Source organism: Myotis daubentonii, chromosome 18 (genome assembly GCF_963259705.1).
Source record: "Myotis daubentonii chromosome 18, mMyoDau2.1, whole genome shotgun sequence".
NCBI classification, from domain to species: Eukaryota; Metazoa; Chordata; class Mammalia; order Chiroptera; family Vespertilionidae; genus Myotis; species Myotis daubentonii.
In genome coordinates this window covers 22,897,360-22,969,448 of record NC_081857.1, presented here as the reverse complement: position 1 = coordinate 22,969,448, position 72,089 = coordinate 22,897,360, and positions in this window count along the sequence as shown.

The following is a 72,089-nucleotide window of genomic DNA, read 5'->3' as shown; positions in this document are numbered from 1 at the left end:
AACTCCCAATTGTCGTGTGCTCTACCTGACACCTGAGGGACCTTCTTCAAAACATCCCGTAAGCCCCTTCTTCCATTCTGTCGCTATCTGCTCATCACCTACCAGGTGTCAGGCATTGTCCTACACAGTCAGGATGAAGGACCTTGCTGTCAAGGAGTTTACGTCCTAATGAGCACTTTAGGCTGGGTGAGCAGGGAAAGCCTCTCTGAACAGGTGATATTTTCAACTGAGAGCTAAATCACAAGGAGTCAGCCATTGGACGACATTGTGGTCGAGCATTTCAGGCCAAGGGGACAAGGTGGCAAGGCAAGTCCTACTGCAGGAATCCTGGAGCACAGTGAGTGGGGCAAGTGGCAAGAGGAAGGGAAGGAGAAAAGGGGAGGGAGGGTCTAGATTGGTGGGGAAGGCTTTATGAGCCAGTAGGTAGCAGTAGGATTTTTTTCTTTCTCTACTGCAGCACTTTAACAGGCCTGTTGATTACCAGCACCATCTTCAAGACTCAACACCAGGATCCTGTCCTCCCATCTGCGGCTGCGTCCTCTAAACACTCAAGTGTGGCCTCGCTTTCAGCACTCTCTTCACCCAGCATCAGGGACTGCCTTGGACTGAACAGCTGATTGCTTACCTTCTTCATCCACTGGCTAGTTGCAAAACTGAAGTCTTTTTTCTCTCTCTCTCTCTTTTCCATGTGATGAAACGCAGATGCATATTGGATATAGGTCAAAATACACCTGGGAACAGCAAATCCAATTTGTGCAGAGAGCCAATATAGCCCAACAGTTAAGGCACAGGCTCTGCAGGCCGAATGCCTGAGTCTCAATGCAGGTTCCTCCTCACTTACCAGCTCTGTGACCTGAGCAAACCACTCATCTCTCAGAGCCTCATTTCTGGTATATGCAAAATGGGAATAATGACAGTCCCTAAGGCATGGGATGGTAAATATGGACTAATCCTTCAAAATAGAACTTAGAGCAAAAGCTGGTGCTTACTAAGTGCTTACTAAGCAGAAAGCCTTATTTGGCCCAGACTTAGGCTTTTTGCAAGTTTTAACATGTGTTCGACATTGAACTAATATTTGTTGAGCATCTAATATGTGCAGGCACTCTGCTCGGCATGGTTTCATGGGAAGAGCTTTGAACTAAAAGTCAGGAGACAGGAGACTTGGGTTCCAGTCTCAGTTTTGCTCTGGGTGACCACGGATCATGTCTGGATCCTCATTTTTCTTCCCCTTTAAGGCGTACCCTGGGACCACGTGACTTCCAAGGGCCCTTCTGGTCCTGGCCTTCATTAAATGACTGCCCTCAGAACACAGCCTGCAGTCCTCCCCAGATGAGGCTGAGACCTCTGGCCATTCACATCTACCAGGTCCGTGTATGAGCACACGCCCTGGAGAGAAGCAGGCCTCATCCCTGCCTTGTGCTCGCCATAAAATATTGATTAGAGAATTTAAAATTTTGAAATGATTTAGGAGTCCCAAGTTGGGGCGTAATGTGCTGTGCCCAGCTGCGTTATGAGCCATCTATCTTCTGTCAGCAAGCAGCAAGAAACTGACAGAATCGATACAAACGTGTCTGAAGACAGGCTTAACTCATTTCCTCCCCACCCCACCCCCAACCCCGGGGCTGCCCTGGAGATCAGCACTGAAGCTGGGGCCTGGACACCCCCTTGCCAGATACAGCACAGACAAGAGTCTAAGGTGCTGCCTATTTTCACTCCCCCCATTGGCTGATGCAGGTCTCTCTGCTAATGCATCAGGAAAATTAACGAATCTAGAACTTCCACACTCTTCTTTCCCTTTCTTAGGGCTTAAATAGGATCTTCTGGCCTGTGGCCTGAAAGGAAAACAATAAGAATTACCTCATATTTAGCATCTGAGAGGTACCAAGAATCTTATAAGAATCATTATTAACTTCTCAGAGCCTCAGCCTTCTTATCTGTGAAAGGACAAGAATAATAGCACTTTCTCATAGGGTTGACATAGATTAAAGCAGGTGCATTGTGCATGTACTTAATGCCTCTAACTTGTACACTTAAAAATGGTTTAAAAGGGCAAATTTCATGTTAATACAATAAAAAATAACAAGCTTAAAGTAGACAAATTACATTGCATAGTACATAAAGGGCTCTCCTTATATGGCAAAAGCTGAGAAGACTGGGATACTGGGATGCAAAGAGTAACAAGTAATACCTCCAAGGTAACAAACTTCAAAACAGCAGAGGTGGCATTTGAACCTGGTCTGCCTGGAGTTGAAATGGAAACACAGCCTCCAAGCTGCCCTCTGTCCCAGAGGACAGGTGTACAGCAGGAACGTCTTATTTGTCCAGATTGGCCAGGTTCGACTATTTCCCAACCAGCATTCCAGGTTAAAGGCTGGCATTATTCAGTGAGGTTAATAAATACGTCATTCCCTGGGAATGGCTCGGCTTCTTCCTGCCGCACGCATAGTTCTAAGCACCTGAAGCATTTATTAAACACGCCAAGAGGCTTGAATAGGAATTTAATTTTTCTAGCTAAACAATGGTGTGTGCAGCACGCAAATAGAATTCCTTGTTTAATCTTACCCTCGCATACCTACTCAGCATAAGGCGACTAGCTAACCCCAGAGCAATGTGACGTTACAGGATTTAGGATAATAAGAAACGCATCTATTATGACCTACTTACTACGTCAAGAGAAAGCCCATCTTTAGGTCTTTTTAACCTGGGATTTTTTTGTGATAAAATATATATATATTAAAGTCACTCTTATCCAAAGTACAGGATACAGAACTACTCACTCCAAGCTTCATATCCTAGAATCTTAATGTGCCCTTTGTTTGATCATAATCTATCTTTTATTCAACCTCTTCCTGCAGTCTGTCATTCCTTTTCTCCATTTATCACATTCATTCATTCAAAAAGCATTTGTTGGGCACCTACTACATGCCCAGCAATGTGGTCTATACAGAGAGAGAATTAAGACAGTCCTTGCCCTCAGAGGGCACATTTTGCATTTCTAGGCAGTTCCTTCAGTCTTCACTAAGCGTGGCCTCTGCCTAAACTCTCAGCTCAGACATGCAACAGGCAGGCTTCCACAGGGAAGGCACAGAAGTGAAGGAGAACCATGCACACTAGCCAGACCTCTTAGTCACGGCCTCTCTCCTCTATGGGCTGCCAGGGTCAAGGAGTGCGCTCTTCTCAATGAGTATGTGTTTATTTTGTTTGTTTGGTGAAGGGCTGTGTTCTTTCATTTTCCTGTATTTTTCCAAGTTCACTGCAGAAAGATCAAGACCCAACTCTAATGCTGAGACATGGGAAGATCCCAGCACTGTGCTCTAACCTATCTTTTAAGTTCATGAACTCCAGGAGATCCTCTTTCTGAATTAGGTATCACAAAGTAAAACGAACTGGATAGAGAAGCAATTCATTTCTATATCTTGCAATGAAAGAATGGTGTGATAGATTATATTATTATTCTCCACTGGTCACTCTCCCTTTCAATAAGAGAAATATACACCTCTGCCCATGGCCAAGTGATTTCTAGAAACTCCCTGTAAGGGAGTAAATTTCCTTCCCCCACGGACTACAGGCTGCATGAGACTTGCATTGGCCAACTGAATGTGAACCAAAAGTGACCTACGTATGCCCCATTCTACATAAGAACCATTATGTGATTCAGCCATCTCTCTTTTTTTGCTTTCCATAAGAAAAGTAATCCCTAATGGTAGCTGTTTATTCGATCTAGAATCTTAAAGGAAGAAGATATTTGGAGGAGAAGCAGTTCCATTCCAACCCATAGTCAATATGAAATATAATCAACAAATCAACTTTTCTGGTAAGCCACTGAAATGTAGGGATTGTTTGTTACTGAATATAATCTAATAACAACTGACAAATACAAATGGGAATCTATCCACACAAGACTCCAAGAAACAGGCATTTGGAGCTTTAAGATTTTGCCCATCAGAATAAGTTGTGGACAGATGATGGAAGGAAAAAGGGTATTCATTTTCTCCAGCCATGGCCCACTTAGAGTAATGACAGTTTCCCGGCTTGCCATCACTGCACAGAATTGCTCAGATTTCTCACACAAAAGAACTTTGATCATCATCTTTCTGCTAGGAAAGAAAGACACTGCTAGGTTTCCAAATTCCCTAAAGTGACATTATTCAGTTAATCTAATACTGGATAAAGCTAGGAAATAACATTGAGCTAGCTGATTTCATGCTGTAAATTTTTTTCATTTCCAAACTTGGCCATTTCTATCTGGAAAACACCAAGGCAGTCAACCATCTGCCACTTAAGTTTCTGCAGCAACACTTAAAGTAGACAATGCTTTTTGCCTGAGGAAAGTTATCTTCCTTCTTGTGTTAGCTTATCCAAGAGAGACAGAGAGAGAGAGTTCTTGTATTATCCCGAGGAAGACATTGCTAGAAGGGTTTTCACACATTATTTGAGCTTCCTCCTTAGCAATGAGGAAACTGAAAATGTAATGTGACTTATACATAGCAGCCTGCACATAATAGGTACTCAATAATAACCAGTAAATAGTGGATGAGTTGAAAACTGAATGAATGAAAGCTCACTTTGATTGCTGGTGGCAGGACTGGCTTAATTAGACCTTGTAAACTATGTCAAATGCACTTTTCACTAGTGCTTTACGATTCATCCATCATTTCTTTGGATATCCAAATTGTATTGAGCTGCGCCTGTGTGCTGGCTCGGGAGGTCACGGCTTCTGCCCTCCTAGTCTAATGTGAGCCCCTCACCACTCTGACTTTCTCACCAATTCCACCTGCATATCCTTTTACCCTCCCCTCACAAAGGAAAAGTTACTACTAGTATGCTAGCAGTTTTGAAGCGATTATTGTCAAACTTCTGGGCCCCTGGATCCCGTTACAATCCTAAAATACTATTAACAACCCCAAAGGGCTTTTGTCTAATACAGTCTCTTTTTCTTTTTTGTAACAACTGTTAATAACAATATTTGCCATTTTCAAAATTAAAAAGAAATGTTTTAAAAATATTCATTTAAAAATAACTGTAATAAACCTGTTAACATGTTAACATAAATAACTATTACATTTTATTTTTCCAATAAAAACAATTTTAGTGAAAAGAATGGCACTGCTTTACATCTTTCCAAATATCTTTAATACCTTCCTTAGAGAAAATAACTAGATTCTATATCTGCTTCTGCATTCAGTCTCTTGAGATATCATGTCATGTAGCCACTGGAAAAATCCACTCTGCCTGGTGAAAATATGGAAGTGAAAAAAGCAAATAATGTCTTTTTTTTAATATTTTTAAATATTTAAATATTGTTGCTGCAGAGAGGAAGGGAGAGGGAGAGAGAGAGATAGAAACATCCATGATGAGAGAGAATCATGGATCGGCTGCCTCCTGCCCGCCCCTCACTGGGGATGGAGCCCGCAACCCAGGCATGTGCCCTTGACCAGAATCGAACTCGGGACCTTTCAGTCCATAGGCCGGCGCTCTATCCACTAAGCCAAACCGGCTTCGGTGCAAATAATGTCTTAATATTATTTTGAACATAGTTTCAATCTCATGGACCCGCTGAGAGGTCTTCGGGATCTCCCAAGGATCCCTAGATCACACTTAGAGAATCACTGCTCTGAACATAACTTCATCTCGAAATGAAAGAAACAAATAAACAGAACAAACAAACAAACAAAAAAACACAAGGGAATTGATAAGTTATGAGGAAAAGGGAAATGCTAATGCCTGGTCATGTCAAACCTCTGAATAGGTGCCCATTCAGGATGTAGAGAGTCGAGCTGGGGCCTAGACTCCCTCCATAACTATGTAACTATTTTTTTTAAGGTTGAACGGCAACTCTCCTGGAACATTTAATACTCTTTACATCAGATCCCATGAAATTTAAGTCAGGGTCAATGCTATATCGGTGTTTCCCCTCCATTAATCCTGTTTCATCCTCTTGAAAACCAAATGACTTACAAGGATAAAAGAAGCTGGTTTAAAGGAAGAGATGCGATCAATTACCCATACACCAATTCCATGTCAAATAAATACTGTCACCCTTACACTAGCAAAAACAAGAATAATGCACCCCCCAAAATTTTCTAAGCCTATGAAACCTTTCTTTTGTGTATATATTAATCAAAGGGTAATCTCTGTGTATCATAAAGGATTTGTGGGAAATTATAAAAATATTTAAAATATAGAAAACAAAAATAACAACATTCAAATAAATAATCAACAATCTAAGAGTGATATGAAACCAGGGAGCGATAATAGACAGATAGTAGCAAGATGAAAAAATCTATATAATTATTTAACTTATTTAAATTTGATGTCTAGGTTCCTTTTAACCCTAGCAAAGGCAGAAGCACAATTATCTACAGATAATAATATGCTAATTTTATTTGACATAGCTTTACTTGGCACTGAAACTGTGGATCCTCATGGAAGTGACAGTAAGTGGCATAAAGAAAATACATTTTTATAATTCCTCTCAATGCAAGCTGAGGGCATAATGGCAAGATCTTTAGACCACATATTTAATATCTTATATACATTGAGGGTTTCATGATTCTTGGCAATTTCACAACCACCTGGACAAAGATTTTTCAATGACCTTTCACCTTCAATGACTGACATCCAAACTTCCTAGGCTGGCATTCAGGGCCATGCATTTCCTGAAGTCATCTCTCACTGCACTCATACCCAAATCGTCTATCTTAGACAAGCTGACATAGACGTTTCTACAAACCCTGATTCCTGTCTCCACAACTCTGTCTATGCTATTTTCCCACTGAATGTGTGTCCAACAGGTATTTGTAACTTTAGAGCTTAATCTATGATCAGAAATTATAGCCAGTCTTCTTTTTAAGCTCTTTATGACTCTTTTTATTTGTTTTATTATTTCAGGAAAAACAGAATAACATGGAAAAAGTCACATGGCTCATGACACCACAACTATGATTCATTTATAGTCTTCATACAACATACCTTCCCAACCTCTTCTCGTCCTTCTTCCTAGTTCATTGACTAAGTTCCACAGAAGTTGGTCATGCATTCATTCAATAAAGAATTAAGTCAGGTGCTATTCTGAGCCACAGGGATACAGCTGTGAGTGAGAAAGCCCTAGTCCAGCGGTTCTCAACCTGTGGGTCGCGACCCCTTTGGCGGTCGAACGACCCTTTCACAGGGGTCGCCTAAGACCATCCTGCATATCAGATATTTACATTATGATTCATAACAGAAGCAACATTACAGTTATGAAGTAGCAATGAAAATAATTTTATGGTTGGGTCACAACATGAGGAACTGAATTTAAAGGGCCAGAAGGTTGAGAATCACTGCCCTAGTCCCAAGCCATACAGACAAAAACACAAGTAAACAAAGAAATTGCAAGTTATAATTCATGCTATAAAAGTCAAAAAGAGACTGAAAATGAAATTGGCACTTTAAGGGAAGCATTCTTGAAGAGAGATATTTAAGCTAAGAACCAAAAAACAAGAGGGAGCTGTCACATGAAAAGGGAAAAAGAGCATTCAGTTGAGTAAATGTGAGTCAATTTCCTCATTTGTTAAATAGAAGAATAACGGTTCCCATCTTGTATGGGTAATATGAGAATTTAATGTGTTAATCCATGGAAAGCACTTAGAACTGGCCTGGCCCATAATAAATGTCATTAAGTTAGACATGTCATTAAGTTAGACAGGGAACAGCATGTGCAAAACCCTTGATGTGTTAAGAAGCACAGAGTTCAAAGGACTGAAAGAAGACCAGCATGACTAAAGCATGGTGAATAAAAAGGAAGATATGGTAACAAAAAATTGGAGAGGTAAGGACCATATCAAGCAAGGCCTGGTAGACATGATAGGAACATGAGTTTTATTCTGGAGGCAATGCAAAATTTTGGAGGGTTTTGAGAAGGGAAGTTGCTGCATGTAGATGGACTATAACATATAGTAAGGCTGGAAGAAAAACCAATTAGGAGACAATTGTACTAGTCCCAAAATATGATGTAGGCCATGACTAAAAATAGCAATGGATAACAAAGTATTTTGTAGAATTTGAATTGGCTGGACTTGTTGGCAAATATATGTTGAGGAGTTCGGAAACAGGTACCAAGAACACTTTTCTGGACTTACTTGGTTTGAAACACCTGAAAGTGGCAATTTCAAGTAGGCAATTGGATTCATAAGCCTAGAACTCATAGGAGAGGTTAAAATAGAAGATATAAATACTGGCGGTATCTGTGTAAAAGTTACATTTAAATACACAGAACTTGAAGAGATCAGCGAGGAAGAGACTTTGGGGAGGCAAAGAAGAGGAGCTCAGTCCAAGCTCTGAAGAACATCAACACTTCCATGTTTGGTGGAAGAGAAAGCACCAGCCATGGAGGTCAGGAAAGCATAGTCAGTGAGGTCAGAGTAGAGTCAGAGGAAAAAATCATGGAAACCAAGAAAGGAGACTGTTTCAAAAAGGAGGAAATAGTCAACATACCCCCAAGATGTTGAGACTTCAAACAAGATAAGGACAGAACGCGACCACTGGATTTGGTAACTTTGGAGCTCATCAGTAATCTTGACAAAATTGAGTTCATGCAACTGACACAGTCAGAAGCTGGACCTGAGTAGGCTGAAGAGAGATTGGAAAGTAAAGACATGGAAACCATGTAGACGGCTCTTTTGAAAAGCGCAGATAAGAAGACTATCAGAGAAATGGGACAGTAGCTACAGAGCTTTAGGGTCAAGGAAGGAGTTCTGTCAGTACTGATCAGTGGTATTTAAGAGAATGAACTTTGGTTTCTATGATTTATATCATAAAGTTTAAACTCAGTCTCCAAAGCCCAAATGTGTTATGTCACAAAATTGTAAGGGATGTGTCAGTAGTCTCACCTGGACATCCTCCGGAATTTTTCCCCTCTCGATCTATTGTTTTACTTTTCCAGCTTCAACAGAACGTTCTTAAAGTTCCCCCATCCTAATATCAAAATAATCTTCTATGATATATTCAAGAAATTAATTCAATTTTCCACTATTCTTAGCTAGAAGATGTGTTCCATATGTCCTTGTTCTTGTCTGAATGCCACACACTCCCCTCTCTCACCTGGATGCAAAGTAAATCATTAAGTTTCAAAAATGCACCAAAGCAGTGTTCATTTAGATAGATGCTCCAGTGAGCCAAATATACTCATTTAAGCGTCAATAAACCCAACCTCCAACCGAGTTCATTTGTGCAGAGGGAGGGAGGATGGGTTTAAGGAACATCAGTGAACCCGTTAGCTCTCAAGATGTTATTAAAGAGGAGGACGCAACAACCTCCCATCAATAGTTTCTAAATGTGATCACTTTCAATTTGTTCAATTCAGTGGATAACTGATATGCCGAATTGAGGCTTGGAATAAATCGTAACAAGTATTCCAATGCTGTAATGTTCTAGCAGGAACTGAGAACATGTCCCCTTCCCGCCCTGCTGAACTAATCCGGACCAGTTGTGGCTGGTTGTCTATAAGGATCTAAAACCAGCAGACTTATGAAAAGCATGGTCTGTTCCTATCACCAACTAACCCAAAGCACTAAATACCCTCCAAACTCCAAATGCTATTTGGTTGGTGAATTTTTTTCATTTCCATACTTTATCTAAGGGCTACAGAATGTCCCCTGTATATAATGCCATAGGTGAAGACCATGCAAAGCCAATTCCCTAGTCAAGATTCATTTTCAACTTTATATATTTAAGTAACCCTTGGTTGGTTTGAAGATAGAGGTTGTGCCTTGAATCAGGTCATTAGTGGCCATGAAGTAAAATGCCCATATAGGTTTCCACAAGAGTATGTGAGTTTCAAGCATCTTTCATTTCACCCAAAAGCACAGGCTCAGTAAACATTTTTATCAAAGCTCTGTATCAAGGCAGAGGTTCTTTCTGACCTAACAAATGAGTAAAACCATAATTAATTCAGTGCTGACTGTTTATCCATGGTATGAACATTAATCATTTTAAAATAACATGGTGAGGAGAGAGACTAAAAGAAATCTAATGTTAGTTTGTGTTTCCAATGTGGGTTAGGAACTGCATCAAATGCTTTCAGTAACAGACTTAAAACTCACAAGCCTCTCCAAATGGTTAGTCCTATTACCATGCCTTTATGATTAGGAGTTGGGGGCTGGCATGTTAAGAGATTTGCCCAAGGTCACACACCTAGTTAAAACTAAATCAAGATTTGGCTGATCCCAAAGTCCATATGCTCTCCCCACTCCATTGGGCAGTCTCCCTCACGTAATGACCGAAACCATATTATAAATGAGAAAGGGGAGGGAGTCAAAACAATTATTTGTAGGATCAAGACTCTAGAGCACTCACCTTTACAAGAAATAAATCAAGTTACCACACTGATCCATGCCACTGAGTTAACTTCCCATTTATTCATTCCACAAAATAATCTAATTATCTCAAGCCACTAGAGAACATGAAATTACTGCTCCAGTGCACTAAATTGCTCACTAGTAACTTTTAAAAGCTAGCCAAAAGGTTTAAGTTATTCCTGGAAAACCCTCATCAGAGCATTAATCGGAAAGAACTCATCCACTGCCTGCTGTAGATTGAGACTTCACTTTCTACTCACCTAAAAGTTCACACACTTAAAATAGCTAGATATGCACAACCCAGAAGAGGTAGGGCTAGGGCTAGGGCTAGGGTTAGGGTTAGGGTTAGGGTTAGGGTTAAGGTCAGTCCTACTTCCATAAACCTGAAAATGGGAAAGGAGAGGGAGAAAGGGAAAGAGATACATAAAGAGAAAGAGTGTTGGTGGGCTACATGTGTGTACTCCACGATTTATTTTTCTGTGTTGGTATGTTTAACCATCTCTAATAGACTCCATAAATGCTTTCCAAATCCAGTTTCAATGGTCTATTTGCTGCCTAGTATAGCATATAATCTCCTCCAAAAGTGGTATTGATCTTGTTAAGTCTCATCATCATGTAGACTTTAAGCATCCCTCAGCAGCATCATTCCTGTGGACAAACCACGTGCTCCTTCCACACAGCTGTCCATTAACAGTGTCTGGGAGCTCTTGCCTGCTAAAATGGCTCTAGAGACAGAGGAATAATCATAATAATAGCCACCAGTTATTGAGATGTACTGTGCTAAACACTTCTCATGCATTTTCTATCAGGAGCTTCACAACAGCCCTATGGGATAAGTTATCCCCGTTAGGCCATGTATTATACTTTATCCCTTCTTCAGACAGAGAAACTATGACTGAAATAAGCTCATTCAATCTACTCAAAGGTATTCTACTGGTGTCTCCCTCCATCCTTTCTTTCCCTACTGCTCATCACCCCCAGTTTTTGGAAGCATCCAAGAGAACTGTGTGATGATTATTTCCTTACTCATCACTAAGGGCAACATCCAATTCCATTGGGAATTCTGCAATGAGACAAAATATAAAGCAAAGAAGTATGTGTTTCCCAACCCAAAGCTGAACACAGAACAAAATTCAATCTCCTGAGATTGCACCCAATCTTTCCTCCCAAGCAAATCTCTCCTCTCTCCCTCTTCTCTTTTCTTCTTCTTCTCTCTCTCTCTCTCTCTCTCCCCCCCTCCCCCCTTACCTCCCTCCCTCTCTCCCTCCCTCCCTCCCTCCCTCCTGTCTCTCACACTCTCTCTCTCATACATGCGCATGCACATGCACACACACACACACACACACACACTTCTCATATTCATCAGTCATAACTGACCAAGCCCAGATCCCAGAATATCCTGCATCTCCCACCTATCTGTATTTATACTCTGCCCTCTACATCAGGGACTTTCAACCGGTGTGCCACCAGCATTTTGAAAACATGAAATATCTGACTATTTAATCGGGGACACCAACCTCTTTTCCCTTAGGGTGTCAAAAAAAATGACAACGGCCAACATAACAATAGCCATTCAGTATGAATGAATCAAAAATGTATTTTTTGTCTGATTGGCAAAAATTACATTTTGGTGTGCCATAAAATTTTAGTAATTAGTTTATGTGTGACCTGAGATGAAAAGGGTTGAAAATCATTACTCTGCATAGTTACATGGTCTTTCTTTTTCCTACCATTTTTACCTGTCCGGATCCTCTTCATCCTTTAAGGCCCTGCCAAATCCCATCTCTTCCTTGAGGATGTTATTGTTCCTCTCAAGCCGAAACTAATCTTCCTTCTCCAGTTCTCACTCTGCCCCTTTAACTCCTTTCATGGCTAGCCTCATATTAAAGTGACGTACACACGGCTCTCTTCTCAATTTGGTTATGAGTCCCCAAATGTGACAGGCCATGGCTTTTTATCTTTGCAGCCACTTCTCTGCCTCCCCCACTCATAGAAGTCAGCACACTGCTTTCTAGAAAGTGGATCCTCACTCCATGTTTTATGAGTGGAATTGATTGATTGGGTCCCAGTAGGCCGATCAGCAATGGACATTGAAGGGAGAAACCCAGAGAAGAGCCCAGCATAGAACAGCACCCATGAGTAAAGGAAAGATTTTCCTTAGGCAAAACAAGAAAGGAAACTGAAAGTGTATGATTACCACCCAGAATTTATGTCTCCAAAGGCTACCAAGCATTTGGATCCCTTTGGAGTAGTTTCCGATCTTCTCCATCATCCTCTGTCATGGGCTCCAGAATGCCCTACCCAGTCCCTCCCCTGGAATGTGCTGATTGGTGCCCTGATCAGCAAGAGGACAGTTTGGGAGCCCACAATGGGACATCCTACCGATACCCGATGAAATGGGACTTTTGATATAAGAGGAAGGAGTAGAATGGTCCATTGCATGGGCTGATGGGCAAGGCCTGGGAGGGGTTTCTTGTTGAGAGTCAGAGGTGAGATGGGCCTCCTAAGTATACGGAAGGACTGATGAGAATGTACAAACAAGCAGGGCAGGCCTGCAGAAAGATGAGGTTGACAGTTAAAGACAAACTTGGCCCTGGTCTTTGCCCAGGGCTGGCTTTCTTGGCAAGGTAACTCAGTCGTCATCCCAGACATAGAATGCTCTGCACAAAGCTTACTTCCTTGCCCTATGCTGCTGACAGGAAGATTCACAAGGCTGGTGAGGAGCAGTGACCTGCCTGCTATCTCTTTGTGATCACCAGCAACATAGTATGTATGTGGTCGAGAGGGAGGGGGAACCAGCAGAGGAGCAGACACCACCCTGCCCCCGTGACATTCACGCGACCCGATTGTGTCAGCGCTACTTGTCCCCCATCTGTCACGATGTCAGCTCCTACTGGGGCCCTGGGATCCACAGAGGTTGCTCCACATGTCGCACCATTTATCTTGGCAGCGGCAGCACTGATGTGTTTGACAGTTCTATTTGTTATCCTACAAAGCAGGGTCCTCACTCTTCAAAGCCAAGGAAAGAAGAGTCAGGCACAGAACAGGACTGGGACAGCAATGGAAGAAATCTGCCCAAGAAGGGCTGCAGCACATCTAATGGAGATGAGAAGAACAATCAGGCAATTTGGGAAAAGCAAGCCCCACGCTCTGCCTTCTGGAGGATGGCTGAAGCAGCAAAAAGTGTGTGTGTATGCATGCGTGCATGTGTGGGGGTGTGTGCATGTGTGTGTGCGTGTGTGTGTGTAAAGAGAGACTGTGTCATCACAGTGTGACTATCAGATGACAAGAACAGTCTGGTGTGCCTTTGTGGGACTGACCCTGGTGTTTGGTACTCACCAAATTAGAGCTCCCCCTCCCCACCTTCTGCTCCCCACACTCAGCTTCCTAATGAGGGGAACAGTGGAGATAGGGGTCCTGCGCCAGCTGACACCTCAAGCTCTCCCTTCTTAAGTTATGATATTGTGTAGTCTGTGCTCAGAAGAGAGACACTGTCTTTTGAAAGATGCTAACCCTGAGCATCCCTGGTTCTCTCTATACCCCACAGAGCTCTGTCTGGTAAAAAGCTCTCCAACCAGAAAATAAACACCCCACGAGAAATTGCCATGCAGCCACACAGAAGGGACAGCACTCTGTACTAAACGCTGACCCAGGGGTCCAGTGAGGTGTTAGGGAGACTAGACTCAGGAAAGAGTGCCCATGGGAGCAGCTTTCAGTTACCTTCTCTGTGTCAGGGTCTTTAATAGGTGTACTGGTTAATAATGCAGATTTATTTCAATAGATGGAGTTACACATATGTTGATATATATGTGACTTGATATGTATGCTATTTTGTTGTATTGACAACAAGCTTCAAAACTTCATATGTCAAAATTTCTGAAGGTGTTAACATCATAGATATTTTTACACTTAAAAATGCTGAATTTTGTACCCCCCAAAAAAGAGCATTTTGCAGGAAGTTTTAATTCATTACTTTATTTTGAAGAAAAGTGCTGCTGAAAGTTATCGTATACTTCAGGAAGCTTATGGTGAACATGCTCCATCTCAAGATACTTGTGAACGCTGGATTAAACGCTTTAAAAGTGATGGTTTCTATGTGAAAGACAAAGAACGTCCAGGTCAATTTGAACCACGCTTTGATTGTAAAACGACCAGAATGGGCCAGAAGATATGGCAAAGTAATTTTGCTTCATGATAACGCACCATCACACACTTCAAAACCAGTTAAAGACACATTAAAAGATCTTGCCTGGATGTAAGACGGGAAACCATAAAAATCCTACAAGACTCCATAGGCAGCAAAATAGCAGACATATGTCGTAGCAATATCTTTACAGACACAGCTCCTAGGGCAATGGAGACTAAGGAGAAAATAAACAAATGGGACTACATCAAAATAAAAAGCTTCTGCACAGCAAAAGAAACCATCAACAAAACAACAAGAAAACCCACTGCATGGAAGAACATATTTGCCAATGATATTTCTGATAAGGGTTTAATCTCCAACATTTACAGGGAACTCACACAATTTAACAAAAGGAAGATAAACAATCCAATCAAAAAATGGGCAAAGGATCTAAATAGACACTTTTTGAAAGAGGGCATACAGAAGGCCCAGAGACATATGAAAACATGCTCAAAGTCACTAATCATTCAAGAGATGCAAATCAAAACAACAATGAAATACCATCTCACACCTGTCAGAGTGGCTATCATCAACAAATCAATAAACAACAAGTGCTGGCGAGGATGTGGAGAAAAAGGAACCCTCTTGCACTGCTAGTGGGAATGTAGACTGGTGCAGCCAATGTGGAAGACAGTACAGAGTTTCCTCAAAAAGTTAAAAATGGAACTCCCATTTGACCCAGTGATCCCACTTCTAGGACTATATCCCAAGAAACCAGAAACACCAATCAGAAAGGATATACAATTTGCAATAGCTAAGATTTGGAAACAGCCTAAGTGCCCATCAGCAGATGAGTGGATTAGAAAACTGTGGTACATCTACACAACGGAATACTACGCTGCTATAAAAAAGAAGGACGTTTATCATTTGCAACAGCATGGATGGAACTGGAAAGCATTATACTAAGCAAAATAAGCCAGTTGGAGAAAGATAAATATCACATGATCTCACTCATGATTGGGATCTAATGATCAACATAATTTGATGAACAAGAATAGATCCAGATACAAATGGTAGGGGGAGGTTAGAGAGCAACCAAGGACTTATATGCATGCATTTTAGCATAACCAATGGGCACAGACACTGGGGTGGTGGGAATGGCTAGCTGCAGAGTCAACTGGGGGAAAAGGAGACATATGTAAAACTTTAGACAATTAAAAAATAAAAAGATCTTGCCTGGGAAGTATTAACCTCCCCACCACATTCACCAGACCTTGCTCCTTCAGATTACCACTTGTTCTGATCGATGGCACACACACTTTGTGAGCAGCACTTCAAAACGTACAAAGAAGTGGAAAATTGGGTCTCTAAATGGTTTTCCTCAAAACAAGAAAAGTTCTTATGGGACAGTATCTACAAATTACCTGAAAGGTGGGGGCAATGTGTAGCTAGTGATGGGCATTACTTTGAATAAAGCACTTTTGATGTTTCTCTTGAAATTATCGTGTTTTCTCTGATTATAAAATCCGCATTATTAACCAGTACACCTAGTACATTTGGTGTGTCATTTAAATTTCATAAAACCCTATGAAGTAGGTACATTTACATCCCCATTTTACAGGTGAGGAAACTAAGGCACAAGGTCTCTCCGGCTCAGGGTCTCACAGTATACGGTGAACCTAGGCTTTGAACTCAAGCAGCCTGACTCCACCAACCCTAAACCATTAACCATAGCAATGTTTTGCCTCCAAGAATAATGATGGAATAATTGTGGCCTCCTCTGTCTCCCCAGCTAAGGTGACCAACCATCCTGGTTGTGCTGGGACTGTCCTGGGTTTAGCACTGAAGGTCCCATGTCCCAGGAAACCCCTCTGTCCCAGGAAAACTGGGATAATCAGTCACCTACCCGCAGTACAATTCTCCATCCCTTCCCCAAAAGCACCTCCACACATATAAACACACCTTCATTTTTCATCTCTCTTTGAGGACACCTACGAGCATAACCAACTCAGAAGTCCTTCCTATTCCTGGTTAAGTGTTAAGGACGGAGGCAGCACTCCTGGAGACCAGACCCAGGCAAGACTTGGGATTTTCAGCCAAGGGACCCTTTCTCTTTGCAGACCCTCTCTGCTGCCTTAAGCCTGGCTGTGCTACCAAAGGTCACAGAGGAGCTCAGGGGGCTGAGAACCACTGGTGAGCCCTTAATTGTTCTCTCGTAATAAAATACCTTTATTATTTATAGAAAACTCCTAAGTTGTCCAATAGGCTGTGTCGAATGTTGATGGATTTAGAAAGGAAACCAGTTGTGACTAGCAGGGGGCTAGTGGCACACGGAGGCACTTCAAGCAAGTTACCAAAGATATTTTTACTCTGTCCTCCCCTCTGCCAATCTCTGGCCCTGCTAACCTAGGTTGTAAGCAAAGAGCTGCCAACCTGCACACCCACTTTGTCAGTTTCAGACATGAAATTTGGTCCTTGGTTTAATGATGGTACTTGGTTTTCACTAGCTACAGAGAAATATGATGTGGCAAGGAAAATTAATACCTATGCATAAAAGCAGACAACTCTCATATATGTATAATTATATAATAAAAATTAGTGGCCCCCAAAGAACTTTAGTGATTCCACTTCAACCAGACAATCTTAATAAAGGGCCCAGTGACAAATGCCACAGCAGCACTCTCCCCAGTGAAAGGACCTGGGATACAATGCAGAAAGCTCATTCCCTGGGGGAGGCTGATGTCCTCTAAGCCAGATGATGCCATGCTTGCTCAGAGGCTCTGACTCCAGGCCCTGAAGAGCTGGTCCATTTCTTGGCTGTTCTTCCCGAAGGAGGGACAAGATGCTGGGACAGGAAGAGCACTAGACTTGAAGAAGGGGACCCTGGTTCTTGGTTCAGATCTACCACAGTGGGTAAATCACAAGCTTTCTGAGATTCAATTTCTTTATATCAATGAAACAGAATTCAAATTATCTTTCCCACAGTCCTGAGAGGATTATTGTGAGATACAAATTAGAACTGTACTCCGTAAATTGTGCAATTTTATAAAGTCGAAGGAAGTAACTTTAACTTTCCTCCTCCACAACTGTAAAAGTATATAATAGCTTTTAGGTCTGGGAATGGATGCAGGGTTTACAGACCAACCCATCCCTCCACTGCTCAGGATGTGCATAAAGGTAAACTTGGAGTGGGTTCATCCTACTGTTAAAAACATTTGTATAAACAGTCTATTATAGAATGTGTCAGGCAATGCTCTATACCCATATGGGTATTGTGCTGGTAGACGTGCTCAATACTCCGTATGAACACAGAGACGGTTTCAAATGCATTTTTAACTGTTTTGGTTTGTAGATTTGGTTTTTGTAGGGGAGGCAAGGATGGAGGCAGGCAAGGAGAGGGAGGAGATAGGAATTGGAACAATCCAGAAAACTGTCCAAAAGTCTTTAGGGCACACTTTGTCAGGCTAGATGTCTCATGGGTCCTCCAACACAGCATGTTCTCAGCCAAATTCAGCATTGGCCCAACCCCAACCTGCCCCTTTTCCCATGTTCCCTGTGTCAGACAATGGCTCACCAGCCACCCACTATTCAAAATCTGGCCATCACCTTGGACTTCCCCATTGCCCCATCCAGTTAATCCACATCTAGTGACAGTATTTCCTTGAAATGTCCTCTTCTCCAGTCCTGGGACTGCTCTCTGAGTTGAGGCCCTCATTACTGTTGGCCTAGATTCCCATAATTACCTCTCAAAACAGCCTGTTTTTTCCCATGAATTCCTTCTCCATAGTTCTGATTCCTAAAAACAAAAGCAATCATGTCACTTCCCTCAGGCCCTCACCTTGCTCTACAAGTTCATTTCTAGCCTTTCTCACACACACATCCAGACTCTGTTCTAGCTGTCCTCTTGTTTCTGGGTCTTTGCATGTGCCGTTCCCTCTACCTGTAGACACCTTTCCCACTTCTCCCAGGTAATCCATTCTCCTCCTGGAGGCTTCCAGGAAACCCTCCCAGACCCATAAGCTAAATTCAGTATTCTTCTCTGGTGCTTTCTATTCACACCCTCTTTGACATAATCATAGTATTTAGCATATTGAATGGTAAGAATTGGTTTGTGGGCTTATTTTGGGACTGTGAAAACCTCTGAAGCAAGGCCCAGACCTTATTTTAGCTTTGTGTGCTCAGCACCCAAAATAGTGACTGGAGCATAGAAAGTGCTTGGTAACTATTTGTTGATTTGAGTGGCACTGAATGATGTGAATCTGCTTCATTTAGTTGGTCTGAAAAAATCAGAGAGGCTTTGTTCCCTGTTCACCCTGGTCCAGATGGCACTCCTGGTGGTCCCCAGCCCAGCACGTGGGTGACTGAGTAGAACCTTTCCACAAGTCAGGCCTCTACTAGAACCACTAAATTTACTCCAAAGATGGCCTAAATGTGGTTTGTCCAGTGTGCTCCCCAAATAACCCATTTCAGAGGTGGGTGTTAACGACCTTAGACCCATCAAGAACCTTGACAAGAGTCCAAAGACCATCACTTTAATCTCTTGACAGGCACTCTGTTTCTCAAATAAATCAATGAATGAATATAAATCAGGTTTTGACACATGCCCTATGTTTTCTGCAGCATAAAAAAATAATTGTTCCTCTTTCATCCAAGCTATTCCCCACTACTCCACTGGGCCTGTGGGGAGTTGCAGGCCTTGCTTTCAGTCACATATATGGGCTTTGTGATAGCCACTTTCTTAGCTTTTTTTCATGCATGTGATATTCCATATGGCCACACTTGCCAGAACTCAGGCCACATTCTTCATATATCTATCCTATCTAATAAAAGAGAAACATGGTAATTGGTGTACAACCGCTACCCTTCCCATTGGCTAATCAGTGAGATACGCAAATTAACTGCCAGCCAAGATGGCGGCTGGCAGCCAGGCAGCTTGAAACTAACATGAGGCTTGCTTGCTTCAGTGACGGAGGAAACCAACGCTCCCCGCCTGCTTTGCTGGCCTCTGAGCCTGCAGTTTAAGAAACATTGTAACGAATATAGAAGCTAAACAAAACCCCAGAAACCTGCTTTCAGCGAGGCCGGGATCTTAGAGCTGGAGTTATACAGTGTTTCGATTATAGAACCGAAACAAACCAGATATCTTCTTTCAGCAGCAGAAGCCTCAGAGCTGGAGCCAGAGCTAAAGCTGGCCCAGAATAAAAAAGAAAAAGAAAAAAAAGGAGCAGTTGGGAGCTTCAGTCGGCCTGGAAACAGCCCTCAGCCCCTCACCCAGACTGGCCAGGCACCCCAGTGGGGACCCCCACCCTGAAGGGTGTCTGACCAGCTGCAAACAGCCATCATCCCCTCACCCAGGCTGGCCAGGCACCCCAGTGGGGACCCCCACCCTGATCCAGGACACCCTTCAGGGCAAACCAGCCAGCCCCACCCATGCACCAGGCCTCTATCCTATATAGTAAAAGGGTAATATGTCTCCCAGCACCAGGATCAGCGGAGCCGAGAGGCCTCCCGGCACCGGGATCAGCGTGACAGGGGTCAGCACCCAAACCCCCTGATCGCCCTGCAGCTCTGTGTGTGACAGGGGGTGGGGCCACAACCTCCCTATCTGCCCTGCTCTGTTTGTGACAGGGGAAGGCGCCCCAACCCCCTGATCAGCCCTGCTCTGTGCCTGATAGGGGGGAGCTCCCCAACCCCCTGATCACCCTGCAGCTCTGTGTGTGACAGGGTGCGGCGCCTCAACCCTCTGATCAGCCCTGCTCTGTGTGTGACAGGGTGCGGTGCCCCAACCCCGCCCCCCCCCCACGGGCCCTGCTCTGTGTGTGACAGGGTAGAGCCATAACCTCCCCATCGGCCCTGCCCTGAGTGTGAGAGTGGTGGCACCCCAACCACCTGATCGACCCTGCTCTGTGGGTGATAGAGGGCGGCGCCCCAACCCCCTGATCCACCCTGCCCTGAGTGTGACAGGGGGCGGTGCCCCAACTCCCCTATCGGTCCTGCTCTGTGAGTGACAGGGGGGAGCTCCTCAACCCCCTGATCGGCCCTGCTCTGTGCATGACAGGGGGGAGCTCCCCAACCCCTTGACTGACCCTGCTCTGTGCGTGACAGGGTACGGAGCCCCAACCCCCCTGATGGGCCCTGCTCTGTGTGTGACAGGGGGTGGTGCTGCAACCTCCCCATCGACCCTGCCTTGAGTGTGACAGGGGGCGGTGCCCCAACCCCCCTATCCGCCCTACCCTGAGCATGACTGAGGGTGGCATCGCAACCTCCCAATCTGACCTGCTCTGTGCATGACAGGGGAAGGCGCCCCAACTCCCCAATCGGCCCTGCTCTGAGCCCGACCAGGGGCTGCACCTAGGGATTGGGCCTGCCCTCTGCCACCCGGGAGCAGGCCTAAGCCAGCAGGTCGTTATCTCCTGAGGGGTCCCAGACTGCGAGAGGACACAGGCCGGGCTGAGGGACCCCCCCTCCCCCCCGAGTGCACAAATTTTTGTGCACCGGGCCTCTAGTATATATATAAAAGCCTAAGCGACCGGCCGACCAGCTGGTAGCTATGACACAGAATGACCGCCAGGGGGCAGGTGCTCAACACAGGAGCTTCTGAGCAACAGCAACTTTGCAGCTTGTCCTCTTGCCACTCTGGGACCCCTCGGGGGATGTCAGACTGCTGGTTTCGGCCCAATCCCCACAGGCCAGGCCAAAGGACCCCACCTGCTGAAGGGACCCCGCAAACTCTGCAGATGCTCTTCCAGCCCGGCGCTGCCCCCGGTGCAGCAGATGGGGAGGGACCACGGGAGATTGGCTCCAGGGAGTGTCTGGCCGATCTCACCCAGTCCCACCCCATCAGCCACCTTCTAGTTAATTCACTTTCAATGTGCACGAATCTGTGCACCAGGCCTCTAGTTGTTATATAAAACACAATCATGACAGATTCTTGGGTTTTGAAAGTGCCACTTTACCTTTCTTACTGACCTGAATTGTCCACAGGCTTTAGGAGGTTGCATAACACAGTAGATTGCAAAAATGGCCACAAGGCTTCTTTATTCCTCCTTCTGTATAAGCACTTTTCAATCTGACTGTTCAGCTCCTCCCATCAAAAGGCAATTTATCTCCCCTTCCCTTGAATTGGGCTGGGCTTGTGATTTGCTGTGAATTGTTACACAGAACTAATCCCAGCTCCACTACCTGTTACCAAGTTAACCACTTACAGCCTCAGCTTCCTTGACTGTAAATACAATGACAATACCTATGTCACAGGATTATTAATTATTAGAATTCAATGGCATAACAGGTCATATGTGCCTGCCAAAGTGCTGGCACTGAATTCATAAATGGTCGTTTCCTTTCTTACACATTCGAAGCTATAATGAAGGTCATGTTCATCTTCCCTGTGCTGTATAAGCCAAGGTCATAGAGTCCTGACTGCATGTCAATCCCAGCTTGGCTTTGCCAAAGGTGACTTTCAAAAATAACTCTCCTTCCTAATCAATTAAACTAGCGAGAATTTTCAAAATCACTCAACTATTCCAGGAGAAAGGAGAAAGGGCAGGACGAGAGGTGAACTGTATGATCCTCCTAATGAAAATTTCAAGGAGTCTTGGTTTATAAACACTGCAAAAAAAAACGATTCTAAACAAAAAACATCAGCTTTTCACTGTGACTTGGATATTAGCCAGCAATGAAGGAGAGATTGACCTGATTTAAGGTTGGCTGCACAATATGAAAAGTGATTTTTTTTTTCCTCCTTTCCCTAGACCTAGAGCTAATAGCTTTGTTTGTGTCCCTGATCAACAGAAGAGAACACTGTGCTGTCCCCCTTTAAAATCTGTAAGTGCACAAATGGAACCTTGTGTAGAGTTAACTCTATGTGCACTTTGGAGCTGCTGCAGTTGATGAAACTCACCTAAAGCAGGGGTCCAGAATAAATGCATCACACTCGGATACACCGCTGTGTCCAAGCTCCTGCAGGGAGGGCAACATGAGACATTTTCAAGAAAATGCAAGCACAAAAGGTGGTTGTCTGTGATTTCACCCCTAACGATAACATCACAGGCTTATATTTGCAGGAGGATTTTCATTTGGCAAAGGGCTTTGGCCCATGATTTTCTTTTAACCTAAGTACCAGCTCTGTGTGACAAACTGCAAGTGTTACTATTCTCCTTCTACAGATGAGAGCAGTTCTGTGATTTGATGACTTAATGGTTGCCAAACTTTTAACCAGCTCTCAAGCTGAGGAGTTTGTCAGAAATTCAGATTACTGGGTTCTATCCCCAGAAATTTGAACTTAATAAGTGTAGGGTAGGGCTCAGAAATCTGTATTTTCAGCATCCTAGATGGCCCTCTGATAACACTGCCTGGCTCTCTGACACTCTTCCTACCATGCAAAATCAAAGGATGATTTGGAGAACTCATGCATACAGATAAATCTTGTTTTTTCATGGCTTGTTACTCTTGAGAATTTGGAAATACCATGGGTCACATCATGCCCTCCTGAAACATAACTATTATCTTCAGTGAAAGGCTCATAGAGCACAGTTAATGCATTAGGTCGGTGCTTGATCTGCCTGCCAACACCACAGTATTTGGCTTTGGAGTGCATATTTTTTTCCAGCAGATTTGTCTTCCTAATTATGTCTGACTTCAGATAACATTAAAATTAAATTGCTTTTTCTTTCTCTTGGGCTCACACCAGGGCAAGGAAAAAGAAGTAGGGAAAGCCATTCCTTAAGTGTGCCAGAGGGCAGAAAGAACAAATGATCACCGTAAGAGCTGAAGTGAGCCACAGTGATTACCTGGTCTAGCTTATCACTGACTGAGATGGAGAAATAAAGGAACGGAGATGTTAAGAATCACAGACAATCCAAACTTGACCAAAACAGTACCAAATCACACATCACGCAACCCACTGGCATTGGGAAATTTTATGAGGGGAACTCCTGAATTCTTCCTCTCGAAGTTGTCCAACACTCCACCCTATTTGCCCATTCTCTCGTGGGGCTAATCACTCAGATGAAAAGCTGGCAGCCATGTGGTATGATTATTACTTTAGGACATTGTACTTCTACAAATCACAAGTACTGAATAGATTGTTTAATGAACTGAAAGTTTCCACCCCTTCATAAAGTCACCTTACTATCTGAAGATAGAACCAAAATCCAGTCTTATTGTCTTTTCATAATAGATGCTCGGTCTCTGATGGATGAATACAGGACATTTTGTTATTCCAGATTTAGATGTAAAAACTGAAGCATGTTAAGAGAAATTCTAGAGAGGAGACACAGAAAATCAAGTTAACATTATGTTAAATGAGATAACCCAGAGGAAAGTGGCTTCAGTGTTCTCTGGAGTTTATTAGGAAGGGTCTCGGTGTTGGGAGAATATCTAGCATGCATGAAGTTACGGCCACATCCTCAGCATCTGGACCTAAGTTCCGCCTACCCAGTGGATCAGGGTCCATCCTACCCAAAGAGGTCCTCATTGCTATGCAGATGAATGCATTCTGAAGTACAGAAAGCTTTCCCTTGTTCTAGCTCAGTGGTCGGCAAACCGTGGCTCATGAGCCACATGTGGCTCTTTGGCCCCTTGAGTGTGGCTCTTCCACAAAATACCACGTGCAGGCGCGCACGTACAGTGCAATTGAAACTTCGTGTCCCATGTGCAGAAGTCAGTTTTCAGAAAGGAGATAGACAAAACAAATATACAAGATGAGTGTGGATGGGAGAGTTGGAAGGGGTCGACCTCATCGAACATACCGCAATCAGATTGAGGACATTTTTAGCAAAGGCCAGCTGAGGAGTACCCTAATTAAGTTAATAACAATATACCTACCTATATAGTTTAAGTTTAAAAAATTTGGCTCTCAAAAGAAATTTCAATCATTGTACTGTTGATATTTGGCTCTGTTGACTAATGAGTTTGCCAATCACTGCCCTAGCTGATTTGGCTCAGTGGATAGAGCGTCAGCCTGTGGACTAAAGGGTCTCAGGTTCGATTCCAGCCAGGGACACATGCCAGGGTTGCAGGCTTGATGACCCCCCCCAGTAGGGGGCGTGCAGGAGGCAGCCAATCAATGATGCTTTCTCATCACTGATGTTTCTATCTCTCTATCCCTCTCCCTTCCTCTCTGAAATCACTGAAAATATTTTTTTAATTAGTTGTTTAAAAAAAAAAGCTTTTCCTTGATCTAGTGGCCAAGCCTGTCAACATCCCTTGTTACAAACCACTCTATAAAGCCTTACACAAATCTCTATGTAATTTCACATCAACGAAAGTTATGCAGCAGAGGCAAACTAGATGCTTTCTGGCCCCCTTTACCCCACATAGGAATACAGGAAACCTATACTTTCTAGCTTCCCTTGCAGTTAAGTTGAGACCATGTGACCAGGTTCTGGCCAAAGGAATATGAGGATAAATGATGATTGCCACTTCCAAGCTGGATATGAAACATTCCACACAATCATCCTCATTCTGCATCCTTGTTCATCAGCTGAAGACCCAGAGGTGGACACCAAAAAGACCCTAGGAAACAGAGGAGCCACGGGACAATGGGGCTGTGTCCCCATAGCAACACGGAGGAAAGCCCTGCAGAGAGCAGCCTGTGGCACAAATGAGAAGAAAAGCTCTGCTAGTATAACCCACTATGAGACTTGGGGGTTGCCAGTTACAGCATGCAGTCAGTTCTAACTAATATGGGTCACATCTTCATGACTAAAGCACTGCGTTATAAAAGAGATATCTAAAAACCAATATAAAACATATAATCAGAAGATGAGACTACTTTTTTGAAATTTTTTTTCTCTCTTTGGGGGGAAAAAAAGCAACTTTGTAAACTAAACTCTAAAACAACAAGCAAACAAACAAACAAAAAAGAACAAACCAAAAGTCACTACCTCCATGTATGGAATTAAACACTTTTTTGTCATATTTTTGTCTCTTTCATATCTGAAATGAGTCTATTTAATTTTGTGACTATGCAGGGGAGGGCAAAAGAGGGTTTACAGTTGTGAGTATGTGAAACAGTGCTTATTCTTGTATTATTATTTATTAATCATTGTATTATTTTCCACATGAACTGTAAACCTACTTTTGCCCCACCCTGTATAAGCAAATAAAGTCATCCTAAAATCTGACCTACTCTCTTTCCATTAGCTTGTATCCACTGCTGTTGTCTTATGACCTCTCTTTATTAGAAACTAGAGGCCCAGTGCACCAGTGGGGTCCCTTGGCCTGGCCTGCAGGATCAGGCCAAACCGGGCTCTCCAACATCCCCCAAGGGGTCCCGGATTGCAAGAGGGCGCAGGCCAGGCCGAGGGACTCCACCGGTGCACAATCGGGGCCAGGGAGGGACACAGGAGGTTGGCCAGCTGGGGAGGGACCATGAGAGGGCTTCAGGGCGCATCCAGCCCATCTCACTCAGTCCTGATCGACCAGACCCCAGCGGCAAGCTAACCTAGTGGACGGACTGTCTGCCCCCTGGTAGTCAGTGCACATCAGAGCAAGTAGTTAAGCAGCCTTAGCATATCATTAGAATATTACGCTTTGATTGGTTGACCAGATGACCGGACACTTAGCATATTAGGCTTTTATTATATAGGAAGGATGTTCATCTTTGTATCAGACTCTTGGTGCTACTAGGAGGAAAAAAATCTTGACATAATAATATACTTATTGAGCACTTACTGTGTACCAAGTTTCTCACAACTTCCCTGTGAGACAGGTACCAATTTATGGTGAGAACACTAAGGTACAGAAAAGTTGTACCTGTATCCTCAGGCCTTCCAGATCATAAATTATGTAGGCAGAATTAGAATCTGTTCACTTTCACTCCAGAATCTGACCTCTTAACCACCTCAGCCTATTTTCTTCTTCATGCTCATTTTCTTGAGTTTGTCTACGAATATCTCACAGTAACCATTTTCCTGGAGACAGAATTCCAAATTGGCTATGAAACCAGTTACTTTAATTATGCTCTCTCTCTCTGGTCACCTTCCTAAATGGACCTCTGAATTAGCCCACATTTTATTATTCTAAGCTCTACATATTTATGAAGGTAACCCAGGATCTTTTGAGTTATGAATTCTTCAAACTTTTCCAACTATATTTCAAAGGCTTAGGACTCCTCACATTCTTTAATGGCTTGAAGGGACATTTTCTCTCCATTACAAATTTTAAGCCTGCTTACCTTTTAAATATTCGATATATAGGTATTATAAGAGCAATAGGATTATTTGGTATCCTAATTGCCTTGGGCCTATTGGTTCTATTTCTCTGAAGAACCTGATACAAAGAGAACTGTTAATAACTTGGTTGAGGCAACAGGCAGCTGGGACCAGCCTGAGTAACCCAGGATATGTGACTCCCTAGTCAGAACCCAAGAGTTAGTGGAATGTGGAAGGAGGATGAGAGGAGCTGGTGAGGAAAGAGGAGAGAGGAGAGCCTGTAAACTGAACAAATACCCCTTTCTGTGACCATAGCTTCCTGCCAGAAATAAGACTGAACTGGCAGAAAGGAGAACTTTTTGTTTTAAAACAAAATTAGTTTTAACTATAAAATGGGACCAGGTATATGAACTACCACACTAAGATGACATTGCATGCCATGAAGTGATGGGAGAGCTATTTGTGTTACTCTGGCTTAGACAGCAATGTCACAGGGCCTGTCTGTATTTCACTGGGAGACAGAGGAAACATTGGTCCCACAGAGTGGACTTAGAGAGGCAGTGGGAGATGAGCAGAAGTGACTACCTGACTTCCCACCATGGTTACACATGTATATATACATCCAGGGGTGGATAAAAGATCAGGAGGAGAACTTGAAGGCTAAACTGGGCAGGAGGGCCATTGCCATTAAGTGTGATGAAGGCTCTTAGCATTTTCTTTCAGAAAACAATGCAATGAAATAAGCTACTAATACTCTTAGCTCTCATGTCACCTGCCTCTTGACATTTCCGTTAAGCTGTACTTCAGTTCTCATTTTAGCCAAAGCCAGTTTCACTATCACTAAGCCTCGCTCTGCACCAATAAAATCAGAGGGCATCCAAAGAGACCTGTTTCATAAAGTCAATGAAAGTGGGAGTGTTACTGTTTTATCTAAAACCAAATGGTTTCTTTGCTCCCTGTCCGGTAGTAGTTATTGTCAAAAAAAAAAACAAGCAAATTCCCCTGAACAAATCTTTGCTTGTTCCCTGGGAAGGCCCACAACACCTGCCCCAAATCAACCAAGTTACCCATAACCAGCTCAGTACCACTAGCAGCCTCCCTGCCCTTGTCCCCTTCTCCATATCTCATGCGAGGTGCCCAGCCTCAATAAGCCTCACTTCCCTTGGGATTCAGTTCATGTACCTTTGCCCCCCAAGGATACACATGGTTGCTGCTTCCCAGGGCATCCTTGGCACATCACTGGCTCGTGCCTGTTTTGCAGCATCAGAATCTCCTGAACTTTATCAGAGACGATACAGATGTAATTAAACCTGAATTCTCATCTCTCCTTGTGACAACTCAGTGGACAATTAATGATGATAAAAGAGCCTGCCAGCTGCTGCCTGACATACCAATGTGAGCTTCCAATTCCGATGAAGATGGAGGGTGAAGGGCAGGTCCCTCTGGTTCCATTTCAATCTGTCTTTTATCTCACACTAGCTCAAAAGTAACACTCACTTTGGGAAAGTTTAATTCTTTCTTCTTCCTTCTTAAATGCACCAAATAGACCACTGAAGACAATGTTTATGAAATAAGTAAGAACACTTCCGGGAAGAGTAATTTAAGCTTCATCACCACCTCCAGTAGATTCAAGTCTAAAACCCTGGAAGCCAACCATGCCCTGAATCAGTGACCCTCCAGGAGATATGCCCACCGCCTCTTCACCATCGGAACACAGCACCTGGTAGGGAGGGACCTCCATAAGGGATACACTTCATGAATTTTTCCACAATAATGCTGTTCCACTCAAAACTAGCTTTAATCACATTCATCCCTTTCTCTCCAAAATTTTAGGTTCAGCTTATGACTGCCACCTGATACAATAAAATGCTTGGAGGGAGACCAAAGCTTGAGGGAGACACAGGCTGTGGAGGGAGATGACTGGAGAGAAACTAATCAAAATAAGGAAGATGTGAGGGAATAAGAGAAGGCTGTTCAACACACACTTCAAAAACGCCTGCTGAGGCTCCGTGGCAACAGAATCCGGGTGCTGGCTTCCTGTGTGGCTTCCTGTTGAACAGCTTGGTATTTGGGGGCTTGAGAGCCCACTTGGATAATTCCCAGAAGGAAAAATGCAAGTGGCTCCTAAACATATGAAATAAATGTTCCACATCACTTGTAATCAAAGCATTGCAAATATAAAACAACAAGATAACATTTTCACCTATCAAATTAACAGAGATTAAAAGGAATTCTAATACTTGGCAGGGATGGTGAGATGGCCCATCTCTCTTTGCTAGAGTGTTAATTGGTACCACTTTTTTCCTGGGCAATTTAGAAATATGTAGCAAAAGTCTTCAAAATATGCATACTCATTGGCCCTGTAATTCCCCTTCTAGGATTTACTCTAAGGATGTAGCAGAAATCCCAGCAAAGATGGGTACAAATGTATCATTTGAGATGTTATTAAAAACAGAAAAAGTACAAAAGTAAAATATTACTTTGTTATAAATTATATTATAAAAATATAAAACATATAATGTAAAAATAGATTACAACATTCCTTCACTAATTAATATCATGTAGCAAATTTTTTTAAAAATACATTTTATTGATTTTTTTACAGAGAGGAAGGGAGAGAGATAAAGAGTTAGAAACATGGATGAGAGAGAAACATTGATCAGCTACCTCCTGCACACCTCCCACTGGGGATGTGCCCACAACCAAGGTACATGCCCTTGACCAGAATCGAACCTGGGACCCTTCAGTCCACAAGCAACGCTCTATCCACTGAGCCAAACTGGTTATGGCTATGTAGCAAATTTATATATTTTAAAGACTATTGATATAACATGAAGCAAAAAAGCCATATCCTATATAATAAAAGCCTAATATGCTAAGTGTCTGGTCGACCAGTCAGCCATTCAACCAATCAAAGCGTAATATGTTAATGATATGCTAAGGCCCCTCAACCATTTGCTATGATGTGCACTGATCACGAGGTGGTAGATAGTCAACCAGTCAACCAGTTGCTATGATGTGCACTAACCACCAGGGGGAAGACGCTCCGACTGGTAGGTTAGCTTGCTGCTGGAGTCTGGCAGATTGGGACTGAGTGAGATGGACCGGACACGCCCTGGAGCTCTCCTGTGGTCCCTCCCTAGCTGGCCAATCTCCCGCATCTCTCCCCAGCCCTGATCATGCACCGGTGGGGTCCCTCAGCCTGGCCTGTGCCCTCTCACAATCTAGGACCCCTCAGGGGGTGTCAGAGAGCCAGTTTTGGCCTGATCCCACAGGCCAGGCCAAGGGATCCCACTGGTGCACGAATTCATGCACTGGACCTCTAGTTGTATATATATAATGTGATCTCAATTTTTAAATTTTAATATATATGAGAGAAAGAAATAAAATACAATCAACCCTTGAACAACATGGGGGTTAGGGGCACCAAAGCCCACACAGATAAAAATCCACATAAAACTTTTGACTCTCCAAAAAAGCATAACCATTAACAGCATACTGTTGATAGGAAGCCTTCCTGATAATATAAACAGTCAATGAAACACATATTTTGTATGTTATTTGTATTATGTACAGTATTTTTACAATAAAGTAAGCTAGAGAAAAGAAAATGTTATTAAGAAAATCAAAAGATAGAAAAAAATACATTTACAGTATTTATTGGGAAGAAAAAAAATCCATGTATTAGTGGATATGTGTAGTTCAAACCCATGTTTGTTGTTCAAGGATCAACTGAACATGCAAATGTTAACAGGAATTGTTTTTATGTAGGTGATTTTAGTGGATATTTATTTTCTATATTGTAAAAATTCTCCACAATAAACATATAGTATTCAGGAAATATAAGCAGTATTTTAAAATGTGTAAATAAAGGATTAAATGTGTATGAGTCAGAGTAGGCTTTATGACAAACACACCCCTAATCTCAGTTGCTTAACAAAATAAAGGGTGCTAACCTACTTGGAACTCTTCCCCCCCGTTCCCCCCCCACCCACCCATTGCCTCACTCAGGAATGAAAATAACAGAGCCTCCACCATCTGGAGCACCACTGGTCACTAAGACAAGGTTAAGGACATTGGCAAGTCATGCACTGGCTCTCACCAACCTTCACCCAGAGATGAGGCATGTCATTTCCCCTTACATCTCATGGCCAGTCAGTCATATGATGACTCTTTTATGCTGCAGATCAGGAAGCTCAGTCCTACATTTGTTTAGAGGGAAGAAAACCAGAAATATTTGTGAATAGAACCGACATTTACTAACCTCAAAAAATACTGATTTTTTTTTCTTAAGGATTAATTAGATGTCAAACTGAAGGACTTTCCTCTGTGCTGCATTAGCAGTCAAGATGTGACATTATGCATCATTCACATAACCCTAGACAGCTTGGTTCTGCTTCTTAATTCAGTGATTGGAACCTAAGCTACTCTGGAAATGTCACTATTGCAGGCAAGAGACTATTTTAAAAACTAAAAGATGCAAACATACCAGGGCTACACTAAAGAAACTCCTTTCTTTCCAGGGTCTACGGAGTAGCGAGGAAAATGCCAGCATTCGGAACATAAGCAACGTCGGAAATGTCTCCCACTTTTTCTCAGTGGTGGGGAACAGAACCTAAGCCTATATCCAAGGTCCTTAACCTAATCCTAGGAATGTTTTTCTAGTCATTATAATGTATTTTCTTTGAAATCTCTATTGTGCATATAAAAGATTAGAACACACCAATTCTAAACTATAACTATTAATATTCCATGGACATAGACAATAGGGTGGTGAAGGCCTGGGGCAGGGTGGAACTGGGTGGAGGGGGGCAATGGGGGCAAATGGAGGGGGGATATCGGTAATGCTCTCAACAATAAAGATTAAAAACATTTAAAAATACTGTCCAAGGGTAGCTGGTATAATTAAAATGACCATGAACAACAACAAAAATAACATCATAATCCTCTGTACATTCAAACAGTTCATCAGACTCTATTAAGTGCCATTTTTTATTGTTTTCATATTAAAAAACAAATGACTCTATGAGTATCAAAAATGGAAGGTAACATAGCCTACACATTACATCAATTCACATTTTTCTTTGTTAAAATATAACTTTGACCATGTTAAAAGTAAAAGTTAATTACATGGAATGCTGGTTTGTAGACCTAAGGAATACAGGTAATTATAAAAAATCCAATCCAAGCTCAAACCCTCCGGGTTATCATAGAATCTTTTTTATCATCTGCTATGATAAACACTGAAAAAAAATACATTTACAGTATTTACTGAATCTTGTAGATTCTTAACTTCTTAAATGCCCATTTCATCTGACTCTTTCCATTCCCAATTATTACATTCAGGGCATCCTGTCTTTCACCCCAGTGGTCGGCAAACTCATGAGTCAACAGAGTCAAATATCAACAGTACAACGATGGAAATTTCTTTTGAGAGCCAAATTTTTTAAACTTAAACTATATAGGTAGGTACATTGTTATTAACTTAATTAGGGTACTCTTAAGGCTTAGACTGGATTCCGATTCCACACTCAAGGGGCCAAAGAGCCGCATGTGGCTCGCGAGCCGCAGTTTGCCGACCATGGACCTAGGCTATTGCAATCATCTATTCACTTGTCTTCTCCCCTCGGACTTCCCCCAAACCACCTCCCACACTTTCTGTGAGGATCATTCCAAGCAGAGGGAAAGGCAGTCAAAGGCATGGAGGTGTGAGCAGAAACTAAACAGCAGCCTGGGTCAGTCAGAGGAAGGTGGGCTTCTGGGAGAGAACACAGGGATAGTAGTCAGGCCCAGGTCAAGGAAGCCCTTAATGGGCCTAACTACAGAGCTTGCCTCAATGCAACTAAAACTTTGCTTTCTTCGGAGATTCTGTGGAGGAGTGAATCCCCTGAGAGGAGTCATACTGGAGCAAGAACTCTAGGATAGGCAAGAGAGTGAGGTGGCTGGTGCGGACGGGTCCCTATTCCTCACTCGCCATACTCAGCGAGCTGGGTCACCACATTCGCATATATAGACTCACGTTAACACTGGGCACATTATCAGTCTCTTGTGTCTGTTAATGAGCAAGGTCTTGCTGGACACTCTGCCAGCGCATTGCTCATGACCATGCTGCCACCCTGCAGCTGAAGTCAGCCCCCATGGTGCTAGTAATGCTCAGAGTGTAAGACAGGCAGCTGCTGCTGATGTTCTGGCTGCAGCCCTTTCTGGGCAGCCCTCCCTGACCTCCCCATGTTCCAGTTACATCCCCTTCCCAAAATCATGCATACCATCCATATGGAAAACCTAACACACATCCGGCATTAAACCAACAATTGCTTCAGTATTAACTTCTAACTCTCCTTGGCTGCCTCTGCCCACGTAGCACTTAAATTTTTTAGAGTGGTAGAACTTTATGGAGCCAGCTTTCCTTTCTACTTCTTTGTGTATGTCTGTCCCCTTTACCAAGTCCTGAGCTTCTTGAAATCAGGAACCATGTTTCAGACGTCTGTGCATCTATCATGATGTGTGGCACGCACTGGGTGCTCTATAAATATTTGCTGAATTGACAGTAATTATGCAATGGGAGGTCAATCAGAGGTAGCCACTGAGAATACGCTTCACTAAAACTGGTGAATTGCACATGAACCTCACACATGAACTGGATTCCGATTCCAAAATGGAGAGATGAATCCAAAAGAAATTAGGATTCCCAGACTTCCAATAGATGGCAGCACATTTGTAACATCGAGACATAATCTGATGCCTAATCACTGGTCTGAGATGGTAAAAAATGTGCCCCAGCCTAATAGACAGAAGGAAAACTGCAAAGAAAGCACTTACGGCTATAAATATTTTTTTCTTTATTCCTCATCTGGGCCCTGAGGCCTGTGATTTGGCCCCAATTTTTCATTTGTGGTTGCTTGTTTCAGGTAATAAAACTGTTCCTTTACAATAACGGAGGCTATATTGAACCTAAAAATAAATATCAAAAGACCAAAGTCCCTGAGTGGGAGCAATTATTGCAAAAGGACCAGCCAAGCTCAAAACAGCTGTGACAAGATTCTGGTCCAGGCAAGAGGAGCCAGCCTCCTGGCTGATCTGGAGTCAACGTGGGCAGGTTGACAAATCACAACAGACAACATTTTAAAATACAGAAAACAAACAGCAACGATAACTATACCACCCTGTGAACACTGCTCTTATTTGACAATGTTGACCACTAACTCCTTGCAGTACTGCTAAGACACTTCACAGAAAGGATAGAAAATGACCATTCGACATGTGGTGGAGTCGGGGGAGACAGAAGGAATAGCTACTGGTGAATTTCCAAGAGAAATAACACTAAGGTACAATTTTGCTCTTAGATATAAGTAGACCCAGTAAGTAAGCAAATGAGAAGTAAGGCAAGCTGATGTGACTTTGTTTCGATACTGTGTTTATTTGTGCCCTGATACATTCAGAGAGAAAAAAATGACAAAATCATTCAGTAAATTCCAATTGCAATAGTTACCAGGAGTCAGCAGCAATTACAGAAGATTCCCTCCCCATGACCTGAGCCTAGACAATTCACAAACATTTATATTTCAAGAACCTCTGTGTGAAGACAATTCTCTTAGAAAACAAAGCATCCATATGTATACATTTTCCCCTTCTCAAATAAATGTTTTAATATTTATGTTGTTTAAGGGATGCATTCCAGCCAGTATTTATTTGATCAATTATTTTTAAGCAAGCAATAGATTTTCTCATCATTCACTTATTCAATAAACATTTATTGAGCACCTACTATGTGTAAGGCACTCTATTCTCTCTCTCTCTCTCTCTCTCTCTCTCTCTCTCTCTCTCTCTCTCTTTCTCCCTCTCTAAAATCAATTTTAAAAATTTTTAAAGCTCAGTGTCTGGTGGGAGAGATGTGGATGTGGACAATTAAACAAGGTAAGTACTATGGTTCAATAACACAGAGGATTGGTACTGAACCAGCCTGGTGGGCAAGGGGTGGGATCTGAAGATGGGTATCAAAGGAAATGATTCTCAAACAGGTAGATTTGCTAGGACCTGTGGATAAAACATGAGATGTCTTGTCCTCTACTTATCAATACCAAAAACAGAAATTAATATTAGACAAGAGCTTGCTTGATGCCAGGCACTGAGCTAAGGTACTTTGAATATTACATCTGGTGACACAACATTGTGAACATATGAAACAATAGGATACCAACATATGGCTATGATACGAGGAATAATAGCCCCCAAAGAAGTCCATGTTCTCAGTCCTGAAACCTGTGTGTTACATTGACATAAAATGGTTACCTGGAAAAAGGAGCCTGGCAGGTGAAATTCAGGTTACTGACCCTAAGATAAAGCTGTGCATTATCCGGTGGGCCCAATGTATAATCACATGGGCCCTTAAAGGGGGAAGAGGGAGAAGAGGGGGAAGAGGGAGGCAGAAGCGGAAGTCACATCTGATGGGATGTGAGAGGGACTCCACCAGCCTTGCTGGCCTGGAAGATGGAGGAGGGAAGGGGGCCTCCATCCAAGCAATGTGGGCAGCTCTAGAAGCTGAAGACAACCCCCAGCCACCAGCCATCAAGGAAATGGGGACCTCAGTCCTACAACCACATGGAACTCAATTTGCAAACAACCTGAAGGAGCCCAGAAGCAGATTTTGCCCAGAGCCTGCCAACATACCTTGATTTCAGCCTTGGGATACAGGTAGAGAAACAGCCCACTGGGTTTCTGACCTACAGATCTATGAGATCACAGATCGATATTGTTTCAGCCACTGAAGTTGTGGATATACTATGACAGCAATAGAAAACGGGTACAATGGCACTATCTGGTTAAGTGACAAAGATCAATGGGGAAAATACTGCACCTACCAGTTGCCAAGAGCTCCTCAAATATCATTACCTTTAACCTTCATGACATGCCAGGTTGATATTATTCTCCCCATTTCACAGATGACAAAACTGAAGTGCAGAGGGTTTGTTTTTTTTAATAACTATAGTCATGGCTAATGAGTAGTAGAATTGGGACCTGCGCCTGGGACTGTCAGATACCAATGCCCTTGTCCTGCCCTGCTAGTCCCAGGTGATTCTTTGCATGTCTCTGTGCTGGGCCAGAAGCACTTTTCTGTGCATTTATCTTAATTGAGTCCTGCAATGGTCTGTCATTTGCCCCTTTTTCCAAATGAGGACACCAATCTCATCATAAATTACATTCCCTTGGAATAGAGGCTTTCCAACTGCCAGCCCCATCTTCTCCGCTCCAACCCCTCAGCGGTGCACAGAGTGTCTGTGAATTACACACACACATACACACGAACTCGGTTCATCAAGTTTGCCCCGAATACGCAGCCTGTTCTCACAAAGCAGTGGGAGCGGGCTGCTGTCAGGAGAAAAAAATGCTGATGGGGCCCTGGGTGGGAAGTCAATACTTAAGTGAAATTGAAACCTGTGGCTACACTCCTAGAGCTACACTTCGGATGATAATTATCAATAACGGCAGTAATAAGACTTAGAGGCAGAGAGTCACATCCTCAGAGTCTTCCACAGCTGTGCTGGGGACCAGCGATGATGCTCTAAATGCTTCGTTCTTACTCAATTATTTAACATGAGTTCCTAGAGTCATTTTGTGCCCTGCACTGTTTAAAATAAATAAAATCTTGTTTTTGAGACGTTCTTCAACAAAATCTGCTTTATCTGTAGCAAAATTCATTTACCCAAAGGTCCTTCTGGAATACCTCTGTGGGCCAGGCAGGGTGCTAGTCACCAGAGATGCCAGTCGCTGCTTTCATGGGACTTACACTCTATCACAGAGATAGACAGTAAGCAAGCTAGCAAATGACTAAGAGAATTACTTTATTTAAAAGATGCAGCAAAGGCAATAAATAGGACCTGATAGATGGGTGCCTATTTTAAGAGCACATAGGGGCTGAGGTTCTGACCACAGGGATTCGAACCCTGCAGCCATCGGGCTTCCTGCACAGCCTGACTCGGAGAGCTTCCTCACAGAGCAATCTCTGTGAGCAGTGCCCTGTAAAGAGCAGGATCTAAAACAACGGAGACATCCTCAATAGCCGAGACTGGTGTTGCAGGGAGATGGGGGAGAGAAGGTATAAGCAATTCAATTCGAACAAAATATACTTGATTTGCTTCTCTCCCCTGACCATGTGAAGTTGGGCTGTTATTTACACTCTCTGTGCCTCAGTGCCTACACAGGATTGTGTCAAGACACATAAGTCACTAAATAGTGTTCAACACATAGTAAGTGCTCAAGAAATACAGTTTCTGGTACACAGTTATCACTTGACAAATACCAGCTGTCTTGAGCCTGTGTCTGCCCTGAAAAGTGAAGTGAAGGAAAGGGAACTACTCTTCCCTCTAGATATACAGTGAACATTTAGTATGGCTCTCATTGTCTACTGCCCCAGAAAATGATGCATACTGTTATGGGTTGAAGTAATACATTGAAGTCCCAGTCCCCAGCACCTCAGAGGGTAACCTTATTTGGAAATGAGGTCATTGAAGACGTAATTAGTTATGATGAACTCATACTGGAGCAGAGTGGGTCTTTAATCCAGTATCATTGGTGTCCTTATAAAAAGGGGGAAATTGGACACAGACGTAGACATGCACGGAAGAAAGACAATGTGAAGATACTGGGAGAAGATGGCCATTAGCAGCCTAGGAAAGGGGCCTGGAGACGATTCTTCCTCACAGGCCATATGAGAAACCAACCCTGCCAGCACTTGATTTTAGATTTCTAGCTTCCAGGTCTGTGAGACACCCATTTCTTGCTTAAACCACCCAGTTTGTAGTAGTTTGTTACGGCAGCCCCAGGAAACTAATACATACTCCTAAAGGGTCAGAAGTGGATATTGTTTAACACTGAATGCCCAGCAGCAGGCAGAAGGCCTGGCACATACTAAGTGCTCAATAAACATGTATTAAATGAATACATGTCAATCAACGAATAAATATCTAGTATGGTGGCACATATTCTAGCAAGACCTGAGGAGAAATGTTTAAGGTCTACAATTACCTTGCTGATGACGGGGAATCAACCAAATATGGGATTGGCTATCTGTAATCAAGACACAGACAAGTGTTTGATCAGGTGATGAAGAGGAAGTCCTTGGAGGTCCCAACTGGCAGGAGACACAGCTGGGCCCAGAAGGCCTGTGGGGCTTAATGTCTATATATATGAGGTCTGTTCCTGGGAGCAGGCCCTCTCCTTACATTGGGCTAGGGTTACCCATCAATCAGTCCCTGGTGACAGAAGCTGGCAAGAGCAAGCAATGTTTCCATTGGTAAACGAGTCTGAGGAGCTGGCAGGCGTGCAACTATTACCTCAGTATGAGGGAAGTTCTAGAAGCCAGGCCCAAATTCTGAGAGGCAAAGGGAATAAGGGCTCACCTCTGGGAAATAATGTGAGTGCAGAGGTTGGCCTAACACAAGAGGGCGCTCAATTCTCAGCCCACTCAACTGGGAGAGGAGGACTGTGAGGCCTCTACAGGGAGAGGAGTGGAGATGCAGCCAGGTGGGCAGAGGAGCCCAGGTCATCTGGTACTAAGGGCTCTGGGGCAGGAAGATGAGAGGAGTTTTAACACGGGGCAGACGGAGTAGCAAGAGTTAAGGTGGTAATTCATAGAGCAAAAGAAGAAGGGAAAAGAAGGAATTTTCGTAATTGAACTATTCTAATTGACTGCTGACTCTACACTGTTCAGATTTGCCAGGCAATTGCTTAGTTCTCCATTTCATTTCATCTGTGTAGCTACAGCTATCGCACTGAGTTGGAGAGGGGGAGGTAGGCTTAAGAACTGATTAGGGAAAATCACTTCTTGCAGGCCTTAGGTTATTCCTATTAAAAATGATGCCAGGAAAAATCATAATTAAAATGGGAACATGGTGAATAGCAAGCACCCCTTTCCTTGAATGTAAAATACATTTTAACAGCTACCTTTGCAAAAGAACCCAACATATTCGACCTTCCAATAAGGGTAAGCAGAGTTTTCTACCAGAGTGAAATAGAAACTATAAATCAAACATTTCATATCTAGAGTCCTAGCCAGCTCCAGTGAGTAAAATTCTGCTCTCCAGCAGTCTTATGTTTTTGTGTCTGTGTTTGTTTTGTTTGTTTTTTACTGGCTGGCTATCACACTTCCTTGAATCCGAAACTATATAGATGCTGTTTCTTCATCTTAAATCTGTGAAACTACCTTCAAGAGCTATAGTCTTGACTATTTCTGACGTGCTGTCCAAGATAAAGAAGCTGATCAATAATAAATGTGCCTTTGTGAGCTTCTATCAAATGCATACGGTTGAGATGGACTCGTTGGGAGGAAGGAGAGAGGGAGAGAGAGGACAGGTTGAAGATTGCAGAAAGATTTTGGAAAAAGAGGCAGGCAGCAGGAAGTGTTCAGAGTGTTCCCTCGAATCCATTTTAGAGAAGGGATTATGTGGATAATCCAGGTCTCCTGATTCAGGTACAATGAAAATGTTCCTTTCGTGAGCCTACATTTTCCCTGGTCTCCCCAAACTCAGTATGGGCCCCAATAAGCTCCTTCGCCAAGACAGAATTTAGATCATGGAGGAGACAGGCTGCCTATAGAAACTTCAAGTATCTTTTCTGGGACGCTGGGTTCCAACTAGAACAGTGCTCAGAGCTATGTGGCTGACTGATGCCCTCGTCCTGCTGAAAGCAGTGTAGGGCAGGGCAAGATGAAATAGGCTCCAGTGGCCATGGTCACACTCCACAAACTCTCCGGAGACTCTTACCACTCTCCAGCGACTCTTTGATCTTCGTCATGGGCTTGCTGGAGAGTGACAGTGAGAGTCCCCAGGTGCCGTGCCGCCAGCCAGCACTGCTGGAGAAGCCTGGTCTCGGGGGACATGGCAACCTTCACCACAGGCAACTGAGCCCTCTGCTGACCCGGCCCAGCACCTTCAATGAGATAAGGTCTGTGGCCCCAGGATTCCTGGGTGCCCTTCAACTCCCTCACACCCTTCCCTTGGTACCCAGTCTCTGGCTTTGGGAAATCTCAAAATTATAGCAATGAAGGAGTTGAAACACCAGTGCCTCCTCTAATTAATTACTAAAACTGACCTCCTGCCTTGGCAGCCATCCTTCCAACATCTCCCCTGCCCCTATGCTGGGATGTCTTCAGTCCAAGCTGAGAGGTCTCTCAGAAAATGACCCTGGAAAGCTAAAGTGTGGCTGACACAAGGCCACAATCCATTTGGGCGAGACCTATCGTTTACCTCTGGCCGTTTGAATCTACAGAAGCCTTAATCCAGTGCTTCTTGCCCCTGGATCCTATGAGAAGCCCCTGGGGAATATTTTAAAAGAAAAATGCTAATGCCCAGGCCACACCCCCAGAGATTCTGATTTGACTGGTCTGGGGTGAGGTCCAGCCGGCAGTTGTGTGTTTCAAAAGCTCCACAGGTGACTGTAAGTAAGGTGCAGCCAGGGTGGGCTATCAGATTCCCCTCCAAGTCCTCCTGGTCCTTCTTTGTAAGGATAGACTCCTCTGAAGGAAGACTTGATAGGAGTGGTCTCACTGATTATATAGCACATATACCTAGACACATTTCCTCATAAATCTTACAGTTCATACTACCCATAAATAACCAACTTCCAACATTTCAGTACAATTAGAATGTGAGAAAACAAGGTCATCGAGTATGAACACCCCTCAGTCACTGTCCTCTTGTGACTCCTCACCTCCTGACCTTCACTCTAGCGCAGTGATGGCGAACCTTGTGAGCTCGGCGTGTCAGCATTTTGAAAAATCCTAACTTAACTCTGCTGCGGTGTCACATATAGAAATTTTTTGATATTTGCAACCATAGTAAAACAAAGACTTATACTTTTGATATTTATTGTATATATTTAAATGCCATTTAACAAAGAAAACTCAACCAAAAAAATGAGTTCGCGTGTCACCTCTGACACGCGTGTCAGAGGTTCGCCATCACTGCTCTAGTGCATTAGCCTAAGGATCTAACGAATGTTAACTATTTGAGAAGCCCGAATAAAAGACTTTTTCTACTCTCTCTGCTCTGTCCTTTCAAGTGTTAAATTTTTACCAAGCTGTCAGGAAAAAACACCATCATGAAACTCTAACGAGATTTCATAATTCTTGTGTATGCCTGAAACTTTGAGGGAAAGGGAAGAAAACCCTGCTGCTATAAACACTTTCATGCCAGAGCCTAAAAGACCGAAGATCTAGGACCGCAAGAGTGAGTGGCCCTCATTGATCTTTAATCACTCCGTCTCCGTGCCTCTGCTCGGCCTTCTGCCTGCTTTCACCATTGCTCATTTCAATTATGTCTGCATCTGTCTTCCCCACTAGACTGTAGCTGAACCACAACCTGTGGCTTATTCATTCCTGTACTCCCATCCCCCAACAGACTGTATATAATAATAGTTTACATGTATTGAGCACTTACTAGATGCCGGGCACTGTCCTAGATGCTTTTCACATATTATCTCATTTACCTTCAACTCTGTGATTTCATACTTTTTGTTATTCCATTTTACAAGTGAGAAAACTGGAGTACAGTTTAAGCAACATGCTCACATCCACATCGGACCCAGGAGGCCAAATTCTGGCTCGCGTCCAAGCCATCTAGCTGCAGAGTCTACTCTCTTAGCCACTGCTATATGAGGCTAGGGCTCTGAGAAATAAACAGTTATTTTCAGGGTTTCTATTCAGAACCAGGCAGCTGTAGTACTTATCAGATACATGACCTTGAGAAAATTACTAAGCCTCTAAGCCTGTTTCCTCTTCTAAAAGTAAAAGTAATCCTGAGCTCATGGTGTTTGTGTCACAATTAAATTAGAAAATGCATGTAAGGTGGTTAGCACAGTGCCAGGCATTTAGTAAGTGTGGTAACAGCCAGACGCTGCTGCTATATGGTACCTGGGCTGCTCTCATTAGAAGCATCTCCGTTACTCCCCAATCTGAGCGGCATTGCCTCTCTCTGTATCAGAGCAGTGGACAGTAGCCACTAATTTTTTATATCATTATTTAGATATAATTTACATAGCACACCATTCACCCATTTAAGAGTGCACAATTCAATGGTTTTTTAGTATGTTCACAGAATTGTATAACCATTATTACAGTCAATTTTAAAACCAATTATTTTTTAGAACCAAGCTAGAATCAATTCTGGGATATTTTTCATCACCCAAAAATGAAACTCTATCAACATTAGCAGTCACTCTCCATTTCCCCTAAGCTCTCACCCCACATCCCCTGGGCAACCACTAATCTATTCTCTCTGTATTCTGGACATTTTATATAAATGGAATCATGCAGAATGTGAGCGATCCTTTGTGACTGACTTCTTGTCCTTAGCATAATGTTTTCAAGGTTCATCCAGGCTTAGCATGTATCAACACTTCATTTCTTTTTACTGCAAATGCTATCCCATTGTATGGATAGACTTATTTTATTTATCCAGTCATTAGTTGATGGATAGTTTGGTTATTTCTACTTCCTGGTTACTTTGAATAATGCTGCTATGAATATTGGTGTACACATTTTTGTATGGACATATGTTTTCATTTCTCTCGGGAGTCAAATTGGTGGGTCACACGGTAACTTTATGTTTAACCTTTTGAGGAGCTGCCAGACTGTTTTCCAAAGTAAACAGCCACTAATTTTTGCTTGCCTCTAGATGACTTAGAACAAGTCACTTAACCTCACCAAGCCTCAATTTCCTCATCTGCAAAATGAGGATATTATCTACCAGGGGAGATACTGTAAATATAAGTGCCTTCCACTGCCTGACACCCAGCAGGTGCTTAACAAAGGGCAGGTATTCTGTTGTCCCTGGCAAGTCATCCCCTGCCTATTCCTCCCTCTCTCGTTGGGATGAGAAATGGCCCAGGCCATGGAAGGCTTGAGTGCAGCCTAATGGAGGTGTTAGGTGGATAACATCAGAGTACAAAGTCAGACTACATTTCTGGATCGTGTTAGCCGTCGCTGAAATAAAGAAAAATAAAGAAATAAATGACTCTCAACTCAAGTGTGTGTGTATGTCCTCCGAGCTTCTATAAACTGGACTTTTGCCCAGAAGCCACAAGTAAAGAAGTCAATAATTGGAGTTCCATATGCTAATGTAATTTGGTGGAAAACGTACAGTCATGCATCATTTAACCACGGGGATATGTTCTGAGAAATGCATCATTAGGCGATTTTGTCATTGTGCGTGCACTTACACAACCTCAATGGAGCAGCTTCCACACTGGGGCTGTGTGGTCTATAGCCGACTGCCCCTAGACTACAAGCCTGCACAGCATGCTCCTCTATTGGATACCGTAAGCAACTAGAGCACAATGGTAACTCTGTGTATCTAAATCTAACTCTAGAAAAGACACATTAAAATATAAGCACCAAAGAAAAAAAGTGGTACACCTGTATAAGGCACTGGAAGCCGCTCTGGGTGCATCGTGTGTGAGCGGCGAGTGACTGTGAAGGCCTAGGCCAGTGGTTCTCAACCTTGGCTGCACATTAGAATCCCCTGGGAATCTTTCTAAAATCCTGGTTTCTGGGCCTCGTCCTCCGGAAATCCTGTTTCTTTGTTACTCATGTTGTGGCCCCACCCCATAACAAAGAAACAGAATTTCCGGAGGACGAGGCCCAGAAATCAGGATTTTAAAAAGATTCCCAGGTGATTCTAATGTGCAGCCAAGGTTGAGAACCACTGGCCTAGGACATTACCACAGAGTCCTGTAGACTTTATCCACCCTGCACACTCAGGCTCCACGACATTATAAAAGGGTTTTCCTTTTTTCAATAATAAACTAACTTTAGCTTACTGTTCACTTTTTTTTATTTACTTTATAAGCTTGTAAATATTTCACTTTGACTCCCTTGTAATAATACTTAGCTTAAAACACAAACGCAGGGTGCAGCTATACAAAACGATTTCCTTCTTTCTATCCTTATTCTCTATCAATAACTGAGTAACGCCTCACGCTACCACCTTGGAATGGCTGCCACCGTATGGCGGCTGTGACCTTCCCAGGCCATGACATTCCTGCGGCTCCAAGGTCACCACAGCTACACCTTGACACCGGCTACGACCCTAACGGGGCTATGACGTTATGACAGCCATGACCTTCCCACGGCTATGACGCTATAACAGCTACGACCTTACCTCCGCTAAGACGGTCCTTCTTCGGCTACAAACGGACCAGGGCTACAACTTTAACAGGTCACGACATTACAATGGCAACGAAGTTATGATGTCATGACGGCTGCGACGTTACGACAGCTGCGCCGAGCACGTCCCGCACGCTGGCTGCAACATTACGACAGTGACGAGTCACCCCCACGTCACGTCGGCTACGAGGCCACCGGCGACAGGAATGTCTCGGCCCGCGCCATTGTAATCTTACGGGGCCGCCTGGTATTTGCGGTGGGCATCTACCGAAGCCTGGGTCTGCGGCTATGACAGCGGTTCTCAACCTGTGGGTCGCGACCCCTTTGGCGGTCGAACGACCCTTTCACAGGGGTCGCCTAAGACCATCCTGCGTATCAGATATTTACATGACGATTCATAACAGTAGCAACATGACAGTTATGAAGTAGCAACGAAAATAATTTTATGGTTGGGTCACAACATGCGGACCTGTATTTAAAGGGCCAGAAGGTTGAGAACCACTGGGTCAGAACAACACCTTCTCCGTTGCCAACGTTTCTGAATGGCCTGATCTCCAGCAGGACCAACAAAAACAAGACTCAGCCAAATCCTTGACAGCGTGAGCCTACGCAAATACGGAAGCGTGGGTCCCCGGTTCCATCATTCTAAAGGTCCTGATTAGCATTTCTGTTTTCTGGCAGAAAAGACTGACAGTCCATCAGTCGCAAATAACAATCATGTCGCCTGCAAAAAGAAACTTCGGTTCTTAGGGGAGTTATTGTTTTTCAGGGTGAAAAAAATATATATCCCTTGGGCAAGCTCACATCACTGCAGAATTTGCAAAACCCGAGGAGAGAAAAAAATGAAAAGGAAACCGGAAAAAGTTAAGCATGCAGTATTTCACATTGTGAGGAATATTTTTGCTTTGGGGACAATAAGCAGGACGTTTGGAAAAACTCGCCTACGACAGGGGAAAACGGAAGGATTTCTGTCTTTAGCTGCCACGACAGTCATGGGACAGACTTGACGATTGGCTGCAATTGAGATGCCCCATTACTGCTGGCTTCGTGGGTGTGGAGGTCACACATCAGATGAAGCCTTCGTGCCAGGCTTTCTTCTGGGGCTCCAGCTTCTGTCTCCTGCCGTAACACTAACTGTGGGGTACGAAAAACTAATTTTTTTTCCTAAAGACATTAATCACACCTATCAAAGTAGGAGAGTGAGAGAGAGGGAGGGAGACTTTCACCTGGGGATTGCAATGAAAGATTTAAGAGAAAAACTATAAGATTTGCTTACTAATAGCCATGGGAAGGTTAAGAGGATACATGATAATTGAGTAAAAGCCACTTGGGATGTTCTTTATGCGCTCTACACACACACACACACACACACACACACACACACGTTAAACTGGGTTTCACAACCTAATTCAAAGTACCCATTTGCCACTGAATAAAAATATATGCCAGATAAATACACTGATAGTTCCAGGATGTGATATTACTTATTTCGAGGCTGATTTCTGTATGAAGCAGGCCCGGCATAGACCTCTTCAGTTACTAATGTACTAGAATGACCTCATCATAGGAGTTGACACATGGGAGGCCTGTAGCCTAGCAATCACTACCGGCAGGGGTAGGGGTCTGATCTTAGAGCCAGAAAGTAAGTCTTGAATTTAAGCTATGCTCTCCATAACCTTCGGGGCCACCCAGGCTAGCCTGCTCATCTGCAGGGACCATCCAAGCCACCCCACTCATCTGCAGGGACCACTCGAGCTAACCTGCTCATCTGCAGAGCCACTGGCTGTAGCCTGTGTTCCCCAGTTGGCAAGGCTGCTCAGCGACCTTGTGCTTCTGTGGGCAGGTTTCTGTAATCACCTCCTCATAAAAGTTGTCTGTGTACTGCTCCATCTCTCCCACTAGACTGGAAGTTTCCAGAAGAAACAGAAAAGGCATACCTTGTTCATGGACCCAGTGACTGTGCTGACCTCATTGGTGTCTCTAGCTGAGTGAAAGAAATGGAGATGGAGTTCAGGAGTGGAGCACACCCTGAAACACCCGCTGGCCAAGGGAGACCAGGTCAGGTACGGGGAGAGGAAAGGGCCCCAGAGGGATGGTCCTGGGGAAAAACATCTCAAGCGCAAGATTCCTGCCCTCCCCCCACCCACCCACCCAGTCAGTCAGAGCTTCCTATTTAGAAGCTGTGTCTTCTTCTTACTCTGCCTTAGAGCAAAAAAGCCTTTAGACTGTTGCATTTAAAAAGTGAAAAGCTCTTTGCAACTGTAAAATATTATTAATATGTGAGGTGCTTAGATCCTGAATATAGATCAGTAGAAAACAGGCAGATGAGCCTGGGTTCAAATCATGATTCTGTCACCCACAAGCAAAGAGGTAAATCACTTAATCTCTCTATACCTCAGTTTTCTTCTGCAAAGTAGTGGTAACAGCAGCAAGTAATGTGAGACATATATTTGGTACTCTATTGAGTGATATTTGTCAGTGCTGGATGTGTGCATGTAAAGATGTGTTTTGGCAACATTTAGAGTGATGATTCCCACATGTTTACTAAATGTGTTCCTGTCATATCAAGTGCTATAGATAAACAAGCTATATTTCCTGCCCTCAGGGAGGTCACAGTGTACTGAATTCAACAGGCCCAGGACTGGCTGCCACACAGAGAGGTTATGATACTTGCCCATGGCTCCCATGTGGCAAAAGTGAGACAAAACACAAGCCTACTAATTCCCAGACACTGCTCTTTCCAACAATTTGCATTTCATGAGAACAGCAAAGGCTATTTCATTCCACCTCCCATTTCAACCTGCCACCCACCCAAAAGACTAGATCCTGACCACCCGAGGGACCTCTGTTGAATGGGTAAAGTAGGGGTGTTCAGATATGGATTTGAGACAATAAATTACTCTGCATAAGAAGGAAAGAGCTGCCCTGGCCAGTGTTGCTCAGTGGTTAGAGCATCCACCAGAGCAACAAAGGGTCCTGGGTTCAATTCCCGCTCAAAGGCACATACCTGGGTTGCAGATTCAATCCCCAATCAGGGCATGTTGGGAGCAACTGATCAATGTATTTTATCTCTCTCTCTCTCTCTCTCTCTCTCTCTCTCTCTCTCTCTCTCTCCCTTCATCCCTCCTTCTGTCCCTTCCACTCTCTCTAAAAATCAATGGAAAAAATTATCAGATGAGGATTAACAAAAAAAAGAAAGAAAGAGCTATAGAGAGGTGACTTGAGGCAAGTCTCCAACCTAAAAATCCTTTAGTAAATACTATTGAGCACCTATTTTCTACTAGTCACAGACCGAATCGTGTTCACACAGGCTCCTTCACTGTAGGTCATGATGCACTGTATGTCACAACCAGGCGTCATTGCTGTGTTTTGTTTTTTTTAAATGAGGAAGCGGACTTGGGAGTTGAAATGATTTCCTGAACAGGCAGTGGTGAGAATTTGTTTGCCCAAAGTTTATGCTGTAAAGTTTGGAATGCAGGGCATCTGGGGGTCAACTATATATAAGGGCCCAGCAGAGGGGAGCTTTCTGGGGCATTGGGAGCGTAACAGGGCAGGAGGGAAGTCAAGACCTCCCTAAGAATTTTACCAAAGGCCAAATGTGAGTGAGGTTGAGCCTGACTGGAATCCGAGGACACCTGCTCTGTCCTCTCTGGACTATATGCTCGCTGTTTGACCTTACTTGGACAAGTCACGCAATCTCCCAGACTTTTGCAATTTTCTCACCCGCAAATGGGCAATATTTGCTTCAGGCAGTGATGAATGAACGGTGTTGAAAGTGGCTTGAAAATTGCATAGGGACCCTGGGAGCATGATCCATGGGAGAGCTTCACCACTGTGTCTCAGCCACCACCTTCTCTGTGTCTTAGGCCCACCCTCTTAGGGAATGTGACCTATATCTCGGGCTTTGTTAACTCAGAGCCCCATTCTTTCATTTCTGTATTTAGAACCCTTTCCGAGTTGTACTTGACCACATTTATTTCCTGTCCTGGACAAGGGAGATGCTGTGTAAAGAGGAGACCTCACACTCACACTGCAAAACTAATTGCCAAGTAACCTTGCTCTGACCCCAGTTGTGTGAAGTCCATGTCTCCTTTTGATTGTTTCCTTATCCTTAAATGAGAGGGTTGGAACTGATGATTTCTGAGGTCCCTTCAGGCTCCAAAGCTTATGGTCTCTTGGAGGACCCCTCCTGAGCCTATCCTAGCAACCGGTGTTCCAGCACTCTCTATTGCCCAATTAGCATCATTTATCCAATGTTTTTGGCAGGTATGTGCTTCTATTCCAGGCATCCTGAGCCAATTCTAAAAATCAGAATTCTTGGAAGACTCAAATATTTTAACCATCTTCAAATACATGACATCAAAGGCACCACTTTTCCTTCATCTACCATCTTTGCTCTTTTATCAAAAAAAAAAGGAAAAAAAGAGGTACTGAGTCCATCTGGCATGATCCTCTTTGAATAAAAGCCCATCTGCCTATTATTTCTAATTTCATTGTCTTCTGGAATATTTACAGAAGTTTGTTTTAATATTTATTGCACTGTGTTTCTAATTATTGATCCGGACCATCTATGCCGACTTAGTGGGGCGCTGTGCTTGGCCGTCTTTCTTATTTTCATCTCCGCAATTCTTTACTCTGGAGGCATGATGTGGCCCTTGGCCGTCATTACAGAGCCCTGGTGTAATGCTGCAGAGGCGGATTCTGAGATTCAGCGCCTTTATCGTGGTTTCCCTGGGGACTTGTGAAGCCGCCTCTGATGAATTTTTTCCTGCCTCGACACCATTATTGTCATAGGAAGGATGGAGATAATTACCTGGTTTATTATCCCGAGGCTGCCTTCATCCGGGGGCCCCATGATCACTGGAAACAGAAGGCTCATCTCTGCCTTCAGGAGTCCTGAATAGATGGGTAGAAGATGTACATTTCACAAATTACAGCATCTCTGAAAGGCAAGGGATAGTCTCTGCAATGGAAATATTTTCAACTGGATCCTTTTCAAAATACCCTCCTGAAAATCCAAAATGATAAAGCCATTTAAAATTAAGCTCTTTTTCTTCCCAAATGCGTTCCCATTTCTGATTCCCTCAGTTATGATGCTCTCTATCACTTCCCACAATCAAGCAAGTACTGTTACTCCTTCTCTGTAGCATCTTAATGCTTTTCCCATCTGTCCTTGGCTTGCCTTTCCCACTCCACTGTCTAATTTCAGCTTCATGTCACATTGTCTCCATTCCTGCAGATCCCCCTATCTCTCAGGCTCTCTCCCACCCCACCCACCATGCACACAGCTCCAGAATCACCCACGTAAAATATGCATTGGTTTCATCACTCTCCAAGTCAGCAATGCTCTGCGTGCCCTTCGCTGTCAGGACTACATCTTCCTACCCTTGCTGACTTGCAGGGTTTCCACTCTCAGGCTTCATGGTCCCCCAGCCAGTCGTGTATCCCATTGCTGCCCCATGAACCCTTCTTCCAGCCACACACAGAGAGTGCTCTGAGCTCTGCACTCTCAGCTTTTGCTTACACAGCAACTTCCCAGGCCTGTGAAAAAGTTGAAAAGGGAAAAAGACAGAATTTGGGGTGAATTCTCACTACAGACACCTAGGAGCTAAAACGCAAATTGTACACTATATTTTTATGAGGCATGTCCATGGTCCAGATAGGTGGACTGAGATCAGGACAACATGGGAGAGGCGATTTTAAGTTAGGCGTCTGCACAGGAAATGTGAACTGCTACCGCTTAGGGGTGCCACTGCTAACAAGGACCAATACCAGAGCAACAGAACACTACGCCTTGGGGTTGACCCCATTTGAAAGTCTTTATTAAAATTTTCAATCACAAAATACTTTAGCATTAGTTCACTTCCCATCTTGGTCTTTCTGGATCATTCAGGGTTCTTTTGTGAGGCTATATTAACTGGAACCAGGAAGTCCACATAAGAAAATGGAAGATGCGGGTGCGGAAATGAGTTTTGGGAAGCAGGCAACTGTCAGGCCTAGGGGTGTCGTCTACATTTGTAAGCAGTGGGAAGTCACTGAAGGCTTCAGAGCAGAGCCATGAGGAGATAAAAGCAAATTAAGAAGAATCTGGTCACCCTGTGCAAAATGGATTGACTGAAATGCACTCAAATACTAAAGTATTGCTGTCATTCTAATTAGACCTTATGCTTCTCCATTAACGGCATCTTCAAACTCTTCTCTCTCTAAACCCCCTGGCACTGTTGTCTTCTAGGGCTCTTAGTGCTCTGTCTCCATGCTTTTCAACCAGAGGAGAGGCCCAGGATTGGGAAACTAATTGGCATTTCTTATTGAGGTTGTTGCTATGTTCAGAAGTTGGGGGTGGGGGCAGGTATACTGGCATTTCGTTCCCAAGGACCAGTGATGCCAAATTCCTCCACACACTGAGGAGTCCTGTACAACAAAGATTAGTCCTGCCCCAAATACCTGCAGTGCCTGGTTTGAAAGGCATGATATTTGATCTCTCTTGCTGCCCCTATCTTTGTCTTCCACAAATTTTCTTCTTCCGTTTGTCACCAGGCATCCCGCCAGCTGCCTGATTAGCAGGTTAAGTGGTCACTCAGCTGTCATCGAACTCCTTCTCCCCTTCCAGGAGCACCTGGAGGAAAGCCAATGTCCATTATTGACCTAGTTCCACAGCACGTAAAATTTCCACAGTGTTTTGCAATGGCTTCTATTAGCTAATGCTCATGTCAACACATGTATTTTGAGTTAGTTTTGTTTTTAGTGGTTTGCAGGTGGGGAGACCTGCAAACCAGAAGATCTGGAAACCTGTTCACTCTATGCCTTCACAGTCAGACTGTGTGGGAAGCTGTTTTCAAAGTCCTAACAACTCTTTCAACCCTCTAGGAAATTCACTTAGTAGGGTGCCGTTTGTGTCAAAATTTCATCATGAACATCCCTTGCTTTTTGGAATTTAAATACGTTAGTGGCCTAGTTATGAAAAGTGAATCTCCCTCTTCACTAATCTTCATCATATTGTTGAAGATATAGATTCGTGGTTTTTTTAAACCTCATGAAAGAGTTGAATGCTTTATTGCCACCTTTATGGAACTCTCTTTTGAGGCCTGTTACATTTTGCTTTGTAATATTGGCCCTTTTTTGAGGACTGTTGCATCTTCCTAATACATTGGAAGGGATTTGAAAGCAAACTGTCTTAGTCTTTCTTTTCCTCTAGCCACTTTGGCAGTGCTTAGGCTCTGGTAATGATTAGTGAATATTTGCTGATGAATTGGTGCTCAAGTTGATGGTCAACTGCATAGTATACAAGATTTTACTCATTGGGGATTTATTCCTTGATAAAAATCCTCACAATACATTACTGTATTTTGCCCCTATGATGTCTCTGTTGCAATTCCTTTCTCAAGCACCCATTTCAAAGCCCTAGATAGTTCTCTCAAGACTAAGGAGTATCTGACTGCACTCCTGCCAATCAACTAAAACTGACAAAAATGAACGTCTAAAATATACATGGAACTCGCAACAAATTAATGAGAAAGATGAGAAACCCAATATTAAAATGGAAAAGGATATAACTAGACAATTCCCAGGAGAAATCAAAATGACTAATAAATATATGAAGAGATGCTCTACATCATTAATAACTAGAAATATGCTAATTTATATTAATGAGAATGTGGAGAAACAGGAGACCTAGTTCACTCCTGGTAGAGAAGAAAGTGGAACAGTCATTCTGGAGAGCAAATTGATTCTATGTGAGCTGGTGTGCAATTACCCTATAACCTGCAACCCCATTCTAGGGCTAACACCCCAGGAACACTCATCAGGACCATGCTGGGGCCATCGAAAAGGGTGGTCCTTACAGTGTTGTTTGTGGCTGTGAAGCATCGAGCCAGCAATTGTGTCTATAACTGGAGTTATAAGCAAAACATGGTGAACGCATGCTCTGGAAGATGATGTAGCAGAATTAACCAGATGCACATTCAGCAACATGGATAAATCCTGAAAAATTATGCTGAGTGGAAAGAGCAAAAAAGAAAAAAGCCATATACTGAAATACCATTTAATAAATCTAAATGTCATATATTTCAATGACATACTCTAAACCAGTGGTCCTCAACCTGTGGGTCGTGACCCCTTTGGCGGTCGAACGACCCTTTCACAGGGGTCGCCTAAGACCATCCTGCATATCAGATATTTATATGACGATTCATAACAGTAGCAACATTACAGTTATGAAGTAGCAACGAAAATAATTTTATGGTTGGGTCACAACATGAGGAACTGTATTTAAAGGGCAAGAAGGTTGAGAACCACTGCTCTAAACACATTAGTATATATATTTATTATATATAAAGGGAGAGAATAGATCTAGGGGTAGGCATAAAAGGGGGGAATACTAAAATAAACTAACCCATGTGAGAAACCAGAATCAGATAGATGCATGAGCGTCTTAGGATGATGACTTCAGTACTGCACCTGAGGTCCATCTTAGGATGACTTCAGCTCTGCACCTTTTCTAACAAGAAAAAGGCAGAGGGTAGTTCTAGATGAAGATTTGAGGAGGTCACCTTTGAGCTAAAAGCATGAGATTTAGTGTGGATAGATGTGAAAACATCTATTTTGTCTGCTCAGCAGCCTTTTTCTTTACATACTGATTGCAAAATAAGTTATTTCTTAATATCTAGATAAATTATTCACACATTTTAAAAAAGTCATTACTGTATTTGGTTTTATTACAATAAGATATACCTGCAATACAGGCTGACATTCATGAGTAATTATTTCTAAGACCTTTATGAGTCCCCCAATTCACAAAGAAGCACTGTATCACATAATTTACCCCATAATATCCATATACGAGTGAAAACTCATTGTTTTGGGTGGCAGGGGGCAAGACTCATGCATCAGCCATGTAATCCACCTCTACACCCTAGCATCCCAAGCAGCAAGTGCAATTCTAATTCATGCTTCAACAAAAATACAAATTACAATATACTTTGAACCTAGAGGGTCATTTGCAAATAATGAGAAATGCAAATTCTAAATCAATGGAAGTCTGGGGAGTATTATTCCATGGTGACCACTCCAGTGCCCTGGGAGAGTTATTGCGGCCTTTTTAAGTGTTTAATATAATATCTGAAACAAAAGAGGCCATGAGCAAACCCTGCTCATTTTGATTGACAGTTTGGCCTGTGGCTTAGACCATTGCAGCACAGACTCTAAATCAGACCATAGAAGATTAAAATTCTAAAAGAAGCTGTTGATTTCAAAGCTTTTAATGATTCAGATTTTTCAATCAGCAGGGTGGTTTTTTTTCCAGTTCATTACCCACAGACTCTTGTGGATCAACCAATGTGTGCAACCCATCTCCTCCTTAACTCCTCTAGTAATACGATCCTGTCCATCACTTTACCCAGCCCTGAAAGACAAAGACAAAGACAAAATATATGTGTTCATTTTACCTTCATTTACTTTGGCAGGATTCCAAAAGCATGGGAAACAACATAAATTCCAGCATCTTAGCTTCTAAGCAGAAGCTGATCAAGTCAATGATTCCTTAACACAACTGAACTAATGGGAAATTGAGCAAGAACTGGCAGCTCTGGCTGTGACAGACAAGAGATGCATGTGGGAAAAGAGGGAGAAGTGGAGAGACTCTTTAGCCTCGAGTCAGAATTGTGTCCATCTCACTGTCATTCCGCCTCAGGAATCTGGAGATGAAGATAATTTAGCTTTGAAACACATGCAGGCTATTCCAGAACACCGCCGACAATTATAAGTATGGAGTGGGGATACGGGAATAGGTTCCTACTGTGCACAATTGCATGTTATTGAATGGATTGAGTTGTCATTCAGAAAAGGTGGTTTTAGAAATGAAGCTAGCAGAGAAATAAATAAAGTAGAAATTCAGATAAAATGCATCCACATCTTGTTACTGGTATCTGTGAAACTAAAGGATTGCAGCCGGTAAAGGTAATATTATTAAACAATGACGCTGAAGATCATTCTTTGTTACCCTTTTCTAAAAATCATCTCACTTCCTCTTTGGTTCATTGATTTCACTCAGCAGTCACTTGCTGACTGACTTACCTAGGGCTAGAATCAACCAGGCCTTGGTCATACTAAGAAACTCTCATGTCGTCTTAACGGTCTCCTAGAAGGCATATCCCATGTGCAGTCCCAAAGGCACCCTCACCTCCAGCCTCTTAAATACCCCCACTAAGCTGTCAGTTCTGGTAGTTGGCGGTAGGGAACAAAGACTCAGCTTTAAGGCATCTTTGTGAGCTAGTCAACAGTAACACAAAGTACATTTTCTAAAGGCACGTGACAAACTCGTGTTTCATCAGGGTTACTTAGAGAGCTGAGGGGAATCAACTCTGGATTGTTTCTTATATGTAGTAGGTGCTCAATAAAATGTGTTCAACTGGCAGTTTCCTGCAATAGCAGGAGTCAGGGGAAAATTGGCATCCGATTCTGTGGCAGATCTGTCCAAAGTAATAAAACCCCCACTGAGCAGAGAAGCAAAAAGAACAGACTTTAGCTTCCCAGGGGAGAAGACTCAAGGAAGTAGCCGGTTCCGGGACTTCAGCCCAGGAGACCGGGGGTCAGAACAAGACTCCAATCCCATCAGGGAAGGCAAGTGTGACATGGAATCAACTCAGCAAGCCTAGAGGACGTGTGTGCACAATCATGGATCCACCACCACCTTGGGCAGGGTCAACCCTGAGTGGGCAGAGAGCACTGCAGAGGAGGGGACTTCAGGGCCTGTGCCTCTTTCATTCTCAGCTCCATCTTTCCACAGTGGCTCTTAGGATGTATCAATTTCAGTCAGGGACTTCCTCTAACAGGTTTTTTAGTGCAAGATTCTAGTGGAAAGATCACCAAGGAGGAATTCTCAGAAGCACTCTATCCCAGTCCCAGCCCTGCTGTGACCAGTACGTGCCCTCGGACAAGTCATTTCACTTCTCCAAATCCCAGGTCCCTCCTCATAATTGGGGGCAACGATTCAACTCATTGGAGTGTTTGAGGATAAAGCCATTTCCACATATGGAAGCACTCTGTGAAGAATGGTAGCTATTTGTGTATTTCATATTGAATCCAATGTTGAATTTGTCAAATTGAATTTTCTGTAATTACAGAAACAAAGCTTTAGTGTCAAGAAACTTCAAGCACTGAGCAGGCAAAATGAGTGGTGGAGGGAACCCAAGAGACCTTCCCTGGGCCCCAGAAATCACACTGCAATTGGCACCTACCCAATGCAGCTTCACTGAAGGCCGGCTCTGCTTGGAGCTGTGATCAGCCGCCAGTCTTGTATGAAGCACATTTAACTATCTGCTGGAGGGCATGTAAATAAAACCTTCACTGAGGTAAACAGTTGTTCCGTTTTACAGCCCACGCGCACGTAACTTTTATGCTCCATGATGATATATGGCTTCTATGCGTGTGGAAGTCCGGAGCGTTCCATGTGGCATCCTCTAAGAGACTGGCTGATAAATGGTTATTTACTCACTAGTTTTCAAGGCCCATGAAATCCTTTACACTGGAACACTGTCCCTAACTACCCATTAGTGATCATGGTAATTCTTCCTAATGGGATGTGAGCCAGTTACCCCGGCAGCCGTAATGGCACAGGGCGGAAGCTTGGGGGGATGATGAGCAGGAGCCTAAGCTCAACTCAGAGGGTTCCTCTAAACCCAAGGCCATGTCACATGGGGCGTCATGTTGTTTCAGAACGTGACAGCGCCATATTGTGACAAAATATGGCACGCGCGCACTCTTAGCACATGGCCATGTCACAGATAGGAAGAGGTTCCAGGAAAGAACTTGGGTGCGATAAACAGCACCTGTTCCTGAGTCAAGTGACTGAACCCTCAGTACTCACCTTCTGCTGGTTTCACACCGAAATGACTGTCTTCAGCTGCTTGACACGATCTTAAGGCACAAACAAGAGAGTCAAGTATGTTTGTTCCACTTCCTGGTGACACCTGCCAGTGCGTCTGGGATGTAAGGAAAGTCACTTCTCCATCCGGGGGAAGCAGCAGTCACAGCTTGGTAATGGAATGGATCCAGACTTTGCTTGCCACATTGTTGGTTTGAATTTGCAAAGTACTTGGTAATAAAAATAACATTATAAAGAAGAGTTTGAAAATGCGACCATGCTTATTAAAATAACAGTAGTTACCAAGCATTGAGTGCTTATTACTTGTGAGAAACTGCTGTGCATTTTGCATGTGACACGGTAAGAAGCCCATGGAATGGGTTTATCATTGGCATTTCACAGGTAAGAACAGTTTGACTCGGAGAGGCTAAGTCGCTGGCCCAACTTCACACAGCAGTGAATCTCAGGTTTGAAACCTATTCTCCTGACATGCCCCTATGGTCAGTGGAGACCCTTGTGTCCTTGGTACTTTCCTTATTTCCCAAATATAAAAATGATGTTTTAATTGTAGCATCGGGAAGATATTTCGTCATTAACTTTCTAGGGTAGTCCTCAAAAATCGGTGTTAGCCATACACGGGTGATTTATGACAACGTGCGTCTGAGCAGGGGACCCGGGGAAAGATGAGAAAGGATATGGAAAATGAGGAACTAGGGGCAGAGAAGGAAGTCAGAGACGGAGGGGGGCGGGGAGAGGAAAAGCAAATGAAATGGACGAGACGAGGTCTTCATGGAAGACAGTGTGGGCATGGGGAGGTAACGGGGAAGGACTTTCCAGGCAGGAGCGGGTGGTTTGCGCAAACACGTGGAGGAGAAACCCCAAAGGGTAGGGAAGGCGACAAGGAACAGCAGAGGCTTTGAGTGTCAAACTAAGAACTTTGGACTCTATTACATCTCCTTAACCAGTGCCACTTCTTACCTCATGTGGATTTGATAACATAAAAATGTAACAAATGTTAGAACTGCTGTCAACTGGGAAAAGAAAGAAGCAATTGTTGGCATCTACAAAGACCAAAAGTTTTTTTTTTAAGGATGAAAGTACTTAAGTGTGATATTTATCATTAGAATCATCTCTTCCTTTGAAGTAATAAAAAGATGATTTTCACATTTTCAAAATACTCATGATAATCTCACACATGTTATTGCAAACACTCCAGTGTATGTGATCACAGGCCAGGTCTGGTATGTGTGTTGTTGTTGTTGTTTTGTCTTTTGTGCGCTGTCCTCGACATCTTGACAGTTTCAGTAAACACTGGGGACTGGAGCTTCTGGACAAACCTTCAGCCCCAGCAGGTAACTGGAATATTAAGCAGGGAAACTGAGGCAGAAGCCCCGGGATGAACTCACTCAGTGGCATTTTAACAGCCTCCTTGGTTATTCAGGGCTCGGCCCACTGCCAGGAAGAGTTAAGTACGGGGCACCTCTCCCGGCACAGCAGACACCCACACTCACCGAGTGCACTGCCTGCCAGGCACTTGAGGAGCTCGCAGTCTCCTGAAGGTCCTCTCTGGTCAGGGCTAACCCAGGGACCCACGGGGCAGAGCTTGTAGGCAGTGAGTGTCTGTGGGTCCTGTGCTGAGAGGCTGGTGGGAAGGGGCAGGGGCAGGGACCAGGGCGGGTCCCACGCAGACAAGAAGCACACGGGCTTCACCAGCCTCCACATCCGTGCGAGGAAGAAGCCGCCTCTCCTACACCCAGTGGTGGCAGAGGAGATGGTGTCTGTTTTAGCTCCGATTTGTTTTGATTATTGTGCCAGGCGAACCCATGGTCACGTTCCAGCCCAGGAGGGGCCTGCCCAAACTCTTCGGGTTCATCTCCAACCTTCCTGCAGCCACCTCGGACAATCTTCAGTTCCTCAAAAGCGCCACATTCTCTCCGCGTGGGACCTTCAAGCAGTCTCTTCCTCTGACGGGCACATTCTTCTCCCCTCAGGCCCCTCTCCGCCTTCACCTGGCCTCCTCGCTCACCTGTTGGCTTAAACACCACTTCCCAGGGAAAGCCTTCTCTCCAGACCAGGGTGAACACCTTGCTGTATACTCCCACAGCACCGGTGGCTTCCTTTTCATGTTTCTTACCACACTTGTAACTATTTGTTTGCTGTCTCCCGCCCCTTTAAGACCAGGAGCTTGTATCTGTCTTGTTTCCCACTGTGCCGTTAGTGTCAAGAACAGGCCCAGGCCCAAAATAGATGCTCAATAAATATTTTTCAAATGAGTGCACGGGTCATGGAGTCACATCTCTATGGAAGGTCAGGTTTCTCGAAATTTACATTTGTCCATTGTGAGCTTCTAGCGGCTGAGACCAAGCCTGGTTCGTCTTATAGCTGTGGTGCCTTGCCCTCATTTGGGTAGAGACTGGACTTTCAAAAGAGGGGATAGAGGAAGGGAGAGCATGAATAGGGCTTCCTCACACCAGGCCCTCCCCCTTTACCCATCCCTGGAAGCCCAACTCGAATTATATAGGACATCTTTCCTCCCCACACCAGTTTCCTCATCTCCTATAGGCTTTCATCTCTGCCACTCATCTCCACTACCCGTCTTTCTGTGTTTCTCTCATGAGCTCCTATAAAGCAGAACTATGTCTTTTTCCTTTAGTCGTGGCTCCGAATTCTTTGCACAGTGTCTGTATTCGATATATATCCATTGAGAGCTGACGAGAGGTTGAATTTGTTTCTAAAAAAGATTTTTGTAAACTCCTTCCCTGGACTTTAGAAAACATGGTAGATGTTCAGGAATGTGGGAAAGCGGATTAAACACCTTTCTGGAACCAGAAAGGTAAAGTACATGAGTCCCTCTCCAAGCCTTGGAATCTATGAAAATAAGTGTCATATTGACCCTGTCACAATGAGAAAGTGCTCTTTGTGTCTTCCTTCACTGGAGATAAAGCCCGGCTTTGTCAGCGATGCTCAGGTGTCAGAGGGCGCTGGAATCAGGGGTGGCATTCTTCGCTGAGGGCAGAATGAGCAGGCCTGTTGCTTCAGAGTGGGCCTGGCTTCCATAGGGTCCTTCCGTAAGGTGCCGCCCCCACACGTGCCGGCACATGGCCCACAGATAATGCACAAAAGCTTGCTTTGCTTTACACCAGCATTCCTCCTCGTAGGAGCTCTGCTAAACTTCCCTACACCTTCCCTCGGGGGCAGACATAGGAGAGGCCCCCTCAGAGGGACCCCCGGGCATGTCGCTAATCCACTCACCTGCGTCTGTGTCACATGTAATCACTCACTCGATGCAGAATTACCGGTACCGCAGCTCCAGGCTGATGAGATGCCGCAGAGCCTTCAAATTGGGGATTACAAAGTGTGGCGTGCGCTGCCAAGGTCGATCTGGATGGTCCTAAAACTCTGATTACTACACAGTCCCCTTCTTCTTAACCTGAAAAACTTCATTTCTCCTGTTTCAAAAGGAAAAAAAATTGTAGCGTGTTCTGGAGGAGGCAAAGGGGGTTGCTTGGTGTTGTTTTTAACTACATGAAAGCCTTCGTGATCAATACCTAAATCCTCGGAGCTGCGTTTAAAGCGAACTCTCTCTCTGTCAGTAATCTTCCCGTTGGGGTGTGTTGACCTTTGCCTCATGGGAATAAGAAACTACAACTTCTTTATGGCATTTTGCAGGGAAATAATGCAAGAGGCTGGAAAGATGCTGTTTTGACTCTCTCTGCATTCCTACCCAGTTTAATCGCCACAGAGGCCCTGTGCAACCCTTTTATCACAATTCCTTTTCATGTGGATATCTTAAAGATACTAGGAACTTGCATCTCACCATATTTGCAATGCCTTGGAAATTGGGGTCAGAGAGAGCTTCCTGGACTCTTAAGTACTCACTCCCTGTGCCCGTGGTGTAGCTGCTAGCCACACGTGCCAATCGAGCCGAGGAAACATGGCTGGCCTGAACTGAGATGTGTTATGAGTGTAAAATACACCCCGGATCTTAAAACCTAGAATTTTTTAAAATGTAAGGTACCAGGTTAACGATGTTTAAATACTTGATTACATATTGAAATGAACTGTTTCAGATACGTTAGGTTACATCAGGGTTTCTCAACCTTGGCACTATTGACATTTGGGGCCATGTAGTTGGATGCCTTTTTTTTTTCTCCCTACTTTCCAGTTCTGATCTCTGGGCCCGCCTTTCCTCAGCTGCTCTTTCCAATTCTGGGTTCCCCTCTCAGCCCGTCATGTCCCACTCAGACCATATAATCCTCAAAGGTTTGCTGTTTCAGGCACCGAGCCTTTCTTTCCACCCACACAAGCTCCCAACCTATTCTACTGTGATCACATCTTCCAGGCTCGACACCTCCTCCTGCCCTTTCTAAAGTTGGTCCCTTCCGGACTCTTGCCCCGATAGTCAGACCTTGACGTCGTACGGGACTTATGGCTGAGTGCAGTCTCTGGTACCAGGCACCTCCATTCCCTCTAGGAAAGCCCAGGGCTCCTCTCCCATAACCTGCCCCCACATCCCCATGAGAGAAAAGAAATGTCAGTGTTATCATTTTACCCATTAAGTTCCCTTTGACTGAAAGTAACAGAAAACTCCAACTCAGACTGGCCCAGCAAGGAATGGGTGGGCAGCTCCACCATTAATGTGGCAACTCAGTAACATTAAGGCCCCAGGAGTTTGTCCTCACTTCTGCTTGGTATTCTGAGTGTCCACTTCTTCCTTAGTGTTGTTCCCTCCCTGGTCCCAAAGTACCTGCAGCAGTCCCCAGTGCTCCATCCAAGACCATGCCCAGAGGTAGAAAAAGAGCCATCTCTTCCCTGTGTCTCTTTTGAGGAGTGAGAAAACCTTTCCCATAAGCTCCTAGGAGACATCACATCTCATTGGCCAGAACTGCATCATGTATCTAGATCTAACCAATAACTAACTGGGAAGGAGACTGGGACCACCCACCCTGGTTGGCTGAGATAGCAGTTCTCAAAGTGTGGTCTTTAGACCAGCAGTATCGGCATCACCTGATGCAAATGCTCTGACCTTATCCAGACCTGTTAAATCAGAAAGTGTAGGGGTAGAGCCCAGCAATTTAACAAGCCCTGCAGGTGATTCTGATGCACATTGAAGTTTAGGAACCACTGGCTTAGAGTCCACTGGCTTAGGAACCACTGGTCTAAGCCTTAGACCAGTCAAGACTTGCTTCTGCGTTAAGGTCTGCCTCCCTTGAAACATGGTAATGATGAATGAGGGTGGGTAGACACACACAGAGTTTTTTAACGAATAAGGAAGTAGTGATGGAAGAGGTAAAATAGCCAACATCATCTATAATCACTGTCAATTTTTTTTTTCCTTTTTGACTGGAAAGTTGTCATCCTATATTATAAGCTTGTATTACATATACCCCATAACCACTTTACCGCTAGGCGAAAGAATGTTTTTGGATAGCCTTAGAAAAAGTTTGACTAACTCTATTTCTATACACTACCTAACAAAAACACCGCTTTAGCAATGCAGTTTCATATTATCCTCAGGACAATTCAGTCAGGTAGAAAGAGAAGTGGTTATTTTTATTTTCATTTTTCATGTGGGAAAACTGAAGCTCGGAAAGGCAGAGTAACCCAGCGAGCGAATTTCAGAGCCAGGGTTCACTTTGTAGATGTTCTGGCTCCAACCCTTTCACTCGAACTTCCACGATGAGACCAAGCTGCCTCCCAAGTAAACATGGGTATTCAGATGCCACTGTGACCCACGCATCCCCAGTCAGAACTCTGCGGGGGAGTGACCTCCTGCCATACAGTCTTTTGGGGAGAAACCCATGACTGTCTTTGTGACTTTTGTCCATGGGGTCTGCTCTGATGCAAGACATTGGAACTCCAGCTACAAGAAAATCCGACAGCAAGAAGAAACGGCGGAGACTTCCCCCTCACCGTCCACTGTGCAGCACAGAGATCTTGCATTGCTGCTGCCCAGGAAAATGAGCGTTTTCGTTAACACCATGGATTTAATGAGTGACCCAAAGTTCAGCAAAAGAGATGCTATCCTGATCACATTGAAATTAGCTAAGAAGGTATTTTCCTCTAGAAAATCCAAGATTTGTCATTTTATTTTGGGGGAGCTAGAGATATGGGTCATTTTTAAAACTTAAATAAGAAGAACACACGATATATATGAAAATAAATTCAGCAGCAGCTTTTCAGTTAGGGATCCAGGCTGTTAGGTTCTTGAACAACCATCAAACCAGGAGCTCAACCCCAAAGTTGAACCCCACACTGGGGAACCTGGGGGAACAGAACCCAAGGAACAGGGCTGTCATGTTGCTCAGCCCCAGGGCCTCCAGTGTCCTAGTGCTCTATTCAGTCTATAGCCTTGCCAGAAATTCCCTTCAGGCCCAGGGAGCACTTCTGACTAGAACAGGACCGCTGAGGTGGGTCCTATGAGCTCTATCACAGCCTGGACCAACCCTGTTAGACCCTCAGAAGGTGGCCAGAGACCCACAGAGCAGAATGTGGCAAATACTTTGAGATTTTCAGGAACAAAGGACTTTCACTGAGAAGAGTATGTCAGCAAATATCAATGGAAACCCTGAATAAAGGACAAAGGTGACATTTTCCTCATGTCCTTGTCCCTAGGATTCTGCTAGGGCAAAGGTCGTCTCCAGATTCTCTCCTGCTGGCCCTGCCATTAACTTTTCTTCCTCCTTGTGTGTCCTCAGTTTACCTAGAATGATGAGCTCTGAGCTCTGAAGCTCTGTGGATCTGTGCTGAGCTCTCCAGCTCCCAATTCCAACATCCCTCCAACCTGACTTGTCTTAGATGGAACACACCTGCTCACCAGGATGCTGTCACCAAGAACTTCCTTTTTGATCAAGAGAAATCCCAGCTCCAGCTCCACTGGGTCTTGGCACATCTGCTAAGTCCTGTCCCTGACGGAAGTCAGACATCTTCCTGCTGGAGCCCAGGCAGGGGAGAGCACGTTCCTACCTCAGCCCTGCAGGAGCTCTGGAGTTCAAAGCCCCAGGAAGGGCTCCGCCTAAGCTGGGTTCATAAATGCTTTATTATTGTTCTGCTGAGCAGTTACCCCCATGCCAGGCAAGTCGGAACAAGCCTTCTAAGCCTTGGTGATGGATGTTTGCAGGAAACCCAGGGGAGTTATTAATATTCATGTTCCCATCACACTTTTGCAAGTAATAGAAGCTTGTTTTCTGTAACATATCATTAGGCGAGGAAGACAAGTGACCTCCTAGACTTTTGAAGCACAAAGGTGGCCACCCAAGACCCAGAAGGGAATGCAGGGAGAGCAGACAAGGGGAGAGGCCGGCAGGTGTTAAACGTCCTCCTTTTGGAGACTCCCAGGAGACTCTGTCAGTGGATGCAGACCTGGACCCCTGCTGAGCGGACAGAGTGGAATCCGGGGCTGTTCACAGTCTCTCCCCCTCTGCAGAGGACGGCAAGACTCCATGCAGGTGTCCACGGTCACAGCTTTGAGAGCACAGAGTGGGGAATAGGGACATCTGAGCTGAGCCATACTGCCTGCATTAGAGCCCTAAATGGGTCTGCAGACTCAGGGTCAAAATAGCAGGGAGTCATGAGGGTTGGAATGAGCCCAGGGGAGACCAGGTTCCCTGCAGCAGGAATTGGAGTGAGGGAGGATCGAAGTGTCGGTCAATTGGTCAATCGGGATAGGCGCAGGAGAGCCAGCAATGAGGACAAACGGGCCTCTCCAAGCTGCCCCCTGTCCCTCCCACTCTGGGAGTGCCCAGTTAAAAAGCCAGCTGTTTCTTTCCCACCCGATTCACACCTCAGAACTTCCCACACTGCATAATTAGATGTGTGGCCTCTCTGTGCCTCATCTGCAAAATGAACATAAGAATAATACTTCATCTTTGTTTCCTCATCTGCAAAGTGAGCATAAGAATAATGCTTCACCTTTGCGTAAGAATTAGAAAGGTTGGTGTGCATAAACGTGCTTAAAACAGCACCTGGCACATAGTATGCCCCATTAAATGAGCCATCATCATTATTAGGATTATTTATGAGTCCATTTCCCTCAGCCGACTGGGTTCTGGAAGCAGAACCATGTCTCATTATATATGTTACCCCAAAGCCCAGCACAGCGCCACGCACAATTGAATTGCACAACAAATACCTAGTGGGTGAATGAATCAACGAACGAATGGTACCTTCTCTAATCCTGCGGTTGTAGGAAAAGCCTCACATCCTCAGGCTACACAGAGTCATTTTTTTCCTAATAGCATCAGGTCGTTAATCCATTCAACAAGTAATTATTGATCCCCTGCTCTGGTCCGGGTGCTGTTCTGGGCGCTGAGAATACAGCAGAGGAGCAGAAAGAACAAGACTCCCAGACCTCGTGGAGCTGACCTTTATGGGGAAGATGGAGGAGACAAACGCAAAGGCAACATGGACAAATAAAATAGGTGATGTTAGCTGCGGACTTGGCTGCAGAGAAAATGTCAACGGCAAGAACGCCGGGAGCAGGGGAGCTCAGTGTAACTCCAGTGAAGAGGGAAGACCTGCCAAAGAGATCCTTGCATCAGCCGAGGTGAGGGAGCCAGCCAGGAGGATGACACTTCCCGTTAGAGAGACTACGGCCCATCTCTTTCCCTCCAGGAAGCACCAGTTAAGTGAGCATAAAGAATGCCTAGTGCTATACCTGGCTCATTGTAATAGCTTTACATGGTTATTCCTGCTACTCCCGTCTCCTTCCCTCACACTCCCCAACTCGCGCCTTTCAAAATGCTTACAGGAAGAGCAAGTACTGGAGGAGGTGTCGGCTATGTTGCTACTTGGGGAGCTTAGGAGGAGAGGGGGAGGAAAGGTCTGATTGACTTTTAATACACGTTTTCTGCACCAGACTGTGAGCAGCTTGCCAGTAGCAATCTCCAACTTTGTAACTATGGGTAGCAGAGGACCTGCCATACAGTAGGAATTCAATGAATGCTTGATAAATGGAGAATATATACAGTGCAGTAACATGCAGTGGGGGGTGTGCTGTAATGTGCTTGATTCGATGAGCCTGGCCAGACTTCGCAGCCGCATGAGCTGGTGGCTCCCACGGAGCGAGGCTTGACGGGGGCCCTAACGCCTCAGGAGCTTCACTCTCCTGCTGCCTCGCGTGTGACTCCTCAAATGCCACCTGGCGTTATGGGTGGCACGTGAGTGGCAGGCCGCAAGGGGGGTTCAGGTGATTTTACTACAGTTTGGCTTTGTTGGCATTTAGATAAATTGCCCCTTCCTGTAATTTTGAACTTTAGCTCAGTGTTCTCAGAGAAGATATAAATTATTAAACAAACGCAAGCAACTCTGCTTTCAGATCAGATGGCAATTAGCATCACCCAGCACTGAGAAAAGTCCCTCCATGTGGTCCCCGTGTCAGCAGAAAGAGTTTAGGATTTGGCAACGATGCTCCAGTTCTGGCTGGTGTTAATCTCAGATGTGCCTGGAATTTAGAAGGACTAATTAAAATGATTCAGCATTCTCCACCACTACAAGAGAAAAGAAAAGGAAATTAAAAAGAGAAGAGAAAAGAAAAGGTAAATCTTGGTATACGAACAGAGGGAGTTTACATTAACTGTTCATTTTCCATGTACCACATGTGGTACACCCATGTCTCATTTTAATTTTTTTTAAAATATATTTTATTGATTTTTTACAGAGAGGAAGGGAGAGGGATAGAGAGTTAGAAACATCGATGAGCGAGAAACATCGATCAGCTGCCTCCTGCACACCCCCTACTGGGGATGTGCCCGCAACCAAGGTACATGCCCTTGACCGGAATCGAACCCAGGACCCTTTGGTCCGCAGGCCGACGCTCTATCCACTGAGCCAAACCAGTCAGGGCCTCATTTTAATTTTTACATCACGAGGTGAGTGCTTCTATCTCTGTGCTGCAGATGATGAACAAAAGTTAAGTACAGTGAGGCCTTGACTTACGAGTTTAATTCATTCCGTGACGGAGCCTGTAACTCAAATTACTCGTATGTCAAATCATTAAAGTGAACAAGTGAGACACGTGATGCTGGGCTGATGCTGTGGCGTTCACTGTGACGTTCGCTGCGCCAACTAGCGGTGGGGTATCTGAAGCTGGCTCGTAACCCGAATTTTAGCTCTCAACTCAAAGCAAAAGATCGGCCAAGAGACGGCTCATTATCTCGAAAAACTCGTTAGTTGGGACACTTGTAAGTCAAGGCCCCACTGTAACTCACTCACCCAAAGGCACACAGCATCTGAGGAGCTGGGAGAAGGCATGGGACCAGCGTGGGCAGCCACACCATACATCCCAGAGGGCTCCTGGCAGGGAGCAGCAATGCCGTGGGAAGAGCATAGATGGGGACTACCCCCTTTGAATAAGTCTTCACCCATTTCAGTGACAGCAGAATTATTTCCTCCCAGTGACAAGAAAAGGATGTTTCTTTATAACAAACTAAGCCAAAGTCACACGGTCCCAGAACACCGTTTCTCACCATTTTCTTCACTGTGGTCTTCCAATTTGGCACATATGTGTCTCTCCTGTTTGATTTTAATCTATATTATGTGTGTAGATACAGAGCTAAAGATATATAGTTTATAGCTCTCATCAATGTTAGAACCAGGCCTTAGTAAATAGTTGTTAAATTCTTATGTAAAATCTATCATGAGAAATAAAAGATTATAACTGACCCAACTAAATAGGGTCTGAAAAAAAGACACCTTTAAGCATTGATTTTTTTTTCTCATTCCAAAAGTAAATCCCCCTCTTGGAATTCAGAAAGTGACAGGAGTTATTGACACTGGGATATGGGAAGAGGCAGGTTGAATTAATCAGGTATCAAAACAAAAATCTGTATTAACCTAAGAGTCCCTCTTCCCCTGTGAGATAGATGCCTCTTACAATGAAGAGTTTCACTTCTCAGGGATGATCCTCACAGAAATGAGGGGAAATGTGGTCTTAAGGGGTAAATAAAGAAGTTAAAAGGACACCACCAGAAAGGCATGGAGGATTCCCAGGTCAGAGTTCCAACTGGTCAGACAAATATTAACAGGAAGGAGAAAAGCAGACACTGCCAAGACAAAGATGAAATTCTGAACCATGAAAGCCAGGAAGGTTGGGAAGGAAATACTACTTCAAAGATTCCTAGTAAATAAAAAATAAAAAAATAAAAATTTCTAGTAAGACCCTTTTTACTCATCTGAAGATAGAGAGAGAGAGAGAGAGAGAGAGAGAGAGAGAGAGAGAGAGAGACTGATGAGAATGTTCCTGGGCCTTGGTAACCTTCCAACAACCATTGTTGCCAGCTGCTGTGCCCTTTGTCCCAAAACACCTGCTTGGTGTAACACAAGTCAGAGAATCCAGCTAAGCATCCCAGGACCATTGAATTTCACATTAACCAGGTGATTTCTGAGCCCGAGGAAAGAGCCAGCTCAAACATTTCACTTGGGATCACGCCAGAAGGCAGCTGCCTAAATAACAGCCCATAACCAGCTCCAAGAAGATTGTCCCTCTGGATGAGAGAGGTCATTTCTCTTGCCAGGAGAGGCAGGGAGAAAGTTAGGCAAAAGACACTGACAATGTGATAACGTCTACATCTTCCTTCTTTGGAAATTGCAAACCTTCTTAGAGCAAAGACCTCAAGATGTCCTCTGATGACATAGCTGCTCTCTGCCATTTCATAGCTAACCCATTTTTATAAAACAGCAACGAATCCAACAGTACTAGTATAAGTATTAACTCTAATCAATACAAGAAATATCATTACTCCCGCCCAACCGGTGTGGTTGAGCGGTGATCTATGGACCAGGAGGTTTCAATGAAAACAATCAGAAGAGGCGTCACAAGCATTGAAGGATGAGCAGGATTTTGATGGCAAGGAGAGAAGCAAATTCCAGGTCAAGGGCACACCACAAACAGAGACTATGAATTGTGAAAGGACATAGGGTTTTGAATAATATCAATGATTGAAGCATTGGGTGTAGGAGAAGCTCAATGAGAGATGAGGCTGAGAACAGCCCATTAAAAAACCTTAAATGTTAAAGAGCTTGGCCTTTGTCCTTTGACACATAAGCAGACATTATAGATTCTGAGTGTTTATGTTCCTGAAGACTTTCCCCTACCTCGCTCTTGAACCTGGGACTGCAAATTCAGCTGCATGGACTTGGCACATCTCCACTTGCAAACCTCATACACATCTCAAACCTAATATGCTCAAACCAAACATTTGCCCTTCTCCCCATACCTGCTCTTCCTGCAGTCTTCCCCACTTTCCTGAGGCTAGGGCCAATTACCTAGGGATTAGCTTTTATTTATTTATTTCTCCCACACCCTACAGCCAATCCATCGGCAAATTGTAATAATTCAATCCTGAAAATATACCCAAAATTCCACCACTTCCCACCACTATCTCCATGGCTACCATGTTGGTCCAACCAACCACCATGATCTGTTGTCTGGATTATTGCAATGCTCCCTGTCTCCCACCTGGGGTCACCCAGCGCGATCCTTAGAAAATGTAAGTCAGACCATGTCAGTCACAACTCTGCTCAAAACCCATCAAGAGTTTCCCCCTCACTCAGAGTAAAGGGCAAAGTCCTTACCTTGACCTATACATTCTGTATGACCTGCCCCCGCCCCCTTCTCTGCAATCTTCTTCTACTGCCCCCTGCCCCATCCCCCTTCCCTGCATGCTGGCCTCTTGGCTGTCACTCACACCAAGCATGCTCTTCCTCAGGACCTTTACACTTGCCATTCCCTTGGCCTGAATCTTGAGATGGCGAGTTTTCCTTGGATTATCCTGGATGGGGGGAGAGGGGTTCAATGTAATCAAAAGACTTCTTTTAAGAGGGAGGCAGAGGGAGGTTGATACAGAAGAGGAGAAGGCAATCTAATGATGGAAGCAGAGATTGGAGAGATGGAGCCAAAAGCCAATGGAATGTCACAGCCACCAGAAGCTGGAGAAGCCAGGATAAGAGCCTCTCCTGGAGCCTCCAGGAGGAGCCATCCTGCTGAGACATTGATTTTAGCTCCCTAAGGCTCATTTCAGATTTCTGGCCTCCAGACCTGTAAAATAATTAGAGTTGTTTTAAGCCACTGAGTTTTGTGGTAACTTGTTACAGTAGCTGTAGGAGACTCATACAACTGGGGAACCCCTAGTGTCTGTCACAAGTAGAAAAAACAGTGGATAAGGCTCTTTGGATCCCCAAAATCCTTTCACTCTTAAAATTCTAAGAAACTAGCCCTAATCAGTTTGGCTCAGTGGATAGAGTGTTGGCCAGTGGACTGTCCTGGGTTCGATTCCAGTCAAGGGTATATGCCTGGGTTTCGGGCTCAATCCCCAGTAGGGGGGCATGCAGGAGGCAGCCAATCAATGATTCTTTATCACCATTGATGTTTCTATCTCTCTCTTCCTCCCCCTTCCTCTCTGAAATCAATACAAATATATTTTTATAAATTTCTTTTTAAAAAAAGAAGAAATAAAATTTTAAGAAACTAAAGGGGCTTTTATTAAAAAAAAAAAAAAAAGTTATTGCAGCCTCTTCTGCTTCTGGCTCCTTCTATGGCAAGATGTTGGAGACCGAGGTCAGCACTGTTCCAGTTCCTATCTATTCAGCTGACCTCTTCGGTAACTGGAGCTTTAGAAAACACTGTTTCCAAACCTGACATATAAAATCATCTTATTTTTAAGAGCATCAGTTTTTTAGCTTTCTTTTTCTTTTTTTCCCCAATGGGAGGAGGAGAAAGAAAAGACTTCGTGCCCTGAAGGAGAAATAATTACCTTCAGGACTTTATGACTGCATTCTCACCGCTTATGCCATTTTGATCAAAGTCAGTCATGAATTAAGAACAATCTGTGGCCTTCTACTCCCTGTTTCTTTAAATAACCTTTCTGCCTCTCCTCTTTGAGAAAAAGAAAATTTTAGAACCAAAGACGAGTATTAACCATAATGATAATGTTTCGCTGGCATCATTAGGCAGTTAATGCACACGACGCTTGTCTCAGTGAGTGCTGTGAGGCTCAGCACTCACTCAACACACTTGTCATCCAACAGTCACACAGCCAGGGCTGGAAACCAGGTCGATGGAATCTCAGATCTTTCCGACAGGCAGAACCAGTAGCAGCCAACAGCCTCCAGAAAAGAGTGTGTTTACAAAAAAGAAAAATGTGTATCAATTAATAACAGGATTCAAATAGAGTGTTCCCATTCTTCAGGGGAGATAAGCCTCATGAATGATAAACAGGAGACAGTGTAAACTCCAAGGGCGGTGCTGTGTAGACTTCAGAGAAAGCAGACGTGTCTGGGCTGAGTTCTTTCCCCCACATTTTACGCCAACCAGGATTCTCGTAGCTCAGACGTGCTCTGTATTTACACAGTCAGAGCACATACACACATGTTCACCATGAGGATGAGACAGTAACTCTGTCCGCAGAAGAGAATGCACGAGACATCCGTAAATCTGGCCTCTGCACTCCTCTGTTATAGTGACTGACCTGGATTTAAGAAATCACCTATAGCTTAGTGATGGCATTACTGCAAGACTTACGTGACCCAGCCTGGATCCCGGCTCCAAAGAGACAAGACAGAGAGGTACTGGTAGGGCTTATCGTTAGCTGAAATGAGCTAATTATTTGAAGCAGTTCAGTGTCTCACTTAAGGCCAGCAGATAATTTCAGTGAATTTTTTTTTAAAGAGATGAGTTAAAGCAATAGTTTCAGACTTTGGGGTTTCACAGAAAGATCACACTTCCTCTCCCTACTCCTCCCAAAATGTGGGGGACTCAGAAACTATTTGTTTTGTCAAGTAATGGCATTTTTTAAAAGTGTTATCATCCACTACTACCATCAATTTATAAAAGAAAGAGCATTTTAATGTCAAATAAAGTAGAAGGACCTAATCTCAGGATTCAAACGAAGTTCATGTAGCGCATTGAAAACTCACTAGATTCTTCTTTCTTTTTAATTTTTTTCTATTTATTGATTTTTAGAGAGGGAGAAACATTGAATTGCTGTTCCACTTATGATGCAATCATTGGTTGATTGTTGTATGTGCCCTTACCAGGAATCGAACCCACAACCTTGGCATATCAGGACAACGCTCTAACCAACTGAGTTAGTGGCCAGGGCCTCACTACATGTTCTTATTTTTCTCATCGCATTGCAGACTGGTGAAAACTTGGCAATCAATATTCTAGCTCTAGCCGCAGATCTGTGTTTAGAAATCTCTGGATTAAATGCTCAGTAAGGTCTCTGATGGCTCTTAATTTACAGATCTCATTTGCCATTTTACCATTTGTATGCAAATTCGAGGGAAGCCATGCCACACACCTGTTTTGTTCCTTGAAGCCACAGTGACAGGTAGACTGCGCTTGCAGAGGGTAGTGTCTGAGGGAACAAGCACTGTCATCCACCCACCTACCCATTCATTCATTCATTCATTCATTCAACATTTATGGAGCACCTACTGAACACCAGGGACTATTTTAGGAAATGGAGAAGCAAAGAAGAATCTCCAAGCCCCACTGACACATAAATCAGGAAATAAGGAGACAAAGTTGCAACAAGATCTGCGAACAGCAGTGCCAGGGCCCATGCGGGTGTGGTCAGAGATGAGGGGGGTTGGGGGCACTGGGATGGGGGGGCCGTGTGCACATGTTGCACCCACCACAATTTCCATCTCCACCACACACACCCTGGTAACGCTGCTGACAATAGGAGTACTTCAGCTAAGGCAGACAATGATACATCCCACTGTTCTAATTCTGGAACTGCTATGCCACCTCATTAATATGTGAAAATGTGTTAAAAAGCTGCTGATAAACAGCTGCACAGAGGCAGAAATGCTGGCTCCCCTCACATTTGCAAGCTTTATTGGCTCTCAAACATGGCAAGGGAAACGAAGCTCTGCCTGCATGTATAAACCAGGTAATTTGCTGTAATACTCCACATTATTGGCAGACATTTTGCCAAATCATGTCTCCCCAACCACAGTTTAAGGACACTCCTGATTTACACAGCTCTGTAAACGGCCTCTCTCTTAGAAAGAACTGTCATGTCGGCCGGCAGAGTCGCTTTAACGATGCAATTTGTCAATAAAACGGAAGATTGACTAGCTTCCATGCATTGCACAATTTCTAATCGCTGAATTTCTATTCACTCGGAGAGCGTTTGATTAAGGAATTAGATACAAGTTATATAGAAATCAATGCAAGCCCTAAATCCACTGAGGCCATGGGAAGTGCAATTTCAGGGGAAGGGGGAAATTTTATCCTAATTCAGGACCCAAGAGGCTTGTCTGAAACACTGCAGCCAGAGCAGATCGTCATTCCTCCCAGGTACCGCTCCCCAAGGCCAGTGGCAAAAGCCCCAAAGTGTCTTACCCCGGGGTGGCTCTGCTCCCTATTTCTCTAGCTACACTTCCAGCTGGAGGAAAACCCCTAGTGACACTCAATTTCAATTACCTCCTTTCTCCACTTCCCATC